The 60969-nt window shown below is 39.3% G+C and overlaps 4 non-coding genes across 4 annotated transcripts; 3 read left to right on the top strand and 1 right to left on the bottom strand.

The window, feature by feature from the left end:
* The first annotated feature begins 3620 nt into the window (after positions 1 to 3620).
* On the top strand, positions 3621 to 3692 carry TRNAV-GAC (transfer RNA valine (anticodon GAC)). Its single transcript has one exon. It is a non-coding gene; the product is annotated as a tRNA-Val (tRNA).
* A 531-nt stretch (positions 3693 to 4223) lies between these two features.
* TRNAA-GGC (transfer RNA alanine (anticodon GGC)) lies at positions 4224 to 4295 on the top strand. Its single transcript has one exon. It is a non-coding gene; the product is annotated as a tRNA-Ala (tRNA).
* A 22860-nt stretch (positions 4296 to 27155) lies between these two features.
* TRNAQ-CUG (transfer RNA glutamine (anticodon CUG)) lies at positions 27156 to 27227 on the top strand. The gene has a single exon. It is a non-coding gene; the product is annotated as a tRNA-Gln (tRNA).
* Positions 27228 to 30546: 3319 nt separating this feature from the next.
* On the bottom strand, positions 30547 to 30618 carry TRNAV-UAC (transfer RNA valine (anticodon UAC)). Its single transcript has one exon. It is a non-coding gene; the product is annotated as a tRNA-Val (tRNA).
* Between the last annotated feature and the right edge of the window lie 30351 nt (positions 30619 to 60969).

The following is a 60969-nucleotide window of genomic DNA, read 5'->3' as shown; positions in this document are numbered from 1 at the left end:
CAGAACAGTGATGCATGGCAAATTCAAAATCAAACATGTTCAATGAGGGTTCAGTTGAATTATTCTTTGAGGTACAAATGTCATTTAAACATTTCCACAGATTTCTATAAATATCTCAGACTGACCTGCAAGAGGGCATTACACTAATGAATATTAATGCCCAATACACAATCCATGTTATGGTGTATAGTTGGTAGAAGAACTTCGGCTGCTCTTGAAGGTTCCATCAACGAAAGATCTCTTCAGCAGTGTTCGCCAGAAATGCAAGATTAGTAATACATGAAATGATAACCATACCAGAATATGGATTATTTTCAAGGATGAAATCTTCACCTTTTGTCGTAGTAGTATTCATAGAATTTAGAGCACGATGTACTTCCTCACGAGTTTTAGGCAATACAGGATACGCTTTCCGCCTTTCTCGGTATAATGATTGTGCTATAGATCTTAGATCACCTGATTCTAGCTCATTTTCAGGAAATGTATGCAACTCCGTTCTAATGAGCTTAGATGGCCTTGCCGTCATGTCGTCAGTCGCCTTCCGTTTCACCTGTGCACGTAGTTGTTGTCTTTCAAGTTTTCTTTCTTCTTTTTCATGGTTATGCTCCAAATCAACTGGAACAATGGCAGTCACTGTGTCGTCTGTTCTAAGTCTACCTTTACATTTCTTGTTGGTACATCTCCAAGAAATGCATCCGTCCACCAATGTACTGTCCACTCTGTATTTATATCCATCGTGCATCAAACACTTCTTGCCTTTGTTTGTTTGGGAAATCGTAAACTCCATAGCTGAAAGTTATGACAACACAGGATTGACTGTCAGGTTCAGACTGAGCACCGTGGCCTTCAGCACTGTGAACACGAAACCATCGAGACAGACACTCGCTCTGGTCTCGGTGAACAGTGTGAAGCATTATGACACACCGAATGATTCTCAATGACACAGCGAGTGAACGGATTAACCTTGCCGCGCATTTGATAGTACTTTAAGGGTGAGTTTCGAACGCGGTCACTTTCTCGAATCCGCGCTTTTGATATACGCTCGGGGCTACACACACACACACACACACACACCGCCCACTGACCTGACCACCGGCCGGTGGGTGACTGTGGCCAACATGAACGCAGGGGCTGCACACACACACACACACACACACTGCCCACTGACCTGACCACCACCACTGTGACCTGACCACGTGTGGCATGTAGCTCATCCTTGGACAACATTAATCAAATACCTAGACAGAATCTTTATGTTAGATAAAAGACATTTCTTGATAGGAAACATAAGAAATGATGACGAAAGATAAGGGACGCTATTAGAGGTAAATATTTTGTTAAAATATGAAATACTCTTCCTCAAACTAGCTCCCTGTACTGTATTTTCTTTTACATACCCAGAGGAAAATATATTCTGTGGTTAATCAATATAAATGTTTATGTTTAACAGATCTTTTATTTCTGATAGTATTTCACTGATTCAGGTTTAAGAACCTTGGTCCTAAACAACCATTATAATGCAACACAATACATATTTACCATAAATAAATCATTTATCACAATAACCATTATGTTTGTACCAGATTCTTTAAGTCCTCAATCACGTTTGTTAATATATAAGGCATTTTTCCGCCACATTTCAATACATAACATATATCTACACGTGTGGAAATATATGTATATGTTTTTATAAATTTTTCTTTGGCTTTTATAATCAAGGTGTAAGATATCCGTCTGAAGAAAATACTAGATAATATTATAGGTTATGTGTGTGTGTGTGTGTGTGTGTGTGTGTGTGTGTGAGCGCACATAGGAGTGAAAACATATTTTACACTTACAAGGTTAAGAGACGGGGCAACACGAGTGTACAAATCCTTCCTCAAAAGACTCACGTGATAATGATTAAAGTAGTAAACACACACACACACACACACACACACACACACACACACACAGAGCGGCGCCAGGCTGGAGGCGGGGCATCGTGACGTCACAGGCAAGTCCCTCCCCCCGCCAGATCCAAACATGTGTTGTGTCTGGTGATGGCGGTTCAAGATTTCCCACATTTATATTGATCTTTACATTATCATCCACTCCCAAAGTCACCTGGCATTCTTGTGTTTCAACAACAGACGTGATATATGCAACACCAGGCAAACATTGTACCATTATCTGATAGGTTAATTGGTGCACAATCAAGAACCAGTGAATTTCATCGCCGCCATAAGTAAGTAAGGAAGGTGACTTTAATGATGATAAATACGACCTGGTATGGCTGTGTCTACACACTACCGCCATCTGGTCAACATTGTAGATACCAACCTTTAAACTGTGACATTCAACCACAAGGTTTAAGGTCGTTCATGAAAACGCGAACTTAAAATCTATCCATTTAAATCTACCATTCATCAATAAACATTTAAACACCGTCATTTGAACGTAAACCTTCCAGCTGCGTTATTTTACCAGAGTCCTTTAAGATACGTCATATAAACACAAAACTTAAATGTACGTTAAGCTTGTGCAAACCATCATTGAAACTCAAACTTTTAAATTAGAATTGTAATGAAATTGCGAACTTTTAACTCTGTCAAATTACAGACATTGTACAAAATGATTCACTTAATTGACAAATTTTAATGTCAGTTAATTTAACGATATCCTTTGAGATCATCTCTGAAACACAAACCTTTAAACTTTGTGTCTAGAACTGAACACAACCATCAAGTTTCATAACTGGAATGGAAATTTGGATAATCTATCAAAATTCGTCATATAACGCGAACTTTTAAATCCTTCCATTCAGTTGGGCCGTTACTTGCCTGGCTGCCATTCATAATATGTCCTTTTATATTGTATGTTGACTACGCTCTCATTCATTCGTCATTTGGATCGTCTCACTGATATTCCATTCATAAACTTCATTCCTGCAGCTTATTTTTGACCGCCATGTTGCTTCCTCAAGGTTTATAATTCTTTGTGTATTTAATAATAGAAGATTCAATGATATTTCTCGTGGTACTGGAATTAGAGTTAATAATGCCATCTCAGTTATTAACTCTAACTCCAGTACCACGAGAAATATCATTGAATCTTCTATTACTGAATACACAAAGAATTATAATCTTAATATTAGTGATGGTCTATACAAATTGGATAACTTTAATGTTGATAAAATTTGTAAACAATTCACCTTCTTGTCCACATAATAAGTTTATGATACGCTTGTTGTCTGTCTTGGACAATCACTTGTTTACCATATGGCGTCCTAGCAACGTCTCTTCGTTGTATATCAACTGACTGTTATATTTCTTTCTTGTGTCTCCCCTGATGATGTGAGTTTTACACGAAAGTGCACTTGGGAACTTATCGTGTTTATTTTCCCCGTGAACTCATAAGAATATACTTGATCACGTGCAAAAATGTGATCCTTTTCAATATATATATATATATATATATATATATATATATATATATATATATATATATATATATATATCCTTCAGTATGTTTACTTTCGATAAGGAAGTAAATTTCGTCAAAGACTTCTCTCTTTTCTTAACGCTGCCTCGCAAAGATTTTCATTAATTCAAATTGAAGAAACAGACGAATTTTCTATTGTCTGGTTAGCTCAGTGGTAGAGCGTGAGTCTGACACACTCAAGGTCGTGGGTTCGAGACCCACACCAGACATAATTTTTGTCTTTTTTTTTTTTTCATTTTGTCCGCATCACATGTGTGCAACATTCAGTATGTTCGTTCAACGTTATAGTGAAGATCTTCACAATAAATTGGGGTTTTCGACCTTATCTGAAAGGGTCAGGTCCACCAAGACGTCCTTGAAATCTTCCAGAAGCTTCTGGCGATCCTCCTCCAACTGCTGGGCACATCAGAGTTAACATGGGCCGGACATCGGTTGTGGAACGACTTAATCTGCTTCCGGTAGTTAGCAGGGATGATAATGAGGGCTCTGACCTCATACCAGGTCAGCTTAGTTCCAGTCTATTGCTTAGTTCCAGTCTATTGCTTAGTTCCAGTCTATTGCAACGACAATAAAAAAGTAAAACTCATTTCTTCGTAGAAAATTGAGAGGAAAACACGACAGCAACATGGAGATTTACCCTGTGGTTATTTTGCCGGCTAGTCGGCAACGGTCGGTCAAACACTATTTTGCCGTGGTAATCTCAGTGCTTCATATAATACTATGTCACAAAATATGTTCTTGGGGGCGTAGCTCAGTGGTAGAGCACTCGCTTGGCATGCGAGAGGACCCGGGTTCAAACCCCGGCGCCTCCATTTTTTATTTGGGAAATTCATTGTTTTCAGTCTTGTATATATATATATATATATATATATATATATATATATATATATATATATATATATATATATATATATATATATATATATATCGTCCGATCAGAGAAGTTAAGCAACGTTGGGTCTGGTTAGTACTTGGATGGGTGACCGTCTGGGAACACCAGATGCTGTTATCCCTGGGGATAGGGAAGAAAGTATACTTGCCTCGTATTCCCTGCGTGTCGTACAAGGCGACTAAAAGGGGAGGGAGCAGAAGGCCGGAAATCCTTTACTCTCATTTTCAATTTTTCAAAAGACGGAACAGAGAAGATATAAAGATATTGTAAAGATGTAACTAATATAAGATATAAGAATGAATGGAAGATACGGATGTAGCTGAAACAAGGAGTAATGAAGATTAAGGTGCAATGAAAATTATTCTGTAGTGAAGATAAATGTATATGTTGAGATTCTGTATTGAACATCAAGAAGTAATGATAATGATGAGAGTGTAGTGACGATGAGGGTTTAGTTAGGGAGTGGTGACAATTGCCTTTACAATGATAATAAGGAGGTAACACAATGAGGAACACAAACTTTCCAAAGCTACGTTCAAGTCAGACTTTGAACTAAGTTCGGTAAACAGAAGAGTGATGTTAAGATGAGAGTGTAGCGAGGAAGAGTATAGTGATGATAAGGATATTGTCAAGATAGGTTGTAGTGAAGAAAAGAATGTAGTGAAGATACGAATGTAGTAGAGATAAGGGTTATTAAAGAGTAAAGTTTATTCAAAATGATTATGTAGTGAAGATGAGAACTACTTTTAGTGAACGTCAGGGAGTACAATGATGATGGTATAGTAGAAATAACGGTGTAGTGAAGAAGAGGGTATCGTGAAGATATAATTAATTGAAAATAAGCTAGTAGTGAAGACACACGTTAGTGAATATGAGGTTGTAGTGAACTTAACCTTATTGACCTGATTTCCTAAATCCTCCAAACTACGTTCACTGGCGGATCCAAAGCCAACCGAAAAGGCTATTTGCACTATTTCCCTGCAAAACTCGTCAAATGACTTTCTCTTTTACTAATATATATATATATACATATATATATATATATATATATATATATATATATATATATATATATATATATATATATATATATATATATATATATATATATATATATATATATATATATTAGTAAAAGGGAAGAGAGGTATTTGGACGAGTTTTGCAGGGAAATAGCGTAAATGATTGGGAGATGTATAAAAGAAGGAGGCAAGTGGTCAAGAGAAAGGTGCAAGGAGTGAGAAAGAGGGCTTCTGTATCTTCACTTCTTGAAACACCTAGAGTACAATATGATATATACAATACAGAATTAGGTATCTTCACCGTAAATTGAATTGTCTACCATATTTACTGCTCTTGAACTGGAAGAAATCACGGCCATAGAGTTTAATGATCTCTAATTCTTTATTTTCACTACTTGCCAACCTTAGTTTGGAATATGATATATACAATACAAAGTAAGGCATCTTCACTACAAACTGAACTGTCCCATATCTTTATTGCTCTTGAACTGGTAGAAATCACGGCCATAGAGCTTATGTCTAATTTTTTATCTTAACTGCAAACTAAATTGTCCGCCATATTTACTGCTCTTGAGCTGATAGAAATATACAAATATACAATTGGGTATTTTCAAAACAAACTGAATAGTAGCCATATTTACGGCTTCTCATCTGGTAGAAATCACGGTCATAGAATTGAATTATCTCTAGTGCTTTATCTTCAGTACTTGACACACTTAGATTAGAATATGATACATACAATGTACAATTGGGCATCTTCACTAAAACTGAATTGTCCACCATATCTAATGCACTTGAGCTGGTACAAATCACGGCCATAGAGTTTATCTCTCATTCTTTATCTTCATTATTTGACACAATTGCATTATATGATAAATATAATACACAATTGGGCATCATTGAAAACTGAATTGCCCGCGATATTTACTGCTCTTGAGTTGGCAGAAATCACGACCATAGGGTTTATTACATATTCTTTATCTTCCCTACTCGACAGATTAGAAAATATACACAATATACAATTGGGTATCTTCACTACAAACAGAATCACCCGCAATATTGACTGCTCTTGAGCTGGTAGATATCACTGCCATAAAGTTTGATAATCTCTAACTCTCCATCGTCACTACTTGACACCCTTAGATTTGATTATGATATATACAATATAAAACTGGGCATCTTCACTACTAACTGAATTGTCCGCCATATTTACGGCTTCTCATCTGGTAGAAATCCCGACCACAGAGTTTATCTCTAATTCTTTATCTTCACTACCTGACACCGATTAAAATATGATATTTACAATATACAATTGGGTATCCTCACTACAAACTGAATTCTCCGCCATAATTACTGCCCTTGAGCAGTAAATATATATATATATATATATATATATATATATATATATATATATATATATATATATATATATATATATATATATATATCCTTGGGGATAGGGGAGAAAGAATAATTCCCACGTATTCCCTACGTGTCGTACAAGGCGACTAAAAGGGGAGGGAGCGGGGGGCTGGAAATCCTCCCCTCTCGTTTTTTTTTAATTTTCCAAAAGAAGGGACAGAGAAGGGGGCCAGGTGAGGATATTCCCTTAAAGGCCCAGTCCTCTGTTCTTAACGCTACCTCGCTAACACGGGAAATGGCTAATAGTTTGAACGAAAAGAAAAAAAAAAAATATATATATATATATATATATATATATATATATATATATATATATATATATATATATATATATATATATATATATATATATATATATATATATAAAATGAATTGTTCTCAATATTGCTTAATGTAATTACCCCCGATTGTTTACCTTCACTACTTGACACACAAAAAAGGAACAGACAAGGGGGCCGTAAGGATATTCCCTCTATGGCTCAGTCCTTTGTTCTTAACTTGCTAACGTTTTATATATATATATATATATATATATATATATATATATATATATATATATATATATATATATATATATATATAATAGACATATAGATAGATAGATAGATAGACAGATAGATAGTTTATATTCAAATCTCAGGGTTTCAAGTAATGAAGTTATTGCATCACTGATAACTCAATTACCTGAGGAGTTAACTATGATTTTCTGCATATCCAGGATATAGCGTAAGATCAGTAGGCAACGAAACAACTTAGGCATCGAAATCACATCCACGAACCTGCATATTGAGAGTGGTAAATTTCTGCTGATACCCAACACAAAACCAAAGGCTCTCCTCTCAACATGACTCAGATCGACCGAAAAGCATTGGAACTGCTTGTTTCCGAAAGCCTTGCCACCTTGGGCGAAGGGGGGAACGGGACTGCCTACCTCGTCAAGTGGCATGACGAACTGGCCGTTCTGAAGGTGTCTCACTTTTCTGAGGATGAGCGTCTCATGCGAGAGAGCCAATACATGGTTTTGCTGGAAGGAGCTGGAGGAGTCCCAATGTTGTTGGCTTATTCCGAGGAACCACCAGCCATCTTGATGACCTACTGCGGCCAATACACTCTCCAGGATATCATTAAAGGCAAAGGACCAGATGGCTACGATCTCCTGCAACTGGGACTGATGGTTGGACAAAGGCTTCTTGAAATACACCGCAAAGGACTCATCCACAATGACCTAAAGCCTAACAATGTCGTGGTGAGCGGCGATCCGCAGTCACCCAGAGTGAACATCATCGATCTGGGACTTGCATGTTTCGAGGAGGTGACTAATGAACTCGAGAGCGATCCTGAGGATTACCCATGGATGGCTCCTGAGGTGAAGCGCGGCCAACCTAGCACAAGAAAGTCTGATGTGTTCTCATATGCCGTCCTCCTTATTAGAATACTTCAAATAGTTTATAAGAGACGCCACTTACGCGTGGTATGTACAATTAGAGAGGCCACAAGATATGATCCTGAAGCACGACCCAAACTGGAGGTAGTTCTGAAACACTTGCAGTATGCCTTCGAGAGGCGTCGGGCAGCCATCATGGCACGGGAGGTGAGATCCCAGAATGTGCATCGCAGGATACAACCCCTGCAAGTCCAACAGCTGCCTCCAACTGACACAAACACACTGGTTACGGATTTTATAGCGACGCACCCCGACATTACTGTTCGTTATGTGCACCGGCCATTGACTCAGGATTGATTTCTTTATACATATATAACAGAAGGATGTGTGCTTTTCTTTCGCATTTTTTTTTAAATTTTAAGTTCAAAAAAAACTTATCTACAAAAATTAATGTTTATATAATATTACACTATTTTCATTATCTCTATCTATTTTCTATTTCTTTTAATAACGATCAATGAATATATATATATATATATATATATATATATATATATATATATATATATATATATATATATATATATATATATATATATATATATATATATATATGTATATATATATATATATATATATATATATATATATATATATATATATATATATATATATATATATATATGCATGTATGTATGTATATATAAAAAGGATGTGTATTTTTTGGCATTTTTTAAAATTAAGTTAAAAAAGAATAATCACAAATATTAATGTTTGTATAATATCTATTATCTTAAGTATTTCTATTTTACATTTCATAAATTATTTCCTTTTATAACGATAAATAATTCACTTTAACCAGGACATTTCTCAACTTAAGGCTTTGAATGAAAAAAATTATACTAACTTTACGTATCTCTCTACCTCACACACCATGTAGGGTCTGTCTACCTAACACAACATGCATGATCTCTCTACCTTACACATTATGTAGGATCTCTCTACCTTACACACCATGTAGGATCTCTCTACCTCACACACCATGTAGGATCTCTCTACCTCACACAACATGTAGGATCTCTCTACCTCACACACCATGTAGGGTCTCTCTACCTTATACACCATATAGGATCTCTCTACCTCACACACCATGTAGGATCTCTCTACCTCATACACCATGTAGGATATTTCTACCTCACACAACATGTAGGATCTCTCTACCTCACACACCATGTAGGGTCTCTCTACCTTATACACCATATAGGATCTCTCTACCTCACACACCATGTAGGATCTCTCTACCTCATACACCATGTAGGATCTCTACCTCATACACCATGTAGGATCTTTCTACCTCACACACCATGTAGGATCTCTGTACCTCATACACCACATATGATATCCCTACCTCACCCACCATGCCAAGCCTCTCTCTCCTGTCCTGCCTGACTCTCGTCCCAAGCCTCTCTCTCCTGTCCTGCCTGACTCTCGTCCCAAGCCTCTCTCTGCTGTCCTTCCTGACTCCCGTCCTAAGCATCTCTCTCCTGTCCGGTAGAGGTGGAGCCAGATATATCATATGTGGGGATGGGAGAGGTAGTGGCATAATTGGCTGCAAAGGTGATAGTAGTGGTAAAGATGGTGCCAAAGGTGGTGGAGGGGTTGGCAAAGGTGGTCTTACTGGTGGTGACAAAGATGATGGTAGAGGTGGTCGTGGCAAAGATTGCAAGATCGTGACAGAAATAGTGAAAGTGGTGGTAAAGATGGTGGCAGTGGTGATGACAAATGTAATTATATTATTGGCTGTAGAGGTGGTAGTAGTCGCTGGAAAGTGGGAAGGTGAGATGGTTGCAGAGGAGTTCTCAAAAGTGGTGGCACAAATTATTACGCAGGTGGTAGTGGTGGAGAAGTTGGCAAAGTTGGTGGTAACAAAGATAATGGCAGCAGTGGTGGCAAAAGTGACGGCAAAGATGAATGCATAAGTGGTGACGAAGTGGCAGTTATATGAGGTAGCAAAGGGGATGGCAAAGAAGGTGGCAGAGGTGCTGGCAAGGGGTGGCAGAGATGGTGGTAGTGTCTGTGGCAACGGAGGGAGGCACATATATAAATGAAGTGATAAAAATGGTGGCAAAGATATCGACAAATGTTGTGGTAGTGGTGCTGGCACAAATGGTTGGTGAGTTGGTGGCAAGGGTGGTGGCAAAAGTGGTTGCATAATGGAAGGAGCAGGTGGCTGCAGAGGTTGTGGAAAATTGTTTAAAAAGTGGTGGTATAAATTGTAGAGTTGATGGCAAGAGGGTGGCAGAAGTGCTGGTAGTACTAGAACAAAGCTAATAGCAAAGGTGATTCACATTAAGAATAAAGTACTTCAACACAATTTGAGGTATTTATGTACTTATCACCATGCACATCTAAATCATATCAGCAAAACATCATTAAGTTTTTGTCTCATCAGCTGGAAAAAATAATTAGTTTGTGTTTACTGCTACCTGATCATTCAAAAGTGTTAGCATTCCAGTATGTCTGGAAGGATCATTCAAGATAATTGTTGGAGTTCAGGATGTAAGACTATCAGTCTTGTTAAATCAAAGGTGTTCATGAGATTTGATACCAGCCAGAAACACGTGGTTATAACCAAGTCTGGGGTCTCCCTTACTGCTACATTTATCAATGTTATTTTAATAAACAGTGTCTCCATTACCTGTGATATGACAATTTTTGCTGTATCACATAATTCAGAGGTGATCTGGATAACTTCAGTCCACCCTATTTCACTCCTGCAGGGGCTAAATCACCATCATTATGTTTCAGTATGGGACCATTTCCTATACTTCACTGAATATCGTCTAAATCATGTTCAGACTGAGTATGGTTCTGTATCTTGGTGCTAACCTAAGTTGTTTCAGGCATGACATAAACCATCCACAAGAGTTACACTTGGAAAATTGGGTCAGGAACGTAACGTCCTCAGTAACTGTAGTGAAGAAGAGCATAGTAGTGTTATTATCATATAATCCTCCAAAGAAATGCAACAAACCAAAACAAATATACAATCATAACTATGAAGGAACAATCAGGATGGTACAAGAACAGTGAAACACCCACTTCTTAGAAATGGTAAAACATGGATAATGCCAATTTCAGTTCTGAAGAGAAAGACTGAGGGAATTTGCATTCCCATGGTGTTTGGGACTCACGAAGACACAATTTCAGAGTATACAAGAAAATTTCCATCACTGACATGTCTCAGAGCACACTTGGATGAGAGGGACTGATACACCATCATTAATAGATTTTATCTTTACTCATACTAGCAGCATGGAGAATGAGCAAATTATATGTGATATATCATTTAGAAGAAGTGATCATGTAATGCTCAAGTCTGAATATTTAGTAAGGACATTAAAAAAGCATGAGTGAGACAGGAAATAAAGATAAGAGGTAATCACGGAATCTAAGGAAACCTTAATAACTTCTATGGTAAAGTAGATTGGGAAATGGAATTCATTAGCCAGGAACCAGGGCTGTATGTTGAGAGGCTCTGTGAAATCTATAGTGATGTAGAAGTATGGGTAGCCCCAAGCCTGGAATAAAGATGGAACAATAAGAAAGAGGAAGGAGTGGTTTAATAAAAGATGTTAAAGCAGAGAACCTTCAAGATGAGTTGAGGCAAACATATAGATAGCATTCCAGTCAGCCAGCATTTGCAAGATGTAAAAGAACAGAACGACTATAAGAAAAGAGGAACAAAGAAACTTTGAATATAATACTCTGGAGAAAGCAAGTGAAAATACAAAACTTTTCAAGATATACATCATGAGTCAGTTGTCAGTTAGGGAGCAGCTAATCTGACTAAGGGATTCAGCAGGAAAAATTGTAGAGGTTGATATAAGAATATGTGAGAAACTGAACGAATTCAAAAGTATTTTCAAAGTGAAAGGCACTATAGTCCCAACACCAACGAAATGGACTGAGGAGGAGGTTATGGAAATCATTGAGATAACTAAAAAAGATTTACAGGATATCAAAAAGGCTTGATCAATACAAGACTCATGGTCCTGATGAAATTTCATCATATGTGCTAATAATGTGTGCAAATACACTAAATAAACCACTTGAAATACTGTTCAAGATGTCACTGTAGGGAGGCATAGTGCTAAGGGAATGGAAAGTGTATGGAAAAAGGGCGAACATAATATCTATGTATGGTCTTACTGAATTTTTTTTTTCAACGATATGGCAAAAGCATACATGTCCTTATCAAGCTCATCTCAGGTGAAGGGAAAAGTCTATAGAGAAAGAAACAAGAAATTCATCAGGGCTCTGCAAGTGTGTTTGTAAGAGTGACTCTTAACAGAAGAGAAGTTATATGAGGACGAAAAAACAATGGAAGAAAATTCCACAGCTTGCTGTTCTAGGGAAGGAGGCATCATCATAGCCAGTCTTCAAGTGGTCAGTCTCTACAAGGAAGCTATGGGAAGTAAGAGCCAAACATGCGCCACAGGTCCAAACTTTGGTGGGCATATGCAAACAGTTCATGAGATTAATGGCCAAAATAACAGCTACATGATAGAGGAAGAACAACAACATTGCAGCATAGAGAAAGCAAAGGTTGAAGAGAGGTGATGACAGGAGAATTGATGTGACTGAAGGCTTCTGACTCTACTCTAGCTAATAGAATGATTGAGGATAAACCACTCTAAATGTGTTTGTAGCATTCCATACTTGGGTGAATAAAACCCCTGTAGATGTGAAAAATTATCATGGTATCTATATGATGCTCCCAGATTCTGAGAGAGGAAATATGATCAATATGAGAAATAAAAAGTATTAAAAGTAGGAGAGGAAAAGTGAGTTGAAGTATGTCAAGTGGAATCATCAGCATAAGAGCAAATATGGTTGAAAGCAGAAGAGAGATCATTTATTGAGAGAAGAAAGGGAGTAGTTGTAAGGAAAGAACCCAGACAAACACCACTTATGGGATGAAGCAGCCTGAGAGTAAACAATACATTTGAGGACAAAGAGAGGAAGTGAAAGCAAAGGAAGGGAATTTACGAAGCTATGATTTACACCACACCTGTCAAATGCTCTGGAGACGTTGAGAGCTACAACAAAAGTTTCACCAAAATGCCTAAGAGAGGAGGAACAGAGGTGAGTAACACAGTACACACCACCAGGTGACCTAGCACTACAAAATCCATACTTGTGCACTGACATAAAAGAATGGGATTCTTAATGTTTGAGAAAGTGAGAGCTTAGGAAAGTTTCAAAGGCTTTGGATAACAAAAATGAGAGCAATGGGGTGACAGTAGAAGGTATTAGAACTATAAGCTGACAGTTGGAGTGGTTAGAATGACCTCCTTTCTTGGGGATGAACTGAACTTGTGTGCCTCCAGGTTGAAGGAAAAGTCTTAAGTTTTTCGACCAATGTGGAACAGTTGAGCAGGGAATGGTGTTAGCAGAAGCACAGTCCCTTAAAACACGAGGAAGTATGCCATCTGAACCATACACCTTGTCTGGAAAAGTACGTGGAAGACCCACCATGAGGAGAATATAGGAGATGCCTTGGGTTCAGAGGGATGAAATGGGAGTGGAGATTAGAATGTGAACCAAACCAGAAATGAGTTAGAGGAAAACAAGGTACAAAAGGGAACAGTTTTATAAGTTGGAGAGATAGCAAAATATTGATCAGGTTGGGAAAGAGGAGGAAAGGTTCAATTACGAAGTTCTTGGAGATGCTTTTGGTTAAGGACTAAACAAGATTTGTCACCACAAGTCAAGTCATCACATTTTCTCTTTATGAAAGTGCACTTGACTCTTCAAAGACCAGCTTTGCAATGATTCCGAGCTGAATTGAAAGCAAAGTAGGTTTCTGAGGTTTCTGGGGAAGAAAATAAGGGCAGCTTTGCAATAATTCCAAGCTGAATTGAAAGCAGAGTAGGCTTCTGGGGAAGGAATTATTTTCTTGGTACAGTATGAACCATCCCTGATACAACAGGCACCAGAGCAGGAACGATCAAGCAATGATTTGAGGAAAAAAGTTTTACAAGATGATGGGATGTTGGCCTCTATCCCAGCCAAGATAGTGTTCAGCACAACATGAGGCATCCTTAGAATAGAAGCAGTACCCATCGTAAAGAAAGTCAGTACAGAAGCTGCACAGGGATAACCACTGAGTTCTCCCAAAGTGCCAAAGTTGGTGATTTGAGGGAAGGATGTGAACAGAGAACGGGATGTGCCCAATCAGTAGTAACCATTTGTAAGATTGTGGTCAGAGGACCCTAAGGGGCAGAAATGCGTAGTGGGAGGGTTCAGAGGTAGCAAAGGAGTCAAGCACATTAGAAGAGTAGCTGTATTGGTTGGAAATTTAGGTAGGATGTTTAATCGATTATTCCAGATTACTGAGAGAAAAAGAAAAGGCCTTGGCTCCACCAGGATTGTCCCAGTTAGAGCCTAACATAATCTTTGTGATGGACACTGAAACCCCCTACTTGTAGGACCTCAGTGTGTGGATGAGAAGAGAGCAGGGCTTCATGGTAAGAAGTTAAATAGTTGAAGAGTTATACATGGCTGGAGGAATTGGGAAGGAAATAGATAAAAGACGAAAGCAAGGTAACAGAGGACAGATAGATTTTGAGTCAGATGGCATTAAAGTTAGAAGATTCAATATCCACAAAACAAATAATAGGTGTTTTTGTATTTTGGTAAACATGAACTCCACCCTCGGAGCAGAAACGATTAAGGCTGCAAATGTTGCAGAAATGTGTACAAAAAGAGCCAGGTCTAGGAGCTGTAGTTATGGAAGTGGGATGGATCTCAGGCACATGATGATGGTCAAGCAGGCCTTCTCAATTGTTGGCACTGCTCTGAATTGTGCCAGAGAGGTCAGTAATAATTGTAATGCCATGAAATATAGTCTGCAGAGTAAGAAAAAGTAGCAAAAGAGATAAGGAAGTGTATGAGTTATGTGGTGTCAAGTATTGTGTATGAGTAAAAGTATAGGAATGGTGGTAGATGCCAACAACCCACAAATGGTTGAGACAAGGTAAGATTTAGAGCCATCTAGGCCTGACAAGGGTAAGTAACAAATGCTGCAGTGCTGACTCACTCGCTGCTGCCATTATCCCTCCCAAAACCCAGGCAGTAGTACCTCCCCGATCAGTGGCTGCCTGTCACTTATCACCATTACATAACAGCAGCGGCAGTGGGTGCCACCTGCTACTGCTGGAAAAATATTATTAGAAAGCAAGTGGATGATTTTCATTGATAGGGATACTTCCTAAGTGAGAGACAGCATGGGTTTAAGGAGAGAAGGTCATGTGCAACTAACCTCATAGAGTTTTAAGAGAGAGTGAGCTGTTCTGTACAAAAGAGAAGGCAGGGTGGAATGGCTGTCTGTATCTGAAATGCTAGAAGACACTTGATACTATACCAAATAAGAGGCTGATTAAGATGGTGGATCACCAAGCATGAATAATGGGGGAAATTCCTACAAATGATAGAAGATTATTCAAGTGGGAGGGAATAAAGGATGCATGTTAAAGAAGCCTTTTCCAAATGGGTTAAGGTGACCATTGGTGTGCCTCAGGGTTTGGTTCTGGTCCCGTTACTCTCCTTGTTCTATATCAGTGACATGCCTGAAGGTATAGAATCCTACCTGAATATATTGGTGGGATATGCAAACATGAAGGATGTGAAAAGTGAGTAAAATTACATCAGCTTACAAGGGGACCTAAAAAGACAACAAAGATGGCCTGAGACAGCCATTGAGATTCAAATCGAACAAATGCAAAGTAATGAGGATGGGACAAGGCAAAAGATGACCTCAATATGATTATCGCTGAGCAGGAAATAAGCTTCAGGATTCTGTCTGCATTAAGTACTTGGGAAGTACCGAACCTGTAGCCAGAGTCCCATAAGAGGAGAATAATTAAAGAGACAAACTTTCTGCTGACAAATATCAGAACAGCTTTCAAGTATACGGGTAAGAAAATGTGTAACAAACTATTCATAACTGACAAAAGGCCAAAACTAGAATGAGGTTCATAAGTTTGGTAACTGCAACTAGAGAATCACAAAGAGCTCATACAGGAGGTCTAGAGGAGATGGTACCAGAATTAAGAGAGCTAAGCTACAAGGAAAGGCTGGAGGTTTTAACTTTACTGACCATGGAAAAGAAAACACAGAGAGGTAACTTGATCACAACCATTAAGATTTTTTAAAAGACTGACTATGTGGACACTAGACAGCTCTTTCAGAGATGTAGGGATAGAGCTAAATAAAGGACACAACCTAGAAGTAGATAAGAAACTTGTAAATAAAGATGTAAAGAAATATTTTTATAATATAAGAGTGGTGGAGTAATGGAAAAGGTTGACTTAAAACATGGTTAATGCAGACAGCATACATAAATTGAAGGTGATGGAGCCATGACTGAGGAAAGAATGATTTAGAAGATGGGATGTATACCTCCATCCTAGCCAAGATGACCTTTGCTAAGTGTTTAGCACAATAAGAAGCATCCCAACTATAGAAGCAGTACCCGTTCCAGGGAAGGTCAATACAGAAGCTGTGGAGGGACAACATATGAGCTCAACCAAAGTGCCACAGTAGGTATTTTGCGGAGAGGGCAGAGAATGGGTGTACCTAATTAGAATTAACAGCAATATGACTGTGGTCAGACAGCCCTAATGGGGCAGAAGTGGTGTATGAATAGTGGGAGGGATCATATGCCTTACACCCTTGATAAAAACTTTTTGCTGCTTCTAGCCACTTTCCTCCCACACCATATATTCTAATGACCTTCCACAAAGCATCTCAATCAAACCTATCATGTCTTCTCCAGATCCATTAATGCCACAAACAAATCCATCAGTTTCTCCAAGTATTTCTCAATACATACTTCTATGAAAACACTTGATCCACGCATCCTCTACCAATGCTAAAACCATACTCTTGTTCCCTAATCTGGTGCTCTGTACTTGCCTTCACTTTCTTAGGCATTACCCTCCAATACCACCTACCTGATACACTCAACAGATGTATACCGTCTGTCATTGGAACACACACATCTATCCCTTGTGCCATTATAAACTGGCACTATGCATGCATTCTGCCAATCCTCACACACCTCACCATGATCAATACATGCACTGAAAATCTAAACTATCCAATCAATAACACAGTCACCCCCACCCACTCCAGCCACATTGCCATATTTCATCCTACATAAGGCTTTCACCACCTCATCTCACTTCACCAAACCACTCTCCAAGGCTCACTTTGCATACCATCCCTACATCTGCCACCCTTTCATCAAACACATTCAACAATGCTTCAAAACACTCACTCCCTCTCTTCACTTCATCACCTCCTGTTACTACTTCCCCTTTTGCTCCCTCCACCGACAACCCTACTTGTATGTATGTATATATCAAACCTACTGCCTACACTCACTCAGCTGCACCCAAAACACTTTAATATCATCATCTTTCTTCTCATGGCCTGGTGCATAAGTACCAGTTACCACCCACCTCTGGCAATCCACCTTCTTTTTTTTTACCTACAATGGCCTGGAACTCAATTCCTTACATGTTGCATCCATTCCTACAACTCCTGCTTCAGCAGCAGTGCTCCTCCTTCCTTAGTGTTTGCCCTCTCATAAACCAAACTTTATTTCTACAGCATTCCCAAACAATTCGTCTTCTTTACCTATGAGATTTGTTTCACTCAAGATCCAAAACATTCTGGTTCCTTTCTTCAAACATACTATCTATCTATCTTTTCTCCTCATCTTGGTTGCATGTCAAATGATTTCACTAATAGTAATGGTTAAAGACTCATTGGCAAGCATTTCACCTCCAATAATAAAAGGTACTCATTTTCAACAGGAATGTTAATATATGGAATGATTTACCAATTAGAGTGGTTGAAAGCAGTACCACAGGTATGTTAAAAAATAGACCTGACGAATATTTCCATTGAAATCCACAAGTGACAACATCTGAGCCTCCTAGCTCCATGAAAAGTTCTCAGTATTTTTCTACTTTAATATGCGTCTTTCTCCTCTCACACTGATCAGTGAGACTCATATCTCTTCCTCTATCATAAACAGCCTCAAAAAGACTCAGTGGACTATTGCTGTTAGAATTCCTTTGTATTTTTTTGTCTTTAAAGCAGAAAATGAGATGTGAATAACTGTTGGTATCCGTGTACCAAGTAATAAGAGGACTAAAGAAGACAGGAATGCATTTTGGGAGAAAAGAGTCAGTGCTTTCACAGTTCAAATGCAAGGGATCATATCTTATTGTTATGGGATGTGAATGCAAAGCTGACTTATGTAGCAAAAGAAAGTATAATTAAGAACTGAGGTCCCTAGTATAAATGAAAATAGGAATGGTCACTGGGAACACTATACATTGTTCAAGTTGCATACATAAGTTTCTTTATAATTACCCCAAGACCAATTATATCAAAGATCACTGTATTACCCAAACCTTCCTAAAAATGCTCCTGTAGCTAAAAGATGCACTACTTCCATAGCAAGGAAATGTAGATTCCATTGTAGTAAGTTCTCTCACGAGAATATATTCCTGATGACACAGCCTTGCAAAAGACAACTTTTCACTTGTGGTGTAGCCTCAAGCAAGTGGAGTCCAATAACACTGCTTACATAAGTAGCCAGTATATGTGGGTGGGTAGGGTTTTGGATCAAAGGGCATAAATGGATTATATGCTAAGAGGCAGGATAACAATTGGATTATGTAACCAGATGCCATCTGCTGATAAGCATCATCATCAGGGTAGACTTCTGCTTACTGTGCAAGATGACTGGTCAACGTTGGTTTGAATCTGTCTGTAATGATGATGGCTGATATAAGAGATGTGTTCCATATATGCAACATGAACATTTTATATGTAATTCAGCACTTAAACCAGCTCAATAAAAAAAAAATCAATTTTGATACCCAAAGGATGCATTTCTCCTATGTAAGTTTAAAGCGGCTATGGTGTTCAGAAAAATCCTTACTGATCCCAAATATGTAGTGATACCCATCTATAGCTATTTCTTAATGCTTGTGTATGGAAAAATCTTGTAGAAGTTATTTGGAAATGAATCATCAAATCTGCACAAATAATGTTGTGATTAATCAAATACTGTAGTTGCAAAAGATGTTTGGGAAGGAGTCATCAAGTCTGCACAAATTAATGTTGTGGTTAATCAAATTATGCAGTTCTTGCTAGTAGATCGTAAATGCCTCTATGAATGTAAGTTTTTTACAGTTATATCCATGTACAATACATGTTCAAATGCTCTAATGCAATAGTGTTATCCCACATAGCCAGGTGACAGCACTTTTTAACCCTCTTAAGATTGTTTTGGCCTAGCTGTCTTAATGCCAAGTATGTGAAGTGACTTGTCCTGACATGTGTATGCAGCAGTGCTAGATGTAACCAAGGAGGTCAAGTAAGCCACCCAGCTTACAACATTTAATTGTGTCCTGCTAGCCTGATGTAGATTAGGTGTACCACCGCTACACAAGTACCAATGCAGTGGTCATTCTCTACCACCAATAAGGTGGAGAAATATCATTAGAAGCCCCTCCTCCTGGTATCTGAAAGAGTAAATAACTTGGAATAATGCCTTCCATCCAGTTTCCATAAATTTTATCATCATACCAAGCACAGTTTATACAACAAGTAGTGATGATAAAGCAATTAAAAGTTTTGCTGAATCAAGAAACAACAGAAATATTTCAGACACCAGAATGTTCAATTACTATGGGGTAAAAAGTATGATATGTTCTCTACATGATATGAGGAAACAACAATAATAAGTAAAAAGTAAAGAAACAATTTAGCATGTAATAGGCATAAAAATTGGACTCTAAATCTAAAAAAAATTGAAATGCACATGCTCAAACTAATGAGATGTAGAGAAATATTACCATTATAAAATATCCAAAAGTTTTAATGAGACCAAGAAGAGAAAACAGCACGGTGATATGAAGTCATATACAAGTGCAATTTGCTAATGCATTACAGAGCACCGTTCACCCTCCAACTTTACACTCAAAAGCCTTCCTCCTAGCAAGCCTTCAAGCAGAAATTCATCTCATCCTTAGTATCTCTGCACATGCCCTTAGCCTTCTCCACCCATGGTTATTCCTTTCTGAAAGAATATCTTAAGGAGAATGAATCAAGCACATGCCTAGCAGCCTGGATTAAGTAAGATTACATGACTCACGTCAGCTTCAAAGAAGCAATCTGTGAATCACAATGGACACGTGATCCCAATTATCTTTCCTGCATGAGTGGTGCCTCAAGGCATTGTGTCAACTATGCATCCGAAGACTGAAACATGGAAGAACAGTGTCGTGAAGACCTAAGAAACTTCTAATCTATGCATTGAACGTACTATTATTGTGGACCACAATGATAAGGTAAGTGGACCATTACAAACATTCAACATTCTTTCCATACACACGTATACAGGAAAATGGCATAAAAAAATCTCTAACTGCCTGGATGTTGATTGATGTCTTGGAGCCTTTGGTCCTAAAATCTTTAACTCTTTCATTTCCTTAAAAGCCACCGCTAAGGCTTCCACAGACTCCACTAAAATCCTTCCATCAGTGGCAAGGGCTATGTCAATAACTATAAAACCACAAAATCTATAAAAATCAAAAGCACCTATCTAACTTAAATGCCCCATCCATACAAGTACTGAACAATGTCAACATAAGGAAAATGCTCCATCTCCCACCGGAAGAAGATGTGATGTCACACATGCAACAAGGTACTTTAAAACATTGTCTTGCATATGCTTTTTTTTTTCTTAACTGCCTTTCCTTCTTAAAAAAAACATCAATCTCTTGCTGTCATGCATTATGCAATAAAACCAGAGGCCATCATCAACAGCTAACGTCTAAAGACCACTCTATGGTTAGCTCTCAACACTTCTACTAACTTAGTTTAGTCTGCTGACTGCATGTTGTCTCCTAAATACCACACTGATTTACTTCATTCTACCCAGTACATACCTCACTCACACTTTATTGAATTTTCTGGCCCTGATATCCTAGAGCACTGTTTACTATATCCTTCCAACCCTCTCAGTATTTCCCTACCCCTTGTTGCCTCTGCTACTGACATACATACAGGATACCCTCTTTGTCAGTCTTTCTTTTTTCATTTTTTTTCAATTGCTTGTACCACTACAAGACACCCTGGTTAACCTTCTCAATTAGGCTTCATTTACAACCACACAACTACTAATTCAAAACTCTACTGCAAAGAAAGAGGATGGAAAATGTTTTTCTTGATTTTGCTAAAGCATCTGATACAGCAAACTAGCGTTATCAAAGAAAGTGGCAAAACAATATATTAAAGATGAAAACTGAATCAAACAGTTTCTAACAGAAAAGTCAGATGGCAGCAAATACAACATTGTGAGAAACAGAAAATGTTCTTTTGGGACTAATTCAAGGAACAACTCTAGTGTCAATATCATTTGTAACAATGATCTCAGATATCAATGAAAAAGTGAAGCAGATTACAGTGTAGATCACTGTGTATGACACTAGAATGAATAATGTGACAGGACTGGAAACAAACAAAAACTGCAAAATGAACCTAAGTCTTAGAAAAAATGGAGTTACTGCACATACATCGTGGAAGACTCAGAATCGGAAGTCTACACTATAAAAACGGTGAAGAGGATGTTTACGAAGTGCAGGTTGTCTGGACAATCACAGTTCATGGCACTGTTCATTATAAACTAGCGTAGTACTCCGAGAGAGACATGCATTTAACCCCAGCACAACGCTCCATGGATCGCCACTGTTAAGACAGTTATGCAGCATAATTCAGTACTGCTACAACCACGCCACACCACGGAGCAAGATACTATGGACATCACTGCAAGGAAAACTAACCAGGCACACTATCACAATCGAGTCTCACGTCCACCACCTCCTATCTCATCAGGCGATACAATACGCATGCGACTTCCTGGCAGTCGAGATTGTACCCCTGGAATATGCCTACAGGAAGTTTCACCTCGGTCATATGTGTTTGAAGTTGGTGATCAGATGTACAGGAGCAAACGTCGTCAACTTCTGTGTACGTGAGAGAGACTTGAAGAGGAGAGCAGGTGTGACGGATGAACGGAAAGGGAAGACTGAGGAGAGTTACCAGGGACTGTATTAGACCCTGATGGGACCGGAACAATATCCCCGCCAGAGATGTGTGAGCCAGACCTTGATGAGACCTAGAGAACGCCTCCGCCAAAGCTGTGAGCCTTCTATCACACGTATCCTTTTTCGTCAGTTCCCTTAGAGGTTTAATCATGTCTGCCAGCCTAGGTAAAAACATGGACAAGTACTGAATCATTCCTAAGAAACTCCAGACGCCCGATACACCAGTCGGAGCAGGCATCTCCCTAAGGACTTAACTTTTTGTAACGCAGAAAGAAATATCTATAAAGTAGAAATAACTTCAGGCTCCGTAAATGCTTGTAGAATTGACTCTTTAAAAAGCGAGAAGTCATATGAGGGAAAAAGAAAAATGAAGGAAGAAAATTTGAGGGTAGAAAGAGGCATCATAAGAGTCAATTCTCGATTGGCCGGTCTGCGAACAGAAGCTGTGGGAAGCAGCAGCCAAATGCGTGTAGGGACTTGCAGAGAGAGAGAGAGAGAGAGAGAGAGAGAGAGAGAGAGAGAGAGAGAGAGAGAGAGAGAGAGAGAGAGAGAGAGAGAGACCAGCAACATCATTTTCAAGAGAGGTAATGCCAGGAGAATCAGAGACAAATGGCTTTTGATTCCTCTCTAGTTAACAGCCAAGTGGAGCGTGATCAGTACTCCATACCTGGGTAAATAAAACTCTTATAGATGTGAAACAGTTGCTCTCAAGGAAAGGTATTACGGCACTATACAACACTCCCAACTTTTGGGAAGTAGGCTTCTTGATATTAATTATATGGGGTCTCGTGGACAGAGTGGGGGATACGGTTATGCCCAGTATGTTCATGTTATTACAACGCTGATTTGTAGTGTTTTGAAATTAAACAGAGGGAAATAAATGAACTTTAGAAAATAAATATAGGGAGAAATTGTATTTTAGCGCAATCAACCATAGATATTGGTATGATATGAAGAAGAGCGATATAATTGCACCGTTGGCAAAAAAATATCAGCTGTAGAGTTGTAGAATATTGGAAAGAATTTCTAACAGATGTTGCCAGTGTGAAGACCATCAGAATCTTTAAATCAAAGCTAAACAAAAACATAGATATCTAGTATCAGTGAATAAGTTTGGTTCAAGAAAGAAAAACATGATTTGGTTTTACTCTTTTAAAGCTCAAATCTTTTTTTTAACTGTTTCATACTTCAACCTCTGCCGTTTTACTCAGTCAGGAACTTCTCCCGTTCTCTCATTTGATATTTTAGTGGGAGTAAACTCTCTTCATACCACATGGTGTTCCTTCACATAATTTTTTACTCCTGGCATGGGCCATCAAGAATCCTGTGCTTTGTTCTTCCCATGTACTCCCATGAACATACCTATCTAGGCCTCTTGACCCTCTCGCGCGACCTTCTGATCTTAGGTTGGCTTACATGACGCCTATTGTGGCCTCCTGTCCCTCTAGAATGACCTACTGACTTCACATGGATCTCCTACCCCTCTTGCTTGGCTTACTAACCTTCCCTACCATGTGGTTCACTGATAAACTATCACAAATATTAAACCACAACTGACTGTGGAAAATGTTCCAGCAGCCTTTGGTGTGACTTCTGACGTGATCCACTAATCCTGTAATGTCGTCAGTTGACCCTCTGACATGTCCTGGTAGACCAACGTATTTCACTGAACCTTCAAAAAGGCCTAATGACCAAACATGTATCTGAGCTGACCCTCAAGTGTGGCATCCCAACCCACCATCACTGCTTGCTGGCTCACTACTATTGCCTACTGACTCTTGATGGTAACCATCTGGCCTACTTTAACTTGTCAATCTAAGGTAATTTCATGACCCATTTATGTGGTCTACTTACATCAACATTAGAGTTCTTTCAAGACTTGCGTACTAAGACATTAAAGTGGATTAGTAGTCCACAAACCAATCAACATAATCTGTTAGCTCTCTGTCATTTCCTACCTTAGCAAAGCATACTTAACTTCCAGTTAGCACAGTCATTCATCACCGTGATATACTGTCATTTACCACAGCCTTGGCATCTCCAGCAAGAACTATCTACCCTCTAGCATAACCTAATGACTCTAGAAAGCAGTCTGTTGACCCCACAATACACTACTGACTCTTCATCATGAGATACCTCCTGACCCTCTAGCATAGCTTGTTGACCCTGGAACTTAGCCTGTTGATTGTCTGGTACTCATCTTCGATGCATCCTTGTACTCACAATAATCTTATGAGTCACTTCAAGAGTTATCTTTACTACAGCCTTATCTTCACTAGACCCTTTCGGTTTAAGTGAATGTTCACATTCACTACAACCACAACACCACTGGCTTTAAACCTAACCCAGATCATCACTCAATCCATGTACATGTATTTCTTGAAGAATAATGCGCACAGCAACGATTTCTTAGAAAGTTGAAAAGCATAGCCTTACCTATTTAACTCTCTAAATATCTATCTGTTCACCTATCTATCTATCTATCCACCTTTCTGTATCTGAAAGTCAACAATAATTGAATTAATGAAAATGAAGTATAACAACGTCCTCTCAATGGCAATTATCTTACCAGAATCTTCGAGAACCTTCCAGAAAACAATGACATTTGCAGGCAAGGAGGGAGGGCCTCTGGCTGATTATATGTAAAACATTTAGATGAAATCACATCTTTTCTTATCAGGTCCCATGGTGTAAGGGTTAGCACTCTGGACTTTAAATCCAGCAATCCGAGTTCGAATCTCGGTGGGACCTCATCTTTTGAGTTTTCTTAGAAACTGTAGATAGCCACATTGTTCTATATATTGTATATACATACATATATATATACATATATATGTATATATAAGCATATATATGGAATAATGTGGTTATCATCAGCAGCCAGAGGCCATTCCCTCCTCCTTACCTGCAGAGTTCATGGTTTTCTGGAAGGTTCTAGAAGATTCTGGTAAGACATTTGTCATTGAGAGGACGTTGTTAGGTGAGAGTCAGGTTCACTCTATGGTTGTAGTCGGCTGTCCGAGGACGTTGTTATGCTTCATCAATTTTGTAATTGTTGACTTTCAGATAGGAAGTGAAAAAGATTTATATGAATTAATGATGTTCACTGCAGGTGACACATCCTCATTATTGAAATCATAATGGAAATTCTTGTTCTAATTGTTGCATGAAGTTCCTTAGAGTTGTTCCTCCATGATGGCTGTGGGCGTTTAGATTAACAAGCTTGGGTCTGACTTGATGAGAGTTGATCACAAACCAATCTTTGCCTTGCGATGGAGAACTAGAGCAGTGTACTACCGAACAAATATCCAGAGCAGGTTACTTACGCATCATTCATTATCAATCCTCGGAGTAAGCTTTCGATGAATCCTTGTACTCACAACATCATTATGAGTCACTTCAAGAGTAATCTTCACTAAAACTTTATCTTTACTAGACCCTTACGATTCAAGTCCATGGTCACATTAATTTAGAATCTCAACACCACTGGTTTATACCTAACCCATATCATCACTACATCCATGTACATGTATTTCTTGCAGAATAATGCGGACATCAGTGATTTCTAAGAAAGTTGAAATGCATGAGTGGAATCGGCGTCATCATTAGTTGGAAGGTGTTCAGAAGGTCGGGGGTCCACGGTCATGTGCTCCTTCCTCTTCTGGATCACCTGCTGTTGCCTCGCATGCATGTCCCTGATCGCGGTCATGTTGTCTAACGCGGACGAGCCTCCCGTGGCTGGATCCGTGGCCGTGGCAGTGGCTGCTGCAGGGGACAACAACTCCGAGGCTGTCGCCGCCGGGGTCTTGATGACAGACAGTGCCACTAATGTGTTGGTCACGGCCACTATCGACGGACGGGGGCGCTGAGAACGAGCTCACCTGGAAACAGGCGGGCGAGTCTCAAGCCCCGCCGGCGGGGCCCGTAACCGACTCTTGAACGAGTGACATTGTCTCGTGGCCTCAGTCTCGTGGCCGAGGCTCATGTTACCATTGATCTCGTTTTCTTTTCGATCTTATAAAAACGCATATGAAATGTTCAGTATTTGATTATCTATTCAACTATGTATTTTTACACAGCCTTACTTATCTTTCTATCTGTATGAATATCTAACTGTTTACCTATCTATCTACCTTATCTATCTATCAACCTTATGAGTCACTTTAAGAGTTATCTTCACTACAACCGTATCTTCACTACACCCTTACGGTTCAAGTCTATGGTCATAATCACTACACCTTCAACACCACTGGCTTATACTTAACCCACATTATCACTACATCCATGTACATGTATTTGTTGCAGAATGATGCGGACATCAATGATTTCTAAGAAAGTTGAAAGTTGCCTTACCTATCTATCTATGTATCTATCTTCTAGAACCTTCCAGAAAACCAGCCTCTGGCTGGTGATGGTGGTTGAAACATCTAAATGAAATCAGATCTTTTGTTATCAGTCCCATGGTGTAAGGGTTAGCCTTACCTATCTTTCTATCTAAATATCTATCTGTTTACCAGTCTATCTATCTGTCTATCTAATCTATCTATCTATCTACGTATCTATCTTTCTATATCTGAAAGTCAACAATGATAAAATTAATGAAAATGAAGTATAACAACGTCCTCTCAATGGCAATTATCTTACCAGAATCTTCGAGAACCTTCCAGAAAACAATGACATTTGCAGGCAAGGAGGGAGGGCCTCTGGCTGATTATATGTAAAACATTTAGATGAAATCACATCTTTTCTTATCAGGTCCCATGGTGTAAGGGTTAGCACTCTGGACTCTGAATCCAGCAATCCGAGTTCGAATCTCGGTGGGACCTCATCTTTTCAGTTTTCTTAGAAACTGTTGATGGCCACATTGTTCTATATATTGCATATACATACTTATATATGCAAATATAAGTATATATATGCATATATATGGAGTAATGTGGTTATCATCAGCAGCCAGAGGCCATTCCCTCCTCCTTACCTGCAGAGTTCATGGTTTTCTGGAAGGTTCTAGAAGATTCTGGTAAGACATTTGTCATTGAGAGGACGTTGTTAGGTGAGAGTCAGGTTCACTCTATGGTTGTAGTCGGCTGTCCGAGGACGTTGTTATGCTTCATCAATTTTGTAATTGTTGACTTTCAGATAGGAAGTACTCATCTTCGAAGCTTCCTTTTACTCACAACAACCTTGAGTCACTTTAAGAATCATCTTAACTACAGCCTTATCTTCACTACACCCTTATGGTTCAAGTCAATGGTCACATTCACTACACCTTCAACACCACTGGCCTTATACCTGACCCACATTATCACTACATCCATGTACATGTATTTGTTGCAGGATATTGTGGATATCATTGATTTCTAAGAAAGATGAAGGTTGCCTTACCTATCTATCCATGTATCTATCTGAATATCTATCTATTTATGTATCTATCAATCTATCTTCATGATAACACAAATGTATGATTGTTGTTAAATTTTAATGGGTATTGAGCAGGTGAAGTCGTGAAGTCTGTAGCCATACCATAAGTCAAACTGAAAATACATCAAATGTATAACAAGATAAATGCAATACTAGCAGATACAGTGTGGTGGGCGAGATGTGTGGTGTGGGTGTGCTGGAGACGTGTGGTGTGGGGAAGGTGCGTGTCGCAGGTGTACGGTGGGAGAGTGTGTTGTGGGCATGGAAGAAGAGGTGTGTGTGTTGTGGGTGTATTCGGGAGGGTGTGTTGTGAGTGTTGTGGGAAGGGTGTTGTTGTTTGCTAAGTGTGTGTGTGTGTGTGTGTGTGTGTGTGTGTGTGTGTGTGTGTGCGCAGGTGTTGGGAGAAATGCCTTGTCGGTGTGGTCCAGCCTGACTCTCATTCCGAGCCTCTCCCTCCTGTCCTGCCTGACTCTCATCCCAAGCCTCTCTCTCTACAGTCCACCCTAACTCTCATGACAATTACCTTTCTCCGTCACAGAGTCTTACCCTAACCTTCCATTTCCTTCAGTCTTTTTCACATCTAAAGCCTCTCTCTCGTGTCCAGCCTCTCTCACACAGTCTCCCTTCTCTCTCTCTCTCTCTCTCTCTCTCTCTCTCTCTCTCTCTCTCTCTCTCTCTCTCTCTCTCTCTCTCTCTCTCTCTCTCTCTCTCTCTCTCTCTCTCTCCAGTATGGAATAATTCAGTTAATCAGTTATCATAACGCAGTGGTATATCATGCTACCTTGTCAACCACTGATCTCTCCCTTAATCCCTTATCTTCACTATGCAAGGCTTATTATAACCTTCACTACAACCTCATCTTCATATGACCTTATCTTGACTAAGCTGGTTTCAAGGAAGGCTTTAGATTTTACCCGCTCACACAAACAACGTACTTACACGGGGCCCCACGAGTGTAAAACTCCCTCCTAATACAGTGCAAATACATGATTACACACACCTACACACCACCACCACCACTAACAATACACAGAGAAATAGCCTTTTAGGTTGGCTTTGGATCCGCCCTTGAACGTAGTTTGGAGGATTTGGGGGATCAGGTCAATAAGGTTAAGTTCACTACAACCTCATATTCACTAGCGTGTATCTTCACTACTAGCTTATTTTCACTTAACTATACCTTCACTATACCCTCTTCTTCACTACACCGTTATTTCTACCATACCATCATCACTGTACTCCCTGATGTTCACTAAAAGTAGTTCTCATCTTCAATACACAATCATTTTGAATAAACTTTACTCTTTGATAACCCTTATCTCTACTACATTCGTATCTTCACTACATTCGTATCTTCACTACAACCTATCTTGACAATATCCTTATCATCACTATACTCTTCCTCACTACACTCTCATCTTAACATCATCCTTCTGTTTACCGAACTTAGTTCAAAGTCTGACTTGAACGTAGCTTTGGAAAGTTTGTGTTCCTCATTGTGTTACCTCCTTAGTATCATTGTAAAGGCAATTGTCACCACTCCCCAACTAAACCGTCATCGTCACTACACTCTCATCATTATCATTCCTTCTTGATGTTCAATACAAAATCTCAACATATACATTTATCTTCACTACAGAATAATTTTCATTGCACCTTAATCTTCATAACTCCTTGTTTCAGCTACATCCGTATCTTCCATTCATTCTTACATCTTATATTAGTTACATCTTTACAATATCTTTATATCTTCTCTGTTCCGTCTTTTGAAAAATTGAAAATGAGAGTAAAGGATTTCCGGCCTTCTGCTCCCTCCCCTTTTAGTCGCCTTGTACGACACGCAGGGAATACGAGGCAAGTATTCTTTCTTTCCTATCCCCAGGGATAACAGCATCTGGTGTTCCCAGACGGTCACCCATCCAAGTACTAACCAGACCCAACGTTGCTTAACTTCTCTGATCGGACGATATACATATATATACATATATATATATATATATATATATATATATATATATATATATATATATATATATATATATATATATATATATATATATATATAGTTTAAAAGAAAAAGAAAGAAAAGACTGAAAATAATGAATTTCCCAAATAACAAAAATGGAAGCGCCGGGGTTTGAACCCGGGACCTCTCGCATGCCAAGCGAGTGCTCTACCACTGAGCTACGCCCCCAAGAACATATTTTGTGACATAGTATTATATGAAGCACTGAGATTACCACGGCAAAATAGTGTTTGACCGACCGTTGCCGACTAGCCGGCAAAATAACCACAGGGTAAATCTCCATGTTGCTGTCGTGTTTTCCTCTCAATTTTCAACGAAGAAATGAGTTTTACTTTTTTATTGTCGTTGCAATAGACTGGAACTAAGCGATAGACTGGAACTAAGCAATAGACTGGAACTAAGCAGACCTGGTATGAGGTCAGAGCCCTCATTATCATCCCTGCTAACTACCGGAAGCAGATTAAGTCGTTCCACAACCGATGTCCGGCCCATGTTAACTCTGATGTGCCCAGCAGTTGGAGGAGGATCGCCAGAAGCTTCTGGAAGATTTCAAGGACGTCTTGGTGGACTTGACCCTTTCAGATAAGGTCGAAAACCACAATCTATTGTGAAGATCTTCACTATAACGTTGAACGAACGTACTGAATGTTGCACACATATGATGCGGACAAAATGAAAAAAGAAAAAGACAAAAATTATGTCTGGTGTGGGTGTCGAACCCACGACCTTGAGTGTGTAAGACTCACGCTCTACCACTGAGCTAACCAGACAATAGAAAATTCGTCTGTTTCTTCAATTTGAATTAATGAAAATCTTTGCGAGGCAGCGTTAAGAAAAGAGAGATGTCTTTGACGAAATTTACTTGTTTGGCTCCTTCTTCTGTTCCTCATTATCGAAAGTAAACATACTGAAGGATATATATATATATATATATATATATATATATATATATATATATATATATATATATATATATATATATACATATATATATATATATATATATATATATATATATATATATATATATATATATATATATATATATATATATACATATATTGAAAAGGATTGCAATTTTGCACGTGATCAAGTATATTCTTATGGGTCCAAGGGGAAAATAAACACGATAAGTTCCCAAGTGCACTTTCGTGTAAAACTCACATCATCAGGGGAGACACAAGAGAGAAATATAACAGTCAGTTGATATACAACGAAGAGACGTAACTAGGACGCGATATGGTAAACATGTGATTGTCCAAGACAGACAACAAGCGTATCATAAACTTATTATGTGGACAAGAAGGTGAATTGTTTACAAATTTTATCAACATTAAAGTTATCCAATTTGTATAGACCATCACTAATATTAAGATTATAATTCTTTGTGTATTCAGTAATAGAAGATTCAATGATATTTCTCGTGGTACTGGAGTTAGAGTTAATAACTGAGATGGCATTATTAACTCTAATTCCAGTACCACGAGAAATATCATTGAATCTTCTATTATTAAATACACAAAGAATTATAAACCTTGAGGAAGCAACATGGCGGTCAAAAATAAGCTGCAGGAATGAAGTTTATGAATGGAATATCAGTGAGACGATCCAAATGACGAATGAATGAGAGCGTAGTCAACATACAATATAAAAGGACATATTATGAATGGCAGCCAGGCAAGTAACGGCCCAACTGAATGGAAGGATTTAAAAGTTCGCGTTATATGACGAATTTTGATAGATTATCCAAATTTCCATTCCATTTCTGAAACTTAATGGTTGTGTTCAGTTCTAGAGACAAAGTTTAAAGGTTTGTGTTTCAGAGATGAACCACAAAGGATATCGTTAAATTAACTGACATTAAAATTTGTCAATTAAGTGAATCATTTTGTACAATAGCTATAATTTGACAGAGTTAAAAGTTCGCAGTCTCATTACAATTCTAATTTAAAAGTTTGAGATTCAATGATGGTTTGCACAAGTTTAACGTACATTCAAGTTTTGTGTTTATATGACGTATCTTAAAGGACTCTGGTAAAATAACGCAGCTGGAAGGTTTGCGTTCAATTGACGGTGTTTAAATGTTTATTGATGAATGGTAGATTTAAATGGATAGATTTTAAGTTCGCGTTTTCATGAGCGACTTTAAACCTTGTGGTTGAATGTCACAGTTTAAAGGTTGGTATCTACAATGTTGACCAGATGGCGGTAGTGTGTAGACACAGCCATACCAGGTCGTATTTATCATCATTAAAGTCACCTTCCTTACTTACTTATGGCGGCGATGAAATTCACTGGTTCTTGATTGTGCACCAATTAACCTATCAGATAATGGTACAATGTTTGCCTGGTGTTGCATATATCACGTCTGTTGTTGAAACACAAGAATGCCAGGTGACTTTGGGAGTGGATGATAATGTAAAGATCAATATTTTTTTTTTTTTTTTTTTTTTTTTTATACTTTGTCGCTGTCTCCCGCGTTTGCGAGGTAGCGCAAGGAAACAGACGAAAGAAATGGCCCAACCCCCCCCATACACATGTACATACGTCCACACACGCAAATATACATACCTACACAGCTTTCCATGGTTTACCCCAGACGCTTCACATGCCTTGATTCAATCCACTGACAGCACGTCAACCCCTGTATACCACATCGCTCCAATTCACTCTATTCCTTGCCCTCCTTTCACCCTCCTGCATGTTCAGGCCCCGATCACACAAAATCTTTTTCACTCCATCTTTCCACCTCCAATTTGGTCTCCCTCTTCTCCTCGTTCCCTCCACCTCCGACACATATATCCTCTTGGTCAATCTTTCCTCACTCATTCTCTCCATGTGCCCAAACCATTTCAAAACACCCTCTTCTGCTCTCTCAACCACGCTCTTTTTATTTCCACACATCTCTCTTACCCTTACGTTACTCACTCGCTCAAACCACCTCACACCACACATTGTCCTCAAACATCTCATTTCCAGCACATCCATCCTCCTGCGCACATCTCTATCCATAGCCCACGCCTCGCAACCATACAACATTGTTGGAACCACTATTCCTTCAAACATACCCATTTTTGCTTTCCGAGATAATGTTCTCGACTTCCACACATTTTTCAAGGCTCCCAAAATTTTCGCCCCCTCCCCCACCCTATGATCCACTTCCGCTTCCATGGTTCCATCCGCTGACAGATCCACTCCCAGATATCTAAAACACTTCACTTCCTCCAGTTTTTCTCCATTCAAACTCACCTCCCAATTGACTTGATCAATATAAATGTGGGAAATCTTGAACCGCCATCACCAGACACAACACATGTTTGGATCTGGCGGGGGGAGGGACTTGCCTGTGACGTCACGATGCCCCGCCTCCAGCCTGGCGCCGCTCTGTGTGTGTGTGTGTGTGTGTGTAGCCCCTGGGTCCATGTTGGCCACAGTCACCCACCGGCCGGTGGTCAGGTCAGTGGGCGGTGTGTGTGTGTGTGTGTGTGTGTGTGTGTAGCCCCTGGGTCCATGTTGGCCACAGTCACCCACCGGCCGGTGGTCAGGTCAGTGGGCGGTGTGTGTGTGTGTGTGTGTGTGTGTAGCCCCTGGGTTCATGTTGGCCACAGCCACCCACCGGCCAGCCGGGCGGTAGTTTATAACTAAGACTGGTAGTTTCACATGCCACTTGGAGTGTCCCTCACTACAGAACTTGAGCAGCTCTTATCCTGAGGTGGAGCAGTTGATCCTCTCCACCAGGCTGGTACACTTGGTCCGCACCAGGTGGCTCCCTCCTGGTCATCCTGAGTGGTTGGTTGCTGTGTTGGATTTAATGACCATTGACTTGTGAAGGTCATTAGGCCAACCATCATTTTATCATCTGATAAAACATGAAGCAACGCCAAATATTACATGATCCATCTAAACTATAGAGAATGATGAAGTCTGATATTGTTACGTTACGTCATCCAATCTTACCACTCACCTGTTACGGTAATCACGACTACATACATAGTGTTACGACTGATATTACTGTATGTACTGTAGTAAAGTACTGTGGTTATGTGAACACCAGACGAGACCATCATTATGATGTGTCACCAACATGTATCTATAATGCTTCTATAACCAGCATGATCAAGAAGGTTATAACAACATTATCCTTGTGTCACCAACATGTATCTATAATACTTCTATAACCAGCATGATCAAGAAGGTTATAACAACATTATCCTTGTGTCACCAACATGTATCTATAATGCTTCTATAACCAGCATGATCAAGAAGGTTATAACAACATTATCCTTGTGTCACCAACATGTATCTATAATACTTCTATAACCAGCATGATCAAGAAGGTTATAACAACATTATCCTTGTAGTTGTTGGATCAGTGTAGAGCAGAGCAATACCTGGTGAACATTACTTCCTGGTGGCCGCCATAAATACCACCAGTGTTTATAAGCTCACACATCACCATGGGTTAAGATATGGTGTTAGCCCTCACTGCTCTATATAGCACCAGCCACGGTGGGTGGGCCTCCAGCTTATACTTCACTCCTACTCTTCTATATCTCTAACTTCCTTGAGATCATCTCACTTTGAATAACTCGCTCTTCACATAACAGTTGTTTGTTGTTGTTGTTGTTGTTGTTGTTGTTGTTGTTCCATGTTGTAGGTTTATGTTCTGCCACTGGACGACTCGTTCTCTGATCTTACCCAACAAGTAATTTGTTGTGTCGAGATTCGTCAGGTGCTTATCATACGGAGTCTGTAACACGTAAGTCTGTCTATCGTTCACTATACTGGATAGTAACCGGTAAAGGTTATTAAAGATATCTACACCATAATCTGTGCCACACAACAAAACATACAAATCACGATATTTGCAACATGATAACATGTTTGACTTAATGACCATCTGCAGGTAAGGTCATCAAGCCCCACCATACATACGTCAGACAGTAACATCAGTTCTATAACAGGATGTATATATGTTGTTGGATTTAAGGGCTATCACCTAAAGGTCATGAAGCCAGAATGTGAACCATAAGTTCAACATGAAATGATCGTCCAGGTCCAGCAGGTAGCTGTATATAAAGCTATGAATGTCTGTCTTGATTACTGACGACGTAGAGGGAAGGGTTTGGCAGGAAGGGGAGTGTGGTGGAGTTTGCTGGAGGGTTCTCGGGAGTGTTGTGAGGAAGAGATAGAAAAACAGACTGAAAGGAGGAGGGTAACAAGTCCTTGGGCTCAACCCAGGTGCTACATTGTCAGTCAAGCAAGACATCTAAAATAATCGCCAGGTTGGTTGGTTATTTGGGCTTGTGGCTCATCCACTGCCAGGGTTAATAAAGTCAACAAGTTAGTCATGATCCTCAACCAAAAATACTTGAACACCTTCACGTGTTGAAGATATTTGTAAGGTCATACACACGCTCACTAAATATTTGGCCCATATAAGTAAGGTTTTTACCCTTACTGATTGCAAGGGACATACCTGCGGTTAAGGTCATGTTATAACCATCAATCGAATCAACTTGAAGTTTTACCAGGGGTTCAAGATCATTCTGAGACCGTACACGCTCTCACCCTGTTCGTAAGACGAATGGTGGGGTCAAACGGACAGCGACCTATGGAAGGTGAGTAAGTGATAAATTCTTTATATGTTCCACTTTAAAGTCACCTAACAATCCTTTCAACGTATTATTGTGTGAACAGATGGAACAACCTAATATAGAAAGATGTACATCCAAGAAAGTCATCAGTGACGACAAGTAGGATAGAAAAACCTGAGAAATGGTTGTTGGTGATGGTGTGAACAGTAGTATTATCATTACCATACATCACCAGCACACCTTTGATGGCGCTCCTACACCTTCGTGCCGGCTGCACTCTACACAGGAGCAGGAGATGATGGACACCTTTGAGCAAGAAGGTTCTCCGACGAGACTGTACTATTTCTCTCCGTTCTTTGAGGATGACACAGCCTTGCTAAGGACGACTTGTCACAGGTGGTGACACAGCTGATGGATGGAGTCCTGTTACACCTTGTGAATAATATCTCATGACCAAAACAGTAGACTGGCTAGGTTGACAAGCGTATTGTGCACTTCAACTGACTAATGATATGTTCAAGAAAATTACAAACATGAATATCTATTGTAAGGATCAAATCAATGATGAAACAAATATAGTTAGAATGATTAATGAAACAGAGTGTGGGAAGTGACACAGCTTTGTAATGCTTGGTCACTTACAAATGATTAATACGAAAGTGTTAGGTATCGACCCGCAGGGAAAAGTGTTTCCAAATATTTATAGAAGACATATCTATGTCAGATAAACGCCATATCAAGGAAATATCTTCACCTGGGACGTGTAACATCTGTGTGGAGAGACACAGCTTTGTAATACATGATCTACTCCATGGATGAACTTTGACAACAGAGAGTTATACAACGCGTCGCTGGACAATATTCACCTAATACCTATAAAATTTATATATGATATACGAGACATTTGTTGGAAGTAAACATAAGAAATGATGATAGGAGATAAGGAGAGGGAAAGTACATATTTTCTTAAATGATGAATGAATACTGTCCTAACCTAGTTATTTTGCGTTGGATTTTATTTTACATATCCAGAGGATAATATATTTTGGGGCTTATGATTATTATGCTTTTAACACCTTTTCAATTTCTTATGATCTTTACTGGCTAAAAGGCCTTGGTTCTTAACAAACATATAAATGCATTACACTACATGTTTTTTATAAATCAGTTATCACATCAACCATAATATTTGTACTTTATTCTTTAAGTTCTCAGTAACATTCTTAAATATATAACACATTCGTCTGACTCAACTAGATGCATATACCTATATCCACACGTTTAGATATATACATATGGTTCTTAATTTTTTCTCTTTTGATTCCAAGTTTATGTGATCCTTCTAAAGAAAACACTAATCGGTACCTTGGATGACGTACCTGAGTCTTTATAATAGAAATAATGAACAACTCCTGATTGTTGAGGTTGTGCATGCCGGTTGAAGACCATTAGTTTACCAATGCTGTACTGGTAATGATAAAAGTCAACATGTACATAACTTTAATGTTGGACATATACTATGGAGTCAGGCTTTATGACTGTTCATATGTTTACAAATATACCAACATTACATTAACCCTATACGAAATACTACCATTAAATTGTTTGGTCATAGAGGAGATATTCTGATCATTCCAATAATACACATGCATGTGTACCTGGTACAAAGAGATCCGTCATATTGTAAAGGTCTGTACCAGCCAGGCAGCCAGCCTCCCTAACAACAAACTACCTGTTAGTCAAGATCAGATAAAGAGCCGGGTTGAGGTGAGGGCCCGTACCAAGCATAGACCTAGCGACCTGTCATGGTACAGACCACTCATATGGAGACCTGGTGAATACAACAATTAGAAACATTCCATATTTGAGGAGACTTGGCAGGTCTAACTGAGAACCAATTCCATCATGATCGTATGATAAGACCCCGTGCCAATGCTGAGACAAATTGTAATACTGAATTGTATATTGATATTTCATCCCTGGGGATAGGGGAGAAAGAATACTTCCCACGTATTCCCTGCGTGTCGTAGAAGGCGACTAAAAGGGGAGGGAGCGGGTGGCTGGAAATCCTCTCCTCTCGTTTTTTTTTTAATTTTCCAAAAGAAGGAACAGAGAAGGGGGCCAGGTGAGGATATTCCCTCTAAGGCCCAGTCCTCTGTTCTTAACGCTACCTCGCTAATGCGGGAAATGGTGAATAGTATGAAAGAAAAAAAAGAATATTGATTTCATATTTTGATGGAATTAACTGTAAAGATGAGTTGCCATAATTATGAGGAAACATGTCCACATTCACACTCACCAACCCTACCCAGATAACACGAGTCGTATTGATCATTTCTAAATTCATCGGACACATCCGGGAAGATACTTTTTTACCGTGTGTACTTTACTTTAAAGTTACGTTCATTGGAAATAGAGCGAAACTAACTGTCTGTATCACCAACAAAAATCACTATGAGGTATAGATATCTATCTACTAATGACGTCACATCTGATGTCACTCGTAGTAATGAACACAAACTGGTGGGCAAACGTTTGACCTCAGATGAGGTGAAGTATTTTATCTTCAATATGATTGTTAACATGGAATAATGTACCAGTTAGAGTGGTTGGAAGCAGCATTATAGATACGTTTCACAATAAACTTGATAAATATTTCCCTTCAAGTTCAAGACTAACATTATTTGCGACTCATCATTAGTCACACTGACAATATACAGGTTTATCTTTAGATTATCTGTATGTCTTCCACTACACTAATGTGTGAGTTCCTGATATCTTCCACTACACTAATGTGTGAGTTCCTGATATCTTCCACTACACTAATGTGTGAGTTCCTGATATCTTCCACTACACTAATGTGTGAGTTCCTGATATCTTCCACTACACTAATGTGTGAGTTCCTGATATCTTCCACTACACTAATGTGTGAGTTCCTGATATCTTCCACTACACTAATGTGTGAGTTCCTGATATCTTCCACTACACTAATGTGTGAGTTCCTGATATCTTCCACTACACTAATGTGTGAGTTCCTGATATCTTCCACTACACTAATGTGTGAGTTCCTGATATCTTCCACTACACTAATGTGTGAGTTCCTGATATCTTCCACTACACTAATGTGTGAGTTCCTGATATCTTCCACTACACTAATGTGTGAGTTCCTGATATCTTCCACTACACTAATGTGTGAGTTCCTGATATCTTCCACTACACTAATGTGTGAGTTCCTGATATCTTCCACTACACTAATGTGTGAGTTCCTGATATCTTCCACTACACTAATGTGTGAGTTCCTGATATCTTCCACTACACTAATGTGTGAGTTCCTGATATCTTCCACTACACTAATGTGTGAGTTCCTGATATCTTCCACTACACTAATGTGTGAGTTCCTGATATCTTCCACTACACTAATGTGTGAGTTCCTGATATCTTCCACTACACTAATGTGTGAGTTCCTGATATCTTCCACTACACTAATGTGTGAGTTCCTGATATCTTCCACTACACTAATGTGTGAGTTCCTGATATCTTCCACTACACTAATGTGTGAGTTCCTGATATCTTCCACTACACTAATGTGTGAGTTCCTGATATCTTCCACTACACTAATGTGTGAGTTCCTGATATCTTCCACTACACTAATGTGTGAGTTCCTGATATCTTCCACTATCACCATCAGCCTCGAAGTGACCCAGTGGTCCACTGCTGTATGGATACCTTTACATTCCTTTGTATAATGGAATGTTTGTAACAACACAGTAATTAATCACATCTGAGCAATCGGGAATTTGACATGGCATTATCAGCTCTACGTCCTATTGGCGGGCCATCAAAGAGCTATAAGGCTGTGGTCATGTTTGTCTGGATGTTGATGACAGGGGCTTCCTCTCTTATGTGAATGGCTTCTAATCTCTGTAGTCTCCTGCGATCACTACAACTAGTAATGATTTTGATGTTATTCATTATAATCTCCCTCGTTAGTCTCGTTCCATGCTTTTGTTCATGATGATGTTTGATTCCACCTTCTTGTAAGAGGAGCGAGAGTCGGTGGCTCAGGGTGCAGGTGTACTGATCATGTTGAGATGAGTAATAATGGGTATATGAGCATACATTGGTGGGTTTCCTGTATATGCTAAACTTAAACTTGTTTCCTTGTCTATGGATCATGGAATCTAGAAATGGTAACATACCATTATTTTCATTTTTCTACAGTAAATTTGATGGAAGGTACTAAATTGTTAAGTAAGGGGAGAAATATTTGTAAATTTTCATTTGTTCGTCAAACACAAAGAACATCATCTACATACCTAAACCAAATTGCATTAGAAGGTAAGATATCCTTTAGTAATTTTGTTTCAAAACATTCCATGTAAAGATTACTTAGAACAGGTGAAAGAGGGTTACCCATTGCCATACCAAATTTTTGAGCATAATAATCTCCATTAAATTAAAATACACAGTCTTTTATACACAATTTTATCAGTTCAATGAAATTAGACTTTGAAGCAGGTAAATGAATATCATCCAAGACATCAAATAGATATTCTAAAAGGTCATCAACTGGAACTTTAGTGAAAAGTGAGGAAACATCAAAGCTAACTAGTTTAAAATCAAAATTAACATTGATATTGTTTAGCTTGTTGACTAAATCTACATTGTTCATGATATTAGAATTTGATACCTTTCCCAATAAAGGGCTTAATAAAGAAACTAACCATTTTGACATTTCATATGTGATGGAGCCTACTGAACTCACTGTAGGTCTTGCTGGAAAATTCTGTTTATGTGTTTTGATAAGTCCATACATATATGGCAATGAATGGGACAAAGATGACAAACTTTTGATGAGAGAAATGTTACCTTTCAACAACAACTTCATTTCTTTATTGAAATGAGAATTAACTGCTTTTAAGGGATTTTTACTAAGTTTAGAATATGTTGTGTCATCATTTAAAAGATCATTCATTTTAGATAAATAGTTACTTTTGTCTAAAATCAGAACAGAGTTAGACTTATCTGCCTTGTTTAATTACGTTAAAAACTATGATCATTGTATTGACTGGAGTAACGCCATCTCAGTTATCAACTCTAACTCTATTACCAAGAGGAATATCATTGAATCTTCTATTATGAAGTACACAAAGAATTATAATCTTAATATTAGTGATGGTCTATATAAATTAGATAACTTTATTGTTGATAAAATTTGTAAAATGATAAGTTTATGAACGCTCGTTGTATGTTTTGGACAATCACATGTTTACCAAATGGCTCTTAGCTTCGTCTCTTCTATGTATATCAACTGACATATTTCTCTCTTGTGTCTCCCCTGATGATGTGATTAATACACGAAAGTGCACTTGGGAGCTTATCGTGTTTCATTTTCCCCATGGACTCATAGGAATATCTTGATGACGCGCAAAATTGTGATCCTTTCCAGCATGGATTCCACACGGCTCTTCTATTTCTTCTCTACAAGCTGTCTTGGACTTTCTCCTTTCGTTACTGCTTTCATCAAATCGCTAATCAAGGCTTACCAACTGAAGTTACGATTTGGATTCCTTAGGAAATGCCTTGATGAACAAATGATGCCAAGATCTGTCCTACCTCAACGTTCGTTTCAGCTGTCTGGTCGACGATTTGACCAATTCCAAAATATTATCTTAAAGAAAAACATTGAATTAAAGAAACTTGAAATGGAGGAGGCTTTTCGCATTTCAAGAGAGAAGAAACGTGCCTTTCAAATGGCAATACCGACACACTGGAAGAACCCGATGTTGGACTATTGCTATGACAAATTAAGGAAAGAATGCAATAGGCTACAAGTGTCACTAAATTGTAGGTTGGACCATCTTATTGAAAACAGCGACTGGACCAAGAACACAAACCCATCTTTTGTTGTAAACCTATCTAATAAACTAGATAAAGACTCCTTGTGTGCATTAGGCTATGGTTTGTTTTGTGTGCTCTGACAGGGAAGCCAGCTGTGTTGATGTCACAAAGTCTTTTTGTAATTTAGAAAAATACAGTAATTTAAGTAATGATGAAATTAATATCTGTAAGGGTTTAGTGTATGCCAGTTTGTCAAAACCAGTGGAAGCTAATTGCCCTAAAAGATTCATAAGAGCTATTAACACCTTAAAGAAAGACAAGGATATACATATTACTAAAGCAGATAATTCTAACTCTGTTGTGATTTTAGACAAAAGTAACTATTTATCTAAAATGAATGGTCTTCTAAAAGATGACACAGCATATTCTAAACTTAGTAAAACTCCCTTAGAAGCAGTTAATTCTCATTTCAATAAAGAAATGAAGTTGTTGTTGAAAAGTAACATCTCTCTTATCAAAAGTTTGTCATCTTTGTCCCCTTCATTGCCATATATGTATTGGACTTATCAAAACACATAAACAGAATTTTCCAGCAAGACCTATAGTGAGCTCAGTAGGCTCCATCACATATGAATTGTCAAAATGGTTAGTTTCTTTATTAATCCCTTTAGTGGGTAAGGTATCAAATTCTAATATCATGAACAATGTAGATTTAGTCAACAAGCTAAACAATATCAATGTTAATTTTGATTTTAAACTAGTTAGCTTTGATGTTTCCTCACTTTCCAGTAAAGTTCCAGTTGATGACCTTTTAGAATATCTATTTGATGTCTTGGATGATATTCATTTACCTGCTTCGAAGTCAAATTTCATTGAACTGATAAAATTGTGTATAAAAGACTGTGTATTTCAATTCAATGGAGATTATTATGCTCAAAAATTTGGTATGACCTGTATGACTTGTACTAAGTAATCTTTATATGGAATTTTCTGAAACAAAATCACTAAAGGATATCTTACCTTCTAATGCAATTTGGTTTAGGTATGTAGATGATGTTCTTTGTGTTTGACGAACAAATGAAAATTTACAAATATTTCTCCCCTTACATAACAATTTAGCACCTTCCATCAAATTTACTGTAGAGCTTACAAAAATCGTATGCATGAATATTATCTTTATTCACTTTTGCACATTGTTCAGTTAGCCTTTTATTGTTATTCAACTTTGCTACCTCATTGGTTTTTGAGAGCTACACCTGGTTGGATTGTGATTATTATGTGCTCTAAGATCACACTTATTGCAAGTTGCCTTATAGGATTTTTGTAAGCTCTACTTTAAGATTTATATTGTATTCCTGATAAAATCTCTGTTTTAACTCTTCTGAAGACCAGCTCTTTCATGCCTGTCATGCTACGGTATAATTCATTTTCTCTTATCTTTGACCACTGTCATTTCATTTCCCTACACCTTGTTTTCAGTTTCTGTGAGAAATGTTAGATCAGAGTTTCATTTTTCCACTTGACAGGAAATTATTTGGTACTGTTGGGTGGTAAGCACACCACTAGATAGCCAGCTGTGCCCTGCTAGTGATTTCCGTATGTGTGCAAGGAAATCATAGTATTTAAAGCCTCCATATTGCTCTCTCAATATGACAATGTTATGATAGTTCATCATAAAACAGGCGTGGCATGATGCCAGCAGTAGCAGACAAGTCTTTTTTCTCAAAGAAACCGAAAAAAAGTTCTCCTTCACTATTTTAAGAGCCGCTTACTCCTTTGAATATGAAAAAAGATTCATCATATGAAACCCCTACAACATGTATGACATTTTAAAGTAGCCTTTACCACGAACATATACAACATAGCTCTGAAAGTTCTACATTGCTGCAGGAATTTTCACATTACAGAGAAAAGTTTCATTTATGTCTGACCTTGGAATAGTTGGGTTGTTGGTCTGAACAAGATGGCTGAGACTGCAGGGTCTGCTGACTTTTCTGAGGTGGGATTGGCAGTTTCTAGAAATTATGATGCTTCCTAGTCAAGCATCTGTATGCTTAAGTGCGTGTAAGCCTTCTCCATTATTTGCTGCAACATCTTAATGCGTTTCATTTTGAATTAAGCAAGCAAGGGCTCAGGGCAGGATTCATCAAGCTGATTTCTGAAAAATAAACCGATTATACTTTCCACTGTCAGGAAAATAGCTACATAGTTGTACAACAAACTGTATATCATATCAATTCTCTTAAATACAAGCTTAAACAATGATTCTTGACCTTCTCTACTTACAGGTCATTTGCCTTGAGGACAGCAGCATCTGTTGTTCTGCAAGACCTAATAGATCCATCAATGTGGAGGCAGACTTGCCTTTAAATATGCCTTGGAAAGTCACCAAACAGAATATAAAGCAACAAAAATGCATTTTAAAGGTGCAAGTTTAAGGGCTACATAGAACTGAAAGGATGTCAAAATATAACCTCTATCAAAGGTACAGTTTCTAGATATCAGAGCAGCGAGGACATCAAATATATAAGAAACTAATGGAAGTTTTTAAATCCTTAGCTGAACCTTTGATTGTGAAACATTCATCCCTAACACAATGTTTACATATTTCCTGTTGAGGTCAGATTGTTATCCTTACTACCCATTTTTTTTAATGTGCTCACATACGCTAAACAGACTCACAAAATTTAGGCTGAATAGACTCAGAAAATTCAAAATTTTAACATAATCAATGACTACGAAAAACCTTAATTATCTATTTTCATTACATATGTAAAGTCTGTGGGACTTCTGTCCAGGTACACTGTTTTAGGTGGTGGAAGACTGGTTTTGTGACTGCTGCATTTGGGCCAGTTCAAGAGCATGTTGGTGAGAGGCTTCCAAACCCATTAGCAAATGGACCATAGTGTTTCATGTGAAAGTCTGTTACATTATTAAGGTCTGTAGGAGGAAAGTTCCCCAATATTTTAAAGGCACTGTTTGTATTAGTGGGAGTGAAGGGTACGTGGGCGATTGTCTCTGAATGGATTTTGGGTAGATTTTTCACAACTTTCCTTTTTAAAGGCAAGATTGGTTTGTGGGTAATTTTTGAGAAATGTCTCATAAGTATGTTTGTAAGTTCTTTGGGACAATGGATTTTACTGTGATGAGTCAGGTGTGCTTCATGAGTGAGGACTGGTGAGACGAGTGGTGATGTGGGTCTTTCGGTTCACTGTGTTGATGAAAGAGTGCCAGTTATCTGTTTGCCTCTATATGATTAGGTTAATGATAGATTTATTGAAGAATATTGATTTGATCTCTGATTTCTATCAATGGTGAGTGGTTATGTGTAAGGTGTTTCTTTACTTTACGATGTGTGTAATTTATGGGAGTAGGTAGTAGTTTGTAGGAAGCTAACAACCAGGGAGGTATATTACCAGTACTAACCGCCTGGGTATCTGGAGGGTTAGTGACGCCTGTTTAGTGATCCAGCACTCAGGTGGTCGTCACGTTGCACTCCTCTGACCCAGGTAGCTGTCTTTTGTATTGACTGGGTGAGCTGGATGGAGTGTGCTCAGGATGGGTAAGTGGTCAGAGGATGGTTGCCGTAGCATCCTTCCATGTAATGCTGGTGTGAGCAGAATGTTGTTTCACAAAGTTAGCTGCAGGAGGTGGTGGACTAGGAGTCTGGTTGGTTGGTTGGTTGGTTGCATAGGTTAAGTATACTGAGAAGTTACAGTTGAAGAGATTCACCTCAGAGATTATAAGTGTGAATGCTGAACAAAGTGGACATTCCAATCTTTAATAATGGGAGCATCTTACCGAGGTTCTGCTGTTGGGTAGTGTATCTTATGGGGTATGTAGAGTGAGGAGGTATGCAGATGTTGATTATCTTGCACCTAGTACTGTGTTTATAGGATATTGTTGTTGTCTGTGAGCTGTTGTATGGTGTCAGTTGTGGAGAAAATTATGGTTTGGTGAATAAGTGTTATGAGTACCTACTTGTCTGTTATTTCTTACAGCTGTGAGATCTGGATGCGAGACTAGCTTCTTAGATGAGTTCTACAAGGGTACTGCATTCTCTTAATTAGCTGAGAATTTCTGTGTATTTATTCTTATCATTACTAGCACTGAATTGCAAAATCTTTAGTTTGTCATTGCAGTTCTGTGGCGTAGAATGATCTATCTGTGAAGACTGAAAATGCGCATTCTGTAATGCTGTTTATTGGAAATTTGTGCTCGAGGTGAAGGTGTTTATGACGGAGTGTTGTAAGTTATTTTCTGAATGGCTGCTGTACGTCCAGTGTTCTGAGTAGTCTCCAGTGGATGACAGTGATGTACAGTGGAGGTGATACCAATGACTGTAGTTAAAGCACAAATTGTAGCAGTGTTTTTTGATATAATTGGCGCTATGAACACATGTCATAAGCTGGAATTAGTAGTTAGATGACCTGGCCATTACCTCCCTGTAGTTAACACATATGTGTGAATTCTTCAGATGCCTGAGTATAACCTTAAATAACACACTGCACAAAAATTAACTTTACACCAGTGAATGAGAGGTCTCAAATTGATCACCTGTTAGCTTTAAAGAGGTTGGTATGTTATCAGATCTTTTAGTCGTTATGTCATTACATTACTTTGAAAGTGAAAATACCATTTTTATACTAGTTTTCTGAAGAGACGTAGTAAGAGCAGTGGTAAAGGGAAAAAATATTGTCAATCACACCAATGGGAAAAAGATATTGCTAAGCTCATTAAAGGAAAAATAATATTGTTAAGCTTACTAAAGGAAAAAAATATTGTTGTTAAGGTTATGGCAGTACAGATTTCCCATATAATATCCTTCATGTCGAAATATACAAGGAGTAGAAATATGGGATGAAATCAATATCCCAACGATGGTCTAATTCAAGAAACAAAACTGATAACTAAAACACACAACACCACAGTGGCAGTCGATAAGGGAGCTGTGAACATGGTTTAATACAAACATAATGTTATGATCGTAGGAAGTCTCTCCATATATAATATATCAAATAAGAAACAAAAATAGCCTCTAACATAGAAGCTAAAGATAACATATGGAACACACAACACTAAAATGTCCAGGACTAGAAATATAATAACCTCAAACACAAAACTGACTCCAAACATGTACATAAACTAATTTACTGGTAAACAATAACACTGAGAGGAATACATATGAAAATTATTGGTTTGATGCAAGGTACCAAAAAAAAAAGGCAACTGCAGGTGTACAGTACATAGCAAAGATAAACAATGAAACAGTTTACATGGATTAGTAATATTAAAGCCAATTTTGTTGTCGCTAGACTGGTGAAGCCATAATGCAAGAATAAACTGGAGTCCAAATATAAGAATCAAAAGTACATAATGTGTTGTGAAAACTGGTACCAGAATGAAATAATTAAACACAAGAAGATAGATATCAGCATAAAGCATGGAAAATCCATGAAATAAAATTATCAATGGAATAATCATAGTTACACACATATGAATATTTCATGCAGTTTCAAGGAAAAACAAACTAGCTCAACTAAATACTTTAATGTGGCAACATGAGGAAAAGAGAAAAGCTTTGGAAATGATTTACATCTTGTACGACATTTTTACTTCACAATAAAAGTATTCTCTTAAACAGGGTCATCTTGGGGCTCAGCGAGGCCATTCCTTTCAAATTACAGTCTGCGTCCACCATCCAAATATATTAGTGCGAATGGAAAACTTAGGTAGGCTAAACATTAATTGAAAACATCAGGGGAGACCCATTATGAAGAAGAGCAAAGTAACTTGTCAGCTTTACCTTTTACTGCAGATAATATCTGAAGAATTAATTTCAATGAGTCCTTAACTTTACAGAGATGCAGAAGTGTCTTGTTCCTCTGAAAAATATAAAGAACAAAATGCTAATCAGCAGCGTAGTTACAAGAGGATGGAGGGTAGGCCCCAGGAACCACCGACTGTTTAGGGTTTTTATGATATCCAATTCTGCCTAGCTCCTAGGTTGCCATCCAGTCAATTTGGCCGTGATAATCTTGGCAAATCTATCCCCAAGGGTCCCAAATATCTAAACGCCAGTGGTAAATAGCACCTCGACTTAACTCAAAATATCACATATTGTTTACTTGACACTTATAGAGCCTAGCTTTCATGTGGTAATCAATAAGATTTGAAAAAGAACTTTGTCTAAATACAACACAAACACTTTAAACAGCTAATGTTAGAAATGAAAAGAAAAGTACTAATCAATAATAACAAATATAAACAAACCGTAACTTTTATTCTGTCCCTTACCACCATGCATGTCTGTTCAAACAAAACAAACTGACCAAAAATAATTCTTTATGAACGTCTCGATTAACTAGAATTTCCCAAGAAACAATAACATATAAGAGAAGTTTTAGTCTGCAAACAAAACAAATACTTAAAACAGCTAACACAAAAGTAAAAAATAGATATCATAAATGATCATAAATTAAAGCCAGTAACTATCAATAGCTGTCGCTTACACTCACGACTGGCTGACCCGTACCATATTTTGGTCTTCCGCTTCACGTACAAATCTTGACCTATAACAATTCTAAATTATAATTAATATAATTTTCTATAATCATTATATTACAATTTTCTTATTCTAATAATTAGTATAACAAACACAAAAACTGTAGAACTATCAGAAGAGAAATTTCAGGCAGCAACTATGAACAAGCGGGAAGGTTTGATCATTTCTCTTCTGCTCCTGCCTCTCTCTCCGTCTCCCTACATGGCCTCCCATACACCAAGATGATATATATATATATATATATATATATATATATATATATATATATATATATATATATATATATATATATATATCTGGCCAATTCCCTGATCAACTTTGTTAAAGTAGGTTGCATAAAATATACAAAATCACTAACCTCATTACAGGTTACTATATTATAAGAAATAATTTCATAGATTTTTGTTTATACTCCATAGATTTGAGACACTTTAAAAGCCTAGCTTGTATACTAAGATTTTCATCCTCTGAGCGAAGCCATACAATAATCGTCCTTATCTACTCTGAGCATTGGATAGCCTCCTGATGATCAAGGTTGCTGTTTTGGTTGTCCGTTTCCCTTGTTACTGGTGAGCCTCACTGCACACCTTACATGAGTGCCTTCCACAGTATTAGGGACAGCTGCTGGGCCTCACTGTAGCTACTTCTGGGACGGTTGCCAATCTTCCTCGTATTCCCTCATGACCACAGCGCCAAACCGACTCCCGCCATCAGGCCGAGACGCACAAACATTTCTGACAAAATTGAGACAACCACTTTCGCGTCAGTTTTGACACCAAGTGAATTTATACGACAATTACGCTCAAGATGCTTGGTTTTTCGTTCATGGATTGAACAGAAGCAACCAACGATGGTTGCTACTGCCCAATCCATGAAGTCCCCCCCACCACGGAAAGGTAACCAAGCTTCGGGGGGGATGGGTGTTTACCCTGACGCCAACGGAGAAACTCAATACAATATTTTTATTATAACTTTCCTTAATCTTGAAAAATGAATCAATCAGAGGGAAGAATAGCCCCAGCCATATGAAGATTGGCTAACCGAATCCTTGCGCATTGTGTAGAAAGGGATTTCTTTGAGGGTTGCTTTATGGAAGGCACGGTAGCGTCGGAAGAGTTTCATTTTTTCTTTGAAGACGAAGGAAATTATCCCCGTAAATTTATGTATTTTTTTGGGCGGGATAATGTTCCCATTTTTTTTCTTTCTTTGTTTTTCAACGTCCCTATGTAGATATTATGTGCCATCCACTACTGGGAGAAAGCCAGACTTCCGCTAGATTAACGTAATCCTTGGCGGGGCGAAACTAAAGTTGTCTTGGTGTTGGTTCCTCAGTGATAACCGAAACACAAACACAAACACACCTCCAGTGTCCACTCTAGGGCCGTGTTCTCCTGCAGCACCAGCAGGAAGAAAGAACTCCGTTTCCTCACCAACTGAATCTTTTGGCACGGGGAGCGTGTGTCATCTCGACACGCCTTTTAACGCCCGTACGTGGTGCGGAGTGCAGTCGGTCTGTAACGTAGGACATGTCATGTGTTATTGGTCCCAGTCGGTCTAGAACGCTGGGCCTGACATGTGTTGGGGGACCAAGTCGGTCTTGAATGGTGGGCCTGACAGGTCTTGAGACCTCCATGTCTCCCAGAAGGTGGGCCTGACAAGTGGGGTGGGCTGCATTTCCTCATGGATGGTGGGTCTGGTAGGGCGTGTGGGCTGCAGTGCCACTTGAGTGGGCGAGGTCACTTGGTCAGCATCAGTGGGACGGTGAGGTTTCACTTTTGCACAGCGACCGTTGACGGAAAGTGGTGTCACGTTGGCAAGAAGTGCCTTCTTGTAGGAGGCATAGCAGGGGTACTGGATGACGGCAATCCCGCGGTGGTTCTCGTACGTGGATGCAGCCAGGATACTTCGTGGTGGGGCTCGCTTCATGGTTGGTGGATGTGGCCCTCCCCGCCACATGGTCACAGTGGTTGACCTATTTTACGTCAACACATTACGAGGGCAACCTTCACCAAATCCATATGGCGTTCATACCAGCTTCACCCATATTCCATTTCCTCCAATTCCACTTCTGGGTATTCCACCTCCATATCCACACAGCCAAATTCCACTCCATCCATGACTTCCACGTCCGGGTATTCCACCAATTCCACTCCATCCATCTCTTCAACGTCTGGGTATTCCACCTCCATATCCACACAGCCAAATTCCACTCCATCCATCACTTCCACGTCTGGGTATTCCACCTCCATGTCCACACAGCCATAGCCCATGTCAAATACATGGACATATTCAAATTCCATCTCCTGGACAAAGGAGGATCGTCCTACCTCCTTGGTGAACATTATTATATTGAAGTGTTCGAGGAAAGGTTGAGGGAGCTTGCAAGGCGGAGCAGAGATGTTCACTCGACAGAGGTCACAGCTCAAATGATGCTCTCGGTCCCGGCTCCCGCCCTTATATACTCTGGGAACTGATCATATCCTAGCATAGCTTAATATAGAGAAGTCTAATATAGTGAAGTCAGTACTTTAATACAGTTAAGTTTATTTCTCAATAGTTTAATACATGTGCCTGACAACAGTTCCTTCACCCGTACAATGTCCCGTCACAGAACACAAGGATTGTCATTATAATTCGTTTTTATCAGCAGAAATTAGATTAAAGTGACTAAAGATAAGTGGTTTAATATATTATGTGTGTTCTCTGTCATCATAAAGATGGCCATCTACCCTGATGTGTAAAGAAAACATCAATTTTGCCGAGGCTGTGGTGAAGATAAGAACACAATGATATGATAATGTGGTCATACAATGGTGTAGTCAAGATGTTCTGTTAGAACTATGTAGTGAAGATGGGAGTGTAGTGAAGAGGAGGATTTAGTGAAAACATATATGTTTCTTCACGCTGAGCCATTCCATATAGATGAATATATCTATAATCTAATTGCGGTAAATTACCATATGACTTTAACGGCACCAGCCAGCAGGAAAAATGTCGGATATAGGAGTGACTGAATATTTTGTCGGGTACAGAAATAATTGAATATTTGGTACGATCGATCAAAATGCTTTTTATAGGCAAATAATTTCTGATTTTTCAAATGATTTTTTCCATCTGTTGGAACTGGTGTAAGTAATTAAAGATATAAAAACCGATGGAAAAGTTCAGTTTAACGCTTTTACGAATGTCTTGCTGCGTGTTTGGGAAGAGCAGTAAACTACAGGAATATATTGGTCTAATGTCCCCTGCTCGTCCAACAGCAGATATTGTATGATCTGAGACATTATTTCTGGTGGAGGTGGATTCTCTCCGGCATTGCGTAAATCACTTCCACAAACTTGCGCCATTTTGCACAAATACAGATCCGATATGATGCATTTCCCAGCTCTGTTACGTTATGGACCCTATTCATCCTAGCCTAACCTAGCCTAAATAAAAAGGTGTGGAATAATGTGCAACATTTCTCCTTCATTACAAGTGATGATAAACCTAGGCTATACAGCAACCAGGAACGTCCATATTTGTCTAACTTCTCACATGTCTGTGTCATCTGTCTGCAAACATGTCGACCATTACCATGAGGGCAATTGCGGCTTTTGATTTTGAATATCACACGTTTCCTCTCTGCCGTGAGATCTTCATACTTAAATAAAATGGTGGGCCGTAAGAAATATATGTCCATCGAAGGTCAACTATATGGCTCAGTTCCATCATCAGTTTCTAAGAAAACTGAAAAGGTGAGGTCCCACCGAGATTCGAACTCGGATTGCTGGATTTAGAGTCCAGAGTGCTAACCCTTACACCATGGGACCTGGTAAGAACAGATGTGATTTCATCTAAATGTTTTACATATAATCAACCAGAGGCCATTCCTCCCTCCCTGCCTGCAGGGTTCAAGGTTTTCTAGAAGGTTCTCGAAGATTCTGGGTAGGAACTGCCATTGAGAGGACGTAGTTATACGTATCATTAATGATATTGTTGTTGACTTTCTGATTTAGAAAGATAGATAGATAGATAGATCGATAGATAAATAGGTAAAAAACAGATATTAGATAGATCGATAGATACGTAAGGCTGTATATGTCAATTTTCACAGAAATCATTGATATCTGCGTTATTCTGCAAGAAATACATGTACATGGATGTAGTGATAATATGGGTTAGGTATAAGACCAGTCGTGTTGAGATTGTAGTGAATGTGACCATTGACTTCAACCTTAATGGTTTAGTGAAGATAAAGTTGTAGTGAAGATAAATCTTGAAGTGACTCATAAGGTTGTTGTGAGTATAAGGATGCATCGTAAATGAGTACTTCCTACCTGAAAGTCAACAATTACAAAATTGATCAAGTATAACAACATCCTCGGACAACCAACTACAAACACCAACCATAGAGTGAACCTGACTGTTACCTAACGACGACCTCTCAAAGGTAATGATCTTACCAGAATCTTCGAGAACCTTCTAGAAAACCTTGAACCCTGCAGGCAGGGAGGGAGGAATGGCCTCTGGTTGATTATATGTAAAACATTTAGATGAAATCACATCTTTTCTTATCAGGTCCCATGGTGTAAGGGTTAGCACTCTGGACTTTGGATCCAGCAATCCGAGTTCGAATCTCGGTGGGAACTCATCTTTTCAGTTTTCTTCGATACTGATGATGACAGCATTATTCTGTACGTTATGTATACATTCATATATATACATAAATATTTATATATAAACATATATATGGAATAATATGGTTTTATCAATAGCCAGAGACCATTCCTCCCTCCTTGCATGCAGAGTTCATAGTTTTCTGGAAGGTTCTAGAAGATTCTGGTGAGATAATTGCCATTGAGAGGACATTGTTATACTTCATATATCATTGATTTTATTATTGTTGACTTTCAGATAAAGATAGATATATAGATAGATAGATAGATAGATAGATAGTTAGATTGATAGATTGATAGAGCAATATTTAGATAGTTATATAGATAGATAAATCTCATCAATACTGTATCTTACTCCATCTCCTGTTGCTGGACATATGTTCAACCAACATTGGGAAAACCTCCAGTAGACCTTAATGTAAAGCAAGATAATAACAAAACCTGCAATAAAAGAATACGATCAACTCCCCAGTGCAGAAATATTGTGACCAGAAAGTCTTCTAGCAAGATGTCAGACGCTTCCACGGGAATCACAAACATAACATCAAATATCTGAAAGTCAACAATAACATAACTAATGATGATAATGAAAATATAACGAGAAAAATGATAAACATATGGAAAATAGTGTTCTAGATTATGCCTCTAGAAAACAGAAACTTTAACGAAAACTGTGAAAAGAAATACCCATCTGGCTGATACGACACAGTAAAAGAACCATCCCACAACCAACTCTAAACTGAACCTGACTGTCCCCTAACAACGTCCTCTCAATGGTATTTATCTTACCAGAATTTCGTAGAACTTTCCAGAAAATCAAGCACTCTGCAGGCAAGGAGGGAGGAATGGCCTCTGGCTGCTGATGATAACCACATTATTCTATATATATACTTTTACCTACAACCGAAGGTTGACCGGCCAGCCCAAGTGGCTACAGAGGTTGTATCCATGAAAGAAACGGACCCACCAGCAGACGAATTCGGTTGGCAGGTTGTATCGAAGAAGAGGAAAAAGAAGGTTGCCCAACCAACCCAACCAGAAGGGTGTAGCAAAGAAACGAAAGAAGGCTGCCCAACCAACCTGGGTGGTAGTAAGGATGGCTGCTCCACAACCCCAGGTCGTTAGGCAGACTGTAGCCATGGAAGAAAGGAAGGCTGCTCGTCCACCAGCCCAGGTACCGAGTGAGCGTGTAGCTATGCTGGCTGACCCACCAGCCCGGGTAGATAGCTACGCCCAGATGGCTATATCGGGTGCAGTAAAGAAGCAAACCCCACAACTACTCCACGAGGTTTGCAAGCCTGCACCCAAAAAGATGAAGACGAAGGTTGCCACACTACCCAATGCACCACCACATGTCCAGAAAGGGAAAAGGTGGACAGAATGGCTGGAGGTCCCACTCCAACAACAAAATCACCTTAGGAGCCGAGTTCCATCCATTATTGAAAATACATACATTATATATATATATATATATATATATATATATATATATATATATATATATATATATATATATATATATATATATATATATATATATATATATATATATATATATATATATATATATATATACAAACTACATTGCAACTTACATATAAATAGAATCATCAAGCTTCACTATATTAACTTTACTATATTTAAATATAAACAAGGTCTAACCGAGGTTACTTGGTTGAGCAAGACGTGAGAATATCATCAACTGGCCCTCCAGCCCTGGGTTGAAATTGTCGTTCTGACGTATTTCGAGTTCAGTGCTGATACAGGACCATTGATTATAGGAGTGTCTTGTTAGTCTGTGTAACTTCGCCTGACCCAATCCACGTCTTCAATGGCTTTCTGTTACTACAAACGGGATTACAAAGGAAAGGCTTCCTTTGTTAGTTTCATGAATACCTTCGTTCAAATGAAGGGAAAGACTATTACTATGAAGCGGTACCTTATCAGCAGGAAAGAGCTGCAGCAACGGTATGAAAGTTACTGCAAGATACATAACGAGCCCGTGGCTTCCAACGTAAACATCGGCCGCCATTTGGGTTCACTCGGCATCATGTGTGACACCAAGATTGGACCCGTTGGGAAACAGGAACGATACTATTCTGGTATCATGTGGCTCGATGGCGCAGGATCACCAACTGAAATGCAAAGAAAATGGAGGAAGCCGCCCAAACGTATCATGAAGGCCGTGCAAGAGAAGATCGAGAGGAATCGGTTGAGAGACGATATCGCTCACAGTATATTGAAATTTATACCCAAGACTTCCCCTGATCTCCAGACACAGCCAGTCACAGAGACCACCAGCCCCGCTCCCCAGACACAGCCAGTCACAGAGACCACCAGCCTCGCTTCCCAGACACAGCCAGTCACAGAGACCACCAACACCGCTCTCCAGACACAGCCAGTCACAGAGACAAACAGCCCCGCTCCCCAGACACAGCCAGTCACAGAGACCACCGGCACCGCTCTCCAGACACAACCAGTCACAGAGACCACCTGCCCCGTCCCCCACACAGAGCCACAAGATCCTGATATTGAGGAAGCAAATGAATTTCTCGATGATTTTTTGCTTTCACTGGAGAAGAACTGATGAGTTCCTTATAGACAAGACAAAATGTTAAAAAAGGAATCTATATAAGTTCACTTATGGAGTGAGATCTTTGACGGAGCTGTGCTGCCTATAGCACAGTCTACCAAAGGGTGATCTTTGGTGTCGTGCAGTAACCTCATGAGGGCGGAGTCCGGCTACACTTTCTTTACCGAGGAAAAGATCTCTGCACTAATAGACAACTGTCCTAGCAACACTTATATGAGATGAATAGATGGATGCTCTAATGATCGAAAATATACAAGTTTGAGGAGGACTGACAACTATATACATTCGGTTAGCCAATCTTCATATGACTGGGGCTATTGTTCCCTCTGATTGATTCATTTTTCAAGATTAAGGAAAGTTATAATAAAAATATTGTATTGAGTTTCTCCGTTGGCGTCAGGGTAAACACCCATCCCCCCCGAAGCTTGGTTACCTTTCCGTGGTGGGGGGGACTTCATGGATTGGGCAGTAGCAACCATCGTTGGTTGCTTCTGTTCAATCCATGAACGAAAAACCAAGCATCTTGAACGTAATTGTCGTATAAATTCACTTGGTGTCAAAACTGACGCGAAAGCGGTTGTCTCAATTTTGTCAGAAATGTTTGTGCGTCTCGGCCTGATGGCGGGAGTCGGTTTGGCGCTGTGGTCATGAGGGAATACGAGGAAGATTGGCAACCGTCCCAGAAGTAGCTACAGTGAGGCCCAGCAGCTGTCCCTAATACTGTGGAAGGCACTCATGTAAGGTGTGCAGTGAGGCGTAGCAGTAACAAGGGAAACGGACAACCAAAACAGCAATCTTGATCATCAGGAGGATATCCAATGCTCAGAGTAGATAAGGACGATTATTGTATGGCTTCGCTCAGAGGATGAAAATCTTAGCCGTGAAAATCAACAAGTTCATATGCATCATGGCCTTCGGTCTTCATTCCTCACCGGTGATCACCTTCTCAAGGTTAATGACTAACATTTGTCGTCACATGTTGGGCCAAGATGTATTGGTCTATCTTGATGATATAATTGTCATGTCTCCAGATATTGCTTTTCATTTCAAAAGTCTTGAGAGAGTATTTCTGCGACTTAAGGATGCGAACCTAAAAGTCAAGTTATCCAAATGTTCCTTTCTACAAACAAGAATTAATTACTTAGGTCACACCGTTGATGAAAACGGCATTCAACCTAATGCACATAAAGTCAAAACAATTGTAGAATGGCCAGTCCCTTCCACAACAAAGGTCAAATCCTTCCTTAGTTCAGCAAGATACTATCGAAGATTTATCGCTATTTTCGCGAAGATCACAAACCCTCTCACTTCATTTCTGAACAGGAAGTTACATTCCAGTGGTCTACAGTGCATTAAACTTATTCAAAGAATACTTAATCGAGGCGCCTATCCTTCGGTTTCCCAACTTTGACAAACCCTTCATTTTGCACACAGATGCTTTAAACATGGTCTTGGAGCTGTACTTATGCAGGAGTCAAATAAGGGTAGACTTTTTCCCATAGCCTATGCGAGCCGTTCATGTTCAAAGACGGAATCGAAATACTCAATAACTGAGTTAGAAGGCCTTGCAGTTGTTTGGGTACTCAAACATTTTATGGAATACATATATGGTTACCCTATTACAGTTTATACAGATCACAGAGCATTGTTAGGTATTTTTCAACGACAAGATCCTACAGGAAAGTTTCAGAAATGGTTTCTAATTATACAAGTATTTGATCCGGATTTTCGTTTTGTTTCTGGCTCATCCAATGTAGTTGCAGACGCGCTTTCTCCGCAGAGTGGGTGCAGTCACTGTAAATAATAGCCTCGTTGATTTTGATGTAGAAAGGTTGAGACAGCATCAACGGGATGACCCAGTCTGGGGTCCTGTCATAGAATTCCTAGAGGATATAAGATCTTCCTTGGATGCTAAAACAGTTGTCCCAGTCAGAGAATTGTATTTAGCACAGTGAGTGAGTCTTGGCAGGGACGCGAAATTAGGAGTGCCTGGCCGTGTTGTTAAACAAACAATAATTCCAACAGCATTAGTACAGGATTTTTTAAAGTTAGCACATGATTCACCACAGGCCGCACACCCAGGCGCAGATAGATGCTATAAGCAGACTTGTTTGAGGTATTTTTGGCCAAGATGCAGAAAAACATTACAGATCATATTTTGAGGTGCCAAACTTGTAACACACACAAGGGAAGTCCCACTACCCCGCAGACTGTGTTAAGATATCCTTTACCTTCATACCCATGGGAAAGAGTTCATATGGACATATTAGGAGGTTTTCCTAGGTTCATGGCAGGCTACAGATACATCTTAATAATTACTGACGCCTTCGCGAGATATTGTGAATTAGTCCCCGTTCAAAATAAAGACGCAGCCACCGTCGGTAGGGCGTTCAAAAAATATATCATAGACAGATATAATGCTCCGAAGATTTTAGTCACAGATAATGGAGGGGAATTAAATAACTCATTATTAGAAGAACTCTATGAATTGTATAACATAAGTAAATGTAATATAATGGCACATCACCCAGCCTCGAATGGCCCCTGTTTTGATAAAGTGTTGCCGTATGACATAATAGCGTCCCCTCCTTCATGTCCAGCGGTTCAGAAATCAGTTGTAGCGGAAAAATATCGCACGACTCATTTGATTCATCAAAGGATCAAAGAAAATCTAGGTGAAGCCACTACAACCTTCACGAACTAGGCTGATAAATCAGCAAAACCATCAAAGGTACGTGGCTCCCGGACTCTTGGTAATGGTGCAGGAATTTAGCTCTAGAAGTGAGATTCCTAAACTTAACCCGAAATTTTCTGGTCCCTATAGAGTCTTAGCTCATTTAAAGGGACATAAGTTTAGGGTTCGACATCTAAATACAGGTGACATTCGTGAAGAACATGAGGACCACTTGAAAGTTTTACAGTATTCTGAACATGATCATCCCGGTACCACAACAGACAGTACTTCTCAAACCCCAAACAATGTCACCCAACCACCTTCTACCACTGTTCAGTCTGTCCCCACACCACCACCCTCACATCACCACCACCCTCACATCACCACCACCCTCACATCACCACCACCCTCACATCACCACCACCCTCATACACGCATCAGTATTCATTAAGACCTCACCTTTAAGAAGTTGTTAAGTTTATCATTTTCCAGGTTCTTCCTTCTCATGTCCTTATGGTGTCTTCCTGTATATGACACCATGGCAGTACCAGGCGCCCTTCTCACGACTCCCCGCGGGGTCCACCTCGTGAGGGACACAGTCTCAGTTAAGTTGGGCCTGGAGGGTCTACCCTTCACTTACGATAATCTAGTAAAACTAATGGAGGCCGTACCTGGCTTACGCTCTACCCTACTCAAGTTTTACACCAGTGCATCCATCAGAAACTCTAGTGTTGCTCCTCCTCCAACTTGTTAAACCAGTGAACGTGGAAACTGAATAGTACCTGCGTGATACTGTATGACATAATACAAGACATTGAATCTCCAGTAAATACTAATGCCAGGATGAACACGAAATGCAAAGGAGAAGCAAGAGAGGTCTGCTTAATTTTGTAGGGTCCCTCCAATCATATTTGTTTGGTATTGCTACTCAGGAAGAACTTAATTCAGTTAGGAATCAGGTCAGATCCTTACAATTTCAACAACTTAACAACAGGTATATTAAGGCTGAGGTTAAGATCTTAAAACAACATTCTAAATATTTGAATGACATAATGTTAACTGTTAATAACTTGACACAACAGGTAGAACTACTGTCAAAGTCTGTTAATACTATGTATGCTATAGTGACTATTTCCACATATGTTGATAGTTTATATACCCAAATCACTTATTATGCATATTATTTCACTGACATATTGGAAGATGTTAATAATCTGGTAAACCAAGTTGTCACACCATCATTTTTTCCCTTCTCGGAACTCACACGTATCATTGAACAAGCAATGACGTAATTCGGTTGCACCCCAGCTCTCCCTCTGCATCACGTGGCCAGTTATTACTCCTTACTAACGGTTGACGTGATCCTCGAAGTGGTCATTATCCACATACCATTCACTGACTCCAATACTTACAGCCTTGTGAACGTAATACCATTCCCTTTTAATTATACAAAAGAGTTGCAAAAGACAATCGTCCTTGCTGATAACATAAACTTTCTCTTATATGATATATATTCATCATTGATTGCACATCTCTCCTTGGATGATTTAGCATTGTGCCATTGTTGGCGCCAGGGGTTTGAATGATGTTGACGCCAGGGGTTTGAACTTGGTTCACGCGGTTTGTGAGGGAGAATGGGATTACCAAGATTATTTGTATTGAGACTTTAAAGGGTGTTGATATTTGATTTATTATTATATTTGAATTTACATTAATTTGGGTATAAATTATATGTTTGTTCATAGGTCGGTGCACAAATAAGCTGTGCCTGACACGTCATTGTTGGCTGCGGGTTTGCCACGTCGGCAGGCGAAGCAGATGTTTGGGTTCACCGCTGTTATTAAACTCAGTACACCAAGAGACTCGAGCTGTTTGATAGCCCCCATGTGGTGCTCCACCTCGCGAGTTATTTTTCACCGGTTTCTCCTATGGGACTTGTGTGGGAGGAACAAGTGGTGCCCAGACCCGGGAGCAGCCTTTACGTGCTCAAGCGAACTGAACTTGTGTATACGTGCAGCAAGCTGTGGTGATTACTCGTGATGGCGGAGAAGGAGCAACTTGAAAGAGGACGGGCGGCTGCTTGAGGATGGTGTACGAGAGCCTCCAAAGCTTTGCGGACTTTGCTTGAACTGCCATCTGTGTCCAGGGTGCAGCTGGAAGACGCTATAGCGGATTTAGATAAGCGTCTAGACACCTTGGACCGAGTTCAAGCGGAATATGAACTGACAGTATGTGACCCTGAGTTGTTGGAAGCAGACCTGGACAAAGCAGATAGTTTACGCAGTGGTGTTAGAGCTGTTCGGGTGCAGGTGGCGAACTGTTGGCGAAACTGGATAACACTGCCGTCCATGAAGGGTCGGGAAGTAGTGAGGATAAGTCTGCAAGTGCAAGCGCAGTGTCTACTAGCGCCAGTGTGAACCTTCCACGGCTCGACTTGCCGAAGTTTAGTGGTGAACTAACCCAGTGGCAGTCATTCTGGGATTTGTTCGTGGCCATGGTAGACGACTCTACTCTACCAGCCATCAGCAAGTTCACCTATCTGCAGGCCTCATTGGAAGGTGAGGCCAAGTCTGTCATCCAAGGCTTGTCACTTACTGCAGTTAATTATGTTGTGGCCTGTAATCTGTTGAAGGAGCGGTATGGGAAGCCAGAGAGGATTATCTTCGCCCACATTCAAGCTCTTCTTGGCTTGAGCCTGCCGTTCAAGCCTCAAGGATCTACGACTTATGTGTCCGCCTTGAGGAAGCTGCAGGATGACCTCCTGATCCACATCAGGAGTTTGGAGGCACTGGGGGTAAGTGGCAGTGAGTTTGCCTCTTCCTCACCCCAGTGATTTTGTCTCATCTGCCGAGCGATATCCGTTTGGAGTGGTCGAGGGAAGGATCGGGCCACGAAAGGGATCTCGCATGGCTGCTGGATTCTCTTAGGAAGGAGATTGAGCGCCGTGAACGTTCAGACTCCTTTAAGGACGTGACTACAGCTGCAGGGACAGACGACCGCAGTGTGAGGGAGTCTGAGAGAAGAGAGAAGTCTCCTAGTTCTGCATTTGCTCTTCACGCAGTCTCAGAGACATATTCAGGTGGGTGTGGATTTTGTAATAAGTCCCATTCCAGTGAAAAGTGCTTTAAAGTTATCAAACTTCCACATGCAGAACGACTGAAAAATATTCGTTCTGCTGAGCTGTGTTTTAAGT

Source organism: Panulirus ornatus, chromosome 43 (genome assembly GCF_036320965.1).
Source record: "Panulirus ornatus isolate Po-2019 chromosome 43, ASM3632096v1, whole genome shotgun sequence".
NCBI classification, from domain to species: domain Eukaryota; kingdom Metazoa; phylum Arthropoda; class Malacostraca; order Decapoda; family Palinuridae; genus Panulirus; species Panulirus ornatus.
This window is presented reverse-complemented; position numbering and strand designations above follow the sequence as displayed.